The sequence below is a fragment of the Populus alba genome, chromosome 9 (assembly GCF_005239225.2).
Source record: "Populus alba chromosome 9, ASM523922v2, whole genome shotgun sequence".
Taxonomy (NCBI): Eukaryota; Viridiplantae; Streptophyta; class Magnoliopsida; order Malpighiales; family Salicaceae; genus Populus; species Populus alba.
In genome coordinates this window covers 6767909-6839997 of record NC_133292.1, presented here as the reverse complement: position 1 = coordinate 6839997, position 72089 = coordinate 6767909, and the positions used below count along the sequence as shown (strand labels likewise).

The 72089-nt window shown below is 33.3% G+C and overlaps 6 protein-coding genes across 8 annotated transcripts; 5 read left to right on the top strand and 1 right to left on the bottom strand.

The window, feature by feature from the left end:
- The first annotated feature begins 5093 nt into the window (after positions 1-5093).
- On the top strand, positions 5094-5576 carry LOC118027540 (uncharacterized). Its single transcript, XM_035030917.1, has one exon. The coding sequence runs from the start codon at positions 5094-5096 to the stop codon at positions 5574-5576; it is 483 nt and encodes a 160-aa protein (XP_034886808.1).
- Positions 5577-10353: 4777 nt separating this feature from the next.
- LOC118027724 (DNA-directed RNA polymerases II, IV and V subunit 11) lies at positions 10354-13617 on the top strand. The gene is made up of 5 exons (XM_035031175.2): positions 10354-10520; positions 10588-10677; positions 10773-10851; positions 10975-11070; positions 13188-13617. Exons 1-5 carry the CDS (start codon positions 10468-10470, stop codon positions 13218-13220), a joined length of 351 nt encoding a protein of 116 aa, XP_034887066.1. The 5' UTR covers positions 10354-10467; the 3' UTR covers positions 13221-13617.
- Positions 13618-42369: 28752 nt separating this feature from the next.
- LOC118027725 (protein LATERAL ROOT PRIMORDIUM 1) lies at positions 42370-48648 on the top strand. 2 transcript variants are annotated; one of them, XR_004683872.2, is made up of 3 exons: positions 42370-44153; positions 44288-44713; positions 45658-48648. XR_004683872.2 is itself a non-coding variant. In XM_035031176.2 (2 exons), exons 1-2 carry the CDS (start codon positions 43433-43435, stop codon positions 44626-44628), a joined length of 1062 nt encoding a protein of 353 aa, XP_034887067.1. In that variant the 5' UTR covers positions 42370-43432; the 3' UTR covers positions 44629-44995. The 2 variants fall into 2 exon arrangements, 1 of the variants encoding a protein (XP_034887067.1); XM_035031176.2 differs by lacking the exon at positions 45658-48648 and having other exon boundaries at positions 44288-44995.
- Positions 48649-52510: 3862 nt separating this feature from the next.
- Positions 52511-55861, bottom strand: LOC118027726 (uncharacterized). Of its 2 annotated transcripts, XM_035031177.2 has the most exons (7): positions 55710-55861; positions 55521-55608; positions 54280-54344; positions 53242-53310; positions 53114-53163; positions 52868-53023; positions 52511-52732 (listed from the first exon to the last, which is right to left on the bottom strand). In XM_035031177.2, exons 1-6 carry the CDS (start codon positions 55785-55787, stop codon positions 52912-52914), a joined length of 462 nt encoding a protein of 153 aa, XP_034887068.1. In that variant the 5' UTR covers positions 55788-55861; the 3' UTR covers positions 52511-52732; positions 52868-52911. The 2 variants fall into 2 exon arrangements, with proteins under 2 accessions (XP_034887068.1, XP_073267389.1); XM_073411288.1 differs by having other exon boundaries at positions 52511-53023.
- A 565-nt stretch (positions 55862-56426) lies between these two features.
- LOC118027602 (E3 ubiquitin-protein ligase RHF1A) lies at positions 56427-60276 on the top strand. Its single transcript, XM_035030995.2, has 4 exons — positions 56427-56783; positions 57159-57289; positions 59295-59399; positions 59577-60276. The coding sequence occupies exons 1-4, from the start codon at positions 56724-56726 to the stop codon at positions 60028-60030; spliced, it is 750 nt and encodes a 249-aa protein (XP_034886886.1). The 5' UTR covers positions 56427-56723; the 3' UTR covers positions 60031-60276.
- Positions 60277-64960: 4684 nt separating this feature from the next.
- Positions 64961-67237, top strand: LOC118027597 (uncharacterized). Its single transcript, XM_035030989.2, has one exon. It carries the CDS (start codon positions 65588-65590, stop codon positions 66902-66904), a length of 1317 nt encoding a protein of 438 aa, XP_034886880.1. The 5' UTR covers positions 64961-65587; the 3' UTR covers positions 66905-67237.
- The last annotated feature ends 4852 nt before the right edge of the window (positions 67238-72089 follow it).

Genomic DNA, 72089 nt, shown 5'->3' with positions numbered 1-72089 from the left:
CTCAACTTGACAAATAGGGCAGTTGGAGTGTGAGCTATCCAAAAACACCTCTTCTAACCAGCACACCTCGGGTGTTGAGTCTGTTAATAATAGCCATCCAACAGAAGATCTCCACTTTAGGAGGGACTACACCTTTCCAGATTCCAGCAAAAGAGAAGCCATTGGTAGAATAGTGAGTTGGGCTTAGCAGCCCACATAGAGATTTAACTGAAAATCTTCCTGATTTGTTGTCCTTCCATATTAGTCTATCCTCTGATTCGCTGTCTAAATGCACCTTTGAGAGAACGATATATAATTGTTCTAACAAACCAATGTTTCGACCCCTCAAAGGCCTTGACCAGGAAAAAGAGCCATATCCATTCAAAACCATCCCACATTCCCATCTTGTCAATGCTGGCATCTTTATCATTGGATAAACGGTAAAGAGTAGGGAAACGATTTGCAAGACAGTGATTGGCAACCCAAATATCATGCCAAAACGTTGTTCTCTTGCCATTACCAATAAGAACCATAGATTGATGGGACACAATCTCTTGCAATCTGTTATCTTTAATACAATGGTTAATCATACGCGTCCATGTGCTGCCAGTTCCTGAAAGAGGGGTTTGTGGCAGGAAACTGGAGCTGTTTGTGTTGTGTATGAATTTGATCAATTCCTTCCATAAGCTTGATTCCTCCGAACCCAACCTCCATTGCCATTTATACAGCAATGCTGTATTTTTATCCCTTAAAGACCCAATCCCAAGGCCCCCTATCCTTTTCGGGAGAGAAACTGTTGACCAGCTGACATTGCATAATTTCCTGCTTTCCTCTTTTCCAGACCATAGAAAAGATCTGAACTTTCTCTCAATTGTTGTTGCAACTGTTGCTGGCATGGGAAATAAAGATAGATAGTAGATGGGCAAGTTACTTAGAACAGATTTAAGTAGACACAATCTACCTCCAATAGATAGAAATCTGCCTTTCCATGCAGCCAACCTGCTGCTGATTTTGCTGATAATAGGCTTCCACATTGAAACTCTGTTCATATTTGCACCGATGGGAAGACCAAGATATGTGATTGGGAGTAGTTCCTGCTTGCACCTAAGAATCTGCGCTGAGTGGCGGCATACATGATCTTCAATACCCACGCCAATAATACTGCTTTTGTAGAAGTTAACTTTCAGCCCTGATATAAGTTCAAAGCATAAAAGGATATGCTTTATGTTCTGTAAACTGGATAGGGAAGCTGAACTGAATATAAGGGTATCATCCGCAAACTGCAAGTGAGATAATGCAGGACCAGAACTGCTGAAATTCAGACCTTCAATCAATTCCATATCACAACCACGCTGCAGCATACAACTCAACCCCTGGACGGCAAGATTAAAGAGAAAAGGAGAGAGCGGATCTCCTTGGCGTAATCCTTTTTCCAAGCTGAATTCCTCTGTGGGAGAGCCATTAACAAGAACAGACATCTTTGCTGTAGAAATACATTGCATAATCCACCCTCTCCATCTGGATCCAAAGCCCATACTAGCCATAACTTCGTTAATGTATTCCCATATGACAGAATCAAATGCTTTATGAAAGTCAAGTTTGAAAAGATAAGCTTTACCATGGTTTTCCTTGATGTAAGCAATAGCCTCATTTGCAATCAATACACTGTCAAGTATTTGCCTACCTTTGATGAAAGCAGTTTGATTGTCTGTAATAACTTCTGGCATAACATGTTTCAATCTGATTGCCAGCAACTTTGATATAATCTTATATAAGCTTCCCACCAAACTGATAGGTCTAAAGTCCGCCAACTTTGCAGCACAATTTATCTTAGGAATGAGTGTAACAAAGGAGTTATTGATGCCTGAAGGGAGAAGGTTAGATTGATAAAAGTCTTCAACCATACGGGTGATGTCCCCGCCTATAGTACTCCAAGCTTTCTTAATAAAGGTAAAATTAATACCATCAGGACCTGGTGCCTTATTTCCTTCACAATCCCAAACCGCAGCTTTGATTTCCTCTGTAGAGAACGGGCATTCCAGAGCAACCGAGGATGAGGGCTTCAACTTTTGAAATTCCAGATGATAACATGAAGGTCGTGGTCTGTCATGATGGGAGTATAAATTACGGAAGAAGTTGAAGACAGCTATCTTCATCTCGGCAGGCTTAGACAACATATTCCCATCAACTTCCAGTGATGAAATCAGGTTTCGTTTCTGTCTTATTGTTGCAGCTAAATGAAAAAAAACGTGTGTTCTTGTCCCCAAGCTTGCACCACTGCACCCTTGACTTCTGATGCCAGATAGACTCTTGCATTATATACAGAGTTCGAAGTTTGGAGACAATGACATTGCTTCTAATTAATTCATCAGCTGACAGGTCTCTGCATTCTTTGAGATTGTCAAGGGAGTCAGCTTCTGACTCCAGCTCCTTGATTTGGTTAGACATGTTGCCCACAACTTCTTTGTTCCAGTGCTTACATCTCTCCTTTAACATCTTGAAAGCTGAGACCATGTTCCCTCTACCAGTTGATGAGACTGAAATGGAGTTCCAGAAACTTTGTATCATCTTCCTGAAGTCAGCCATCAGCCACCAACAGTTCATAAACCGGAATGGTTTTGGTCCCCAATTCTTGTAGTCTAATAACAGCTGCAGGGGTCTATGGTCAGAAGAGAACCTTGGGAGACCGAATAAAGTAGAGGCTGGAAGAAGCTGCAGCCAATCACCCGATACGAAAATTCTGTCAATTCGACTTGCTGCGTTACCTCTAGACCAAGTAAATCTTTTTCCATTTAAGGGGAGATCAAGAAGTTCGCAACTATCAATACACTGCTTGAATCTTGACATAGCAGCAGATACTTTTGAACCACCTTTACGATCCGAGGATGACAAAGTTTCATTGAAGTCACCAGCAAGACACCATGGAGTGCTAACACTATCTTTGAAAGTAATCAAGTAGTCCCATAATTCTTTCTTCAGGGTACCATCAATCGGAGCATAAATAAAGGATACCAAGCAATCCAAATTATAACGAGTAAAAGTGCCTTCTACATGTAAAATACGCCCATTCAGAGCAATTGAGCATCTAGATACACAAAAAAGAAGCTGGATTCCATATACATAAAATCCCCCCAGAAAGGCCTATAGAGGGGACTGCATACCAGTCTCTAGCACGCCGACCCCAGATAGAGCTAATAATACTGTCATGAATATTTTCTAATTTTGTTTCTAAAATACCCAGAACATCAATAGACAATTTCCTACCCAAATTCCTCACACATCTTTTTTTTACTCTGCTCCCTAAACCACAAACATTCCAAACAACAATACTACCCATAAAATGGATGTAAGAACCATACCATCAGACTGGATAAAATTGACTTACTCATTTTTCCTTCGTAGCCACTCCTCCTGCTCATTATCTATGAGTCCCTGTATTGTTTGTGTCATCAGGTGATTATCATCATGCACCTGAAGGATAGCTTTTCCAACTTCCCAGCAAGCATTAGCTTCCTCCCAAGAGCCGGATCGTAAAGAGTCAGCAACTTGGTTACCATGAGCTGCAGGGGATTGATAGTGTGAGCTATTGGCCTCATCATCACCCACATGTTCCTTCCCACAACAGATAATTGCGTTTCTGTTCTTAATGCCATTGTCCGACACTGAATACTCTATGATTACTGTCTCAGGTTGCTTTTGTCTGTGGTGTGCTAGTTTGTGTGATTTCCTTCTCGAAAGAGAACTTGTTTTGCGTTTAATCCTCTTGGCTCTGTGTTTCTGCGATTTCTTATTCTTTGATTCAAGAATGCAAAGATCAGATGGGTCAACAATTGGTTGTATGAAGTTTGTAAAAGATGGCCCAGTGTCTGTTGAAGTAGCTGTTGTTGTTGGGCCTATAAAGTGTTGTTTCTGTCTTTGCTTTCGGCCCGTTTTCTCATGCGCAGAGAAGCCTCCCACCTGATCCAATTCTTGTACTTCAGAGAGACAGACAACAGGCTGCCCAACGACGATCCTATAATCAGCTGCAGCCACGTCATATCGAACCAGGGCTAAACAGTTGTCAATTTTCTGTAAGACTATGATCATAAAGTATATTATTCATTCATATGAGGAGGTCCCCGGTCGGCCCTATAAAGAAATAAGTAGAGGGCACATGTTTATTTATGGCTATTGAGTTACGACCACCATTTATATCATTCATCGTGCATTTACTTAAATATTGATAAAATGCATGGTCAGAGCTCAAAGTTTTGATGTATAGCTTGGCAGGCGAGGCCTAGATTCATATCACCGATTTTTTAACTTATATGTATATAATCTGATGTTATTAATTGAATCTAGCACGCAAACCATATGAATCCTTGAGGAAAAGTAAAAAGGGCCAGGAAGTTGTCACAATTTCTCGTAATCATGCTAAGTAAATAAAAAAAAATTCAATAAGATTTCCCATCATTTCATTTCATGTTACGAAAAGATGATACTCAAAATTATATATAGATCTGTTTTTTTTAAAATAAAATAAAATAAAATAAACTTAACATTTCCAACGTGTCCAAAAACAATATAACAAGTGAAGAAAGAAATATTGGATGTGATGCTAAAACTAAACTAGGTATATATTTATTAACTACCACGGATCGATCGAGCTAGCTAGCTAGCAAGCAAATTGACTTTCTCAACAGCACTTTGGCCAGGGTGAGCTGTAACAACCAAGTCTTTTGGAAGTTTTGAGAAGATACCCCGTGAAGCTGTGAGAGGATCGATATATTTAGATGTTCAAAGCCGTCATGGCTGACCACCGACCCCATCAAAACCCCTTTAAGAAACATATACCTAGACTTTATCTACGTCAATCCTTAACCAGGCTCCCTTGTTTATTTAACCCCTCCTCTATCTTATCTTCTACATCCAAAACCCAAAAGTACTCAAGCAATCCAAACTTCATATATTTTATCTCTGTCTCTCTTCAGATGGGATATGCAGTGTTTCCATGTTTCCATCAAAGCTCAAGATCTTCAGTGGTGAAGCTAATCTTCTGGGAAGGAACCACAAGAATCTTAACTGGCAGCAACAAACACATAGCTGGAGAGATCATGTTTCAGAATCCAGACAAAATGGTCTGCCATGCAGATTCTTTCTTCATTGGTCATCCTGTTCCATCCCTAGCCATTGATGATGAGCTCATGCCAGGCCAAACCTACTTTGTCCTTCCATTAGATCGCTTTGCATGCAATGTTTTGTCAGCTTCTTCTCTTGCAGCCTTCAGCTCTAGCCCTAAACGAACCCCTATTAATTTTGGAGAGTCTCCTTTCCAGTACATAAAGGGTGCTGAGGGTAGGGTTTTGATTAAGGTTGTGCCAGAATTCATAACGAGGCTTATAAATAGAGGCGGAGATCAAGATCAAACTGCAGGTTCTACTAGCCCTGGTAATAGTTTTCTTTGTAGCACTCCAGAGTTGAAGAAGCATTATGAACAGCTGGTTGGATCAAAAGAACAAACATGGTCACCTAAACTTGAGACTATTTCAGAGTACAAAATAAGGTACTCTCCCTGCAGGTTTACAAGGTTGAAGTGGAAACAAAACGAGAAGGCATGAATTAGTATTCTACAATTCCATGTAGCTAGAGTATGCAATTACTTGGAAGATAGAGATGGATTAAACAAACATACATTAGTGATTGAGAAGTTTAATACCAAACTAAAAACCTGTAATTTTCTCCTTGCAATTTGATTATCAACTGTACATAAAATGTGATCAAATATATTTGTGTTCAAGAGCAAGTACTTTCTGCGTCTGCAATATCATTGATTGTAGTTAACCTTATATATATATATGGTGATATGTAGGGATAATGAAAAGTATTGAATTAGTGTAAATTGTAATGATCAGCTTATCATTCCATGGTTAATTAAGTAGCTAGCTAGCAGTATGTTAAGGGTACCCTATCCAATCGAATTAAGTTTTAGGTCACTTGCTGCTTTATTTTTTCCCTTTCCGAACCAAAAACCTCTTAAGGGTGGAAAACATAGGTGCTATATATAATTAATTGAACTACAAGCGTGTTTGACTAACACAATCAAGCATTGACATGTGTATGCAGTTTTATGCTGTCTAAATACTTTAGTGGAAACATGAATTTCTATACCCAGCTGTGAGAAAAACCAAAGATTTGCTTTTAAGTATTAGCTTTTAGTTAACTTCAGACATTGCTATACTCGGTGGGAGCGTGCTGTTTTTATTGCTTGATTAATTAATTAAAGTTTGTTTCTCAATTGTTATATATGTGAACTATAATACGAGAAGAATCCTTTGCATAGAGGAGATAAAAAATGCTGCAAAAAGGACAGATGTAATTTAATTAATTCAAGGAATTTGGTTGACTAATTAACAATCTCCATGTATATCTACTCGAGCACATCTTGATGCATGTGTGGAATGCAAGAACACCAATCTGATTAAAAGCGAAGAAATTAAGGATAGACAGTCGATCTTTGAACCACTGCATGTAATCAGCCTGTCCAAAGCTTCCAAAGGTATGCCTATACTCTGAACTCCCGTAATTAAAAGAGATGGCATGTATACCTATACATGTGTTTTGTACTAATTGATTAGAATAGGAAGCATATTATGGGACTCCAAATTGTTTCATTTCTCTTAATATAATCTATTTTGATGTATTCATTCATGAAAAAAGTGAAAATTTTCATATCATCTTGCAAAAGAGCTATCTTTACGTATGTGGTAATTAATAGCAAGTATAGATGATCTATAGCCGAATGTCAATGGGCTAGCTAGCAACGTAAGCATGTGGCCTTTTCTCTTTCTGCAATAGTACGTACGTTTACTACGAGAAACACTTAAACCTCTTTTGTTTCTCTGTTCTTGAGATTGTTTGTTCTCCGTCCTAAATGGTTTCTTGGGGAGTGCTTTTCTAACGTATCCGGACCATGGAGATTTTCCCTCCTTTCCCCGAGGAGGTAGTTGCTCTCATCTGCAAGAACCTTTAGGTTCCCCTTTAATTTAGGATTTTTCCCTTGAAATCTGTTGCTTGAGAGATTAATGGCAATGAAGAATTCGACGACCTCCACATATGATCTTTTTATGCCCTTGTTGCCATCAACTGTTGTAATGGACGGCAAGTTCACATCCTTGATGCCTAGTTATGGGCGGAGGTTAACAAGGAGGAGGAGCGCATTGTAGGTGTTGATGGAATTGTATTACTGTCTTTATCTGTGTAGTCCAATTATTGATCTGCAAAGCCATTTTAGCTGCTAATTACCAAACTCATAAAATGGAAACTTTTCAGTGAAGAAGATGTTAAATTTTGATAATTGGAACACTGAACTGTTTCAAGAAACACTGATTTCAGAGATTTTCTTCCATATATGTATCTATTCCAAGCTTTCAAGTCAAGACAACTCTGTGACTGAAATGATGAATTGTTCGTTCTCCATAATCATGAACAAAAACGGTGCTCTGTATCTATCTTATAAAATCGTTAGGATAAAAGAAGAAGAAGAAGAAAGTTTGGTTACTAAACAAATCCTAACCCTGGCCAGAAAACCAACATCTAGTCTATGAAAAGTAAATGGATAAAACATTCACCAAATTGCCTAGGGTCTTGAAGTTGTAATAATCCTGTCCTTGAAGGCGATACACAAGCCAATTCCATTACTCAAACTATAATGCAAAACCAGAAGTTTTCACAATATGAAACACTGTCATTCTGCTCTTCTAAACCTGCGCAACCGACGCAGACGAATAAGCGATGAACAAGGGGGAAAAAAGGAAAAAGAGTAAAAAAATGCCTATTTTACATCATGGAGGGAGGATCTTGCCTAAGAAAAGTTCAATTTCTATGTCTCCATTGTGCTGGCTCGGATCTACTCATTTTCTGCTGTGTTGTGCTAAAGATCTTCAGCAACCATTCACGTTTCGTTTTTAAGGCAATGTCCCCAATAACTGCTCCAATTATAAATCACTGGCATACCCCATAACAACTGGTTTCCAACCAAATTCAAATGAAGATTCTGACTCGTGATCTTCATCGAAGCTTGAAGGTGAAGGCGATGTTTCACGTTTCTTCGATAAAAGACTTCCACACGAGTTTCCCTCGTATGGATTAATGTTGTTAAGCGCACTGAATTGCTTTCCTTGTGGTGTAGAACCCATGAGGTCCTTATGATGGCACATGTTAAAGAAATTTTATTATCTTATGAAGGTTTGTTTTAAACCAATCTAAGAAGTCATAAATCTTCTAAAAAGATAGATAGACGAAATATAAGAATTATCGTTAGAATAAAACTATGAATTTACTTTGTTATTTTTATTTTTTATGAGCAACCCTTTTGGGTCAATAACACTTTTCTTCTTGTTTATTCTCTTCTTGTCTGTGTTTTCATCTATTGCATGAGAGATCAATGGTTTAAGAAGAATTCTAGTATCCTTCAGTGCTCTTAATCTGTTCCTTTGTTATTTGTTTTGGAGCACGAGTAATTGCTATAAGCTGGAGAGACTGGTAAGGCAGTGTTCATACTCGCTTCCTTCTATACTAAGACGTTTACTTTAGCTATAATTGGTGTGGGAGAGAGGTCAATGATGTGCAGTTTCGGAAAGCCATAATTGGTTACGTGGTCTTCATCAGCAGCAGCAAACACACCATGAAATCGATTAGATCACAGAACGGGAACCTTCCATTCTTGGAGCTTATTAAAAATTAGCATAAATTGTAAAAAGTATTATTAATATTCTATTTATTTTTACATTTTAAAAATGTTTTTAATTTTTATTTATTTTAAATTAATATCTTTGATGCTTTCAAATTATTTTAATGAATTGATGTTAACAAATATTTTTTAAAAAATAAAATAAAAAATTTACTCAGAACATAAAACATTTTAAAAATTAATTATTATCACACTCCTAAACCGCCTTTAAGGGGCTACAATAAGAAAGTCTCTTAAGCAGAAAAATCATATAAGATGGTATTTGAGAGAGTGGTAGTGATTGATTTTTAAAGTTTTAATATTTTATTCAGAAATACATTAAAATAATATTTTATTTTTTAAAAATTATTTTTTACACTAACACATTCATTTAAAAAAATAATTTAAAATAAAACTATTTTTAAAACTTTAAAACAAAACAATGCCTAGGAAAATATCGTGTTAGCATGTTATTTAGTTAGCTGAAAGACTTAACACCATATCGAACAGCGTTGACAAAATTAGTAAACAAGGATAATTTTAAAAATAAAAGACTCACATCAGTGTAAATAAAAATAGAATAATCAAAGTACTAATATATGACAATGTTAAAATTTGAATATTCTAAATATGAAAAGGAAATTTTCTACTTTTAGCTACATTTCTTTTATTTAAATGCGATACTAATAATTATTTGTTTTACCCTTTTTTTTATCACTAAACTAATTTCTTAAAAAAAAACAAAATTGGGTCAAACTGCATTTTTTTTTTTTTCAAGATTTTGTGTTTCCAAATCACTAATAAACTATTTATTTTAAAGAAAATATAATAGAGTAATTAATTTTAATAGTAAAGATAACTGAAATTATTAAAAATTAAGTTTCGATACATTTTTTCTTGAATTATTTGTGGATTTTAGTATATGATTAAAAAGTAATGTTTCAATAAAATTTGATCCAGCCAAGATAATATACTCCATAGTTATATTAAAGATATGAGATGATTTAATATATTGATAAACTTGTAATAAATAGAGAATGGGATTAATGTTATCTATTTTCTCAAGAAAATTACATTCATTTTAAGAAACAAGGGTATCATTTGATTCATCATTTACTTAATTTTTTTGTCATTAGTTACAATATTAAATGAGAATTTTGTTTCATATTTTAGATATTATTAGTTAATAATTTTTTTTATGGAATCCATATTCTAGAATAAAGATGAAAAATGGATATGAATAATTAGAAAAATAGAAAAAAATGTTTTTTTAAAAAATAAAAACACCTCAATTTAGGGGTAAGCAAAAAAACTAAAAAACTGATTAAATTGAGAAAATCAGGAAAAAAAAAAACCAAGAAAACCAAACTGTAAAAAAAACTATTTAAATTAATTAAAATTTTAAAAAAACTGAATCGAAATTGGAAAACCAAACCAAATTAGAAAAAAACCAAGTCAAATCGGTTTGAACTATTTTTTTTTTCAAAATAACTGAAATAATTGAATTGATTTTGATTTTTTTCAAAAAAAAAAAAAACTGGTTTTATTTTTTATATATATAAAAATTGAACTAAATTAAAAAATTAATTGTGGTTTTTTGTTTTTTTTTTGTTTTTTTGTAAAGATAAGGTTACAAGACTTGTCGATTTATTTCCCAAACGAATATTTGCCTGCCTAGTCGTTCTTGTAGCAAGCGCTTTATATAACAAAACAAGAACGACTTGCTCTGCGCGCACAAACAGTGTTCCCCAGAGCAAAAGGAGACAAAAAAACTTGACGCCATGAATGCCCCTGATCGTTATGAGCGATTCGTCGTCCCTGAAGGCACCAAAAAGTATTTTTCACCCTCTTCCTCTCTCAATCGCCAATTTCGTTTCATTAATTCGCTTTCTCTTTGCTAGGGTTTCGTACGAGAGAGATACGAAAATTATCAACGCGGCGTCGTTCACCGTAGAGAGAGAAGACCACACCATCGGCAACATTCTTCGCATGTAAATTACTCCTTATGTATTTTTCCAAAAAATGTTGTTTTCGTTGATCTTAGCTTAACCAAACTCTAATAATTATTATTATTTTGTTTAATTAGGCAATTACACAGAGATGATAATGTTCTCTTTGCTGGTTACAAGCTGCCTCACCCTCTCAAGTACAAAATTATCGTTAGGGTTAGTAATGCTAAGCTTAGCGTATCTGTCTTTTTTGTGTGTGTAGTGGAAATGTGGGTTCTCATGTTATAATAATTTTGAGGTTTTGATTTTTAATCGATTTGGAATGTGGGTTTTTTGTAGATTCACACAACCAGCCAGTCATCGCCAATGCAGGCGTATAATCAGGCCATCAATGATCTAGACAAGGAACTTGACCATCTGAAGAATGCTTTTGAGGTATGGCATTCTTGTGATTCGGTTTGTTAATTTATTGTTGGAATATGTGTTTGATTTGAATGCTTGTTAGGGTTTAATTGTAATGAAGCATCTTTGTTTGATGTAATTAAGAAGCCAGCTTTGCTATGTGATTCTGTTTGGTATGTTATTGCTTAGAAATGACTTGGCTTTAGCTTTGCTGATTTCAATCAAGGTCTTGTGTAAGGTGGCGTGTCAGTTCGAGCAATCACTTTGTGGCTAGGTTGTTTATATACAACTGAAATAAAATATTCCTAGGAAGTTAAGTGTCTTTATATTTGTTGGTTGAAGTGTTCTTGTATATATGCTGGGAACATGATAGAAAAGCATCCCAGGGAGCCTTTTTTGAATAGCGGAAAAGCCAAATGACCAATCCATCATAGATTGGGTTGGCAGAGAGAGTACTTTTGACACTTCAGGGGAGTCTGAAGTTCGGCTCCTCTCAATCTCCTCTCTCCTGTTCAAAAATAAAACAGAAGAGAAATACCTAGTGGTCGTTATGGCCTTGTTGATTGCATATCCTAAAGCAGGAGTAGAGTAATAGAAATATCACATTTTGAGGTGTCCATTCGGCACAAAGTTCAGTTGCTTTTCGAAATTTTAATATTTGTTACCCTTTTGGTGAGATATGCTTCCTGGATTGTTGTTTTGGGATGGTTTTATTTCTTTTACTGCTCTCCCCACCCGAAATATTTTCATAGTAAAAACAGTACAGTATTGCAAAATTTCATGCTGAAATAGAGCCAAAATAATGAGGGGGGTGTATTGCTGTGGCATAGGCTCATTTTAAGAGATTCAATTTCTGATTAGATACAGCATATTAGCATGCATCATCTAGATGTATCTTCAGAGGAGGTTATGATCTGAGTGTTGGCTCTCACTGTCTGGTAGAATGTTGGATCACGCACCCATTGCTACAAAATGTCATGTGCGTGCCCATGTTTACTCTAGTAAGCCATGGTGACAGCAGATTTCTTTCCCAACTGTACTTGTTCTAGGAACAGGTTTGGTTGCTGTGAATTGGAGTCTAGCTTACTGCATGAGTGTGCTTTGTAGGGTCATAACTTCGCACCTTTAGTCCTAGCCACATGGCAATTTTGGTAATCATCTTACAATTTAGTAAGAATTTTTTTTAGTTAAATCATGTGGTGTGCCCCATAAGTTCAACATTTTAGCCTTATTGAATTGTTGTTTCCTAATAAGGGCCATGACTATATCCTTGCTAATTGTTTGCCAGCTTATACTGGCATTTGCTAGTAATTTTAATGTAATCTGGTTGGTGATATTGCTTTTTATTATTATCATCAAGAAATTAGCGTTGTTGCTTTGTTTCAATGGTTTTGTATCGAAATAATGTGTTCTTGCCTTGTAATGTATACCCATGGGATCACTTTGCCCCATTATCTCAAAGAGGCTTGAATCTTTTTGTCGCTACCCGACATTGCGGTGACTTTAAAAAAAAAAAAAAACAGAACAAATATTTGACATCTTGTTCTTTGAGAGGAAATGTCTTGTTTAAGTCATCACCCAGTATTATGGGTTACTAATAACTCTAATTGGTCAACAGTTCTTTTGTCTCTCCAAAACCTTTTTGATTTGCTCTCAATGTAGAAACCCCTCCTTTTTGTCTCCTAGAATGTGTATTTATAAAATTATAACACAAGAGTCTTGCAGTCCCAAACAAACACGAACAATACCCTGTTTTTTTTCAAATTTAAATTTGATTCAAAATTGAAAATGAATTTATCTTATAGTTTGTTTAAACAAAAAACACACTATTGTCCCTAATCTTTCCAAAAGTTTGACAAATCACACCTTTAGTAAATGTTGGTCTTTGATATTTTAATTCGTAATTTTAGCTCCTTTAAAAAATTAAATTAAAAGCAAATAGATCAAAATTAGGTTATAACACTTCTTATTTTAGACTATTTACAGATTTAATGTTGAAGCCTAAGTATTGTTTAGTTTTGTAGCAATTAACTACATCTTTAGAAACTCAAGATATTTGTATAGAAAAGAAAAGGATTGTCTTTGCTTTCTAGCACTCCATTTAACTTATTAAAAGTCAACTATTATGTTTCTAAATTTTTTGTTTGTAGGCTGAGCTTGCAAATCGTCCAGGGCAGTACTAAGCTTGTGTGAATTCAAGGAACCATCTGTGGTGGTTCACTTGCTGCTATGGTGTAGTGGAAATTAAGGGTCAAAAAGTGTGATATCAGGCTACTATGTTGCTGGTTGTAAATTAACTAAGACTTTTACAGATGTGATGAACAGTGTGGAGCCAATGTTACTTGAGAAACGGCACCCTGATGTGTTTTCTTTCAAGTAGATTGCTTAAAATCACACAGGTATTTCGTACTCTTGATTGCCAATGTTGCGTGGTGCCTTGATTCCCGCTTGCTGTCAGTTCTTCCCTTGAAGGGGAATGCTATGCTTCATGTTAACATGCTATTGTTTTCTGGCATCTAATGTTCAGATTGGTTATCTCCTTTCTGCCAACTAAAATCTATGACTGATTTCATTTTTGTATCTTATTGGTGTTGAGCATCTCACTGGACATTTGGCATGCCAGTTGAGACTTTCCTTTGGATGAACAAAGTCGAGGTGGTGATTGAGATCAGGCCTTCTAAACTTTATTTCAGATATTGCTGCAATCGGCGGGACATCTGCTGCGGTTCTTAGTTCTTAGGCTCCCATGAAGTTGTCATCAGGCGGGGCATCTTATGTCGAGGATAAAAAATGTTACAATTGCATGATTCACGCTAGTAATGTTAAAGGTTATTGGGGGTTGGGGAGCTTCAAGAATACGAGTTATAAAATTAGGGGGATTTACCATTAGATCACAATTGCATAATTCCCAGTCTCCTTAAAGTTGTTCAAGTCACACTCCAGCCATGACTGATTTCACTCCGGAACAATAAATTGCTCTATTCAAAACCCAGAAGCAATTGCTTTCTAGCAAATTACTATTTTGGCCCAATAAAGACCTCATTGTAAGCATCAAAATGAGGGGTCTGTTTTACATCCAAAAGGAAGTGGCAAAGCACGTTAGAACCTCGAGCATGCTCCTCCTGTAGGAGGGGAAAGGAACTTCGGAAACTCAATGTAATGCTTTTAACAATAACAGCACGGCACCACGAGATTAAAAAAAAAAAATTCTTAGCTTTTACGTGTCAGTGTGATCATATGTTATTACTCTAGTTTCAGACAGCGCAAGTAAATGAGCATTTCAAGAAATTGTTGTTTACTTCATCAATGAGCTTGGTAAGCTCTTGTAAGTTGATTTGTATCAGTTAGGATATTAAAGAGACTTGCTTAAACGAGGTAGGAGTTTAATTTCGATGTACTTAGCTAAAACCCTAATTCTAAATGACAATCAAGCGATGGATGTTTTGAGGGACATTACACCACTTTACCGTTATTCGATATCTTAATCTAGATCGCAATGATATCAGCCATACACCACTGTCTGCTGTGGAAATTATGTGTCAGTGATAACGAGGAATTTTTTTTAATTCTAATTTCATTTTCTAATAGTTTCAATGTATTTACCTATAACTATTAGCAGTGTTTTTCTCTGTATTCAATGAAAATATCAGGAAATTCATGAAGACCATTGTTTAACCATCCACGAAGTCCCGAAGTCCGCATTTAAGAACATGGTTTGAGGATGACATCCTTCTGCCATTATATCCTTCCCGGAAAATATCTTCTTCTTGTTATTGTTTTTTATATTATTTTATTTATTTTTGTTTTAAATATTTTCTGTCAAAATCCAAAGTGCCTAACTATTTTGTCGCAAGTGGGCTAGAAGCCTAAAACTGAAAAGCAAAACGGGCCCAAGCAAGCCGAAAGTACTTCTCCTTCCCTCTGCCTGTCTTCTTCATTCTTTTCTTTTTGGAGTTTGCCACCGAAAAATCTCAAGCTCGTTTGGATGGGGTTGGATGGCGAGGGGCCACGGCTTCCCCTAAGCCTGCAAAGCTGCAAATCCCTATCAACTGTCAAATGTGTCATTTTATTAGATAGATGTATGATTGGGGACCAGTCCTCTTCATTGTAGAAGGGGACCATCTGGTTTTTCAACAATAGCATACTTCAATATGATGTCTTGAGTTTTTTTTTTTTTTTAATTAAAAATACATTTTAAAATATATAAACACACATTATTTTAATATATTTCAAACAAAAAAATAATCATAAACAAACTATAAATATCAATTTAGTAATCTAGTGTTAGTTGATTTTTAAAAAGTTTTTTTAGTTAAAAATATATTTTTTATTTTTTTTATTAAGACAACATAAAATCATTAAAATCAAACATAAAACATTGATTTAAATTTTTTAAAAATAAAAAATATTTTTAAAAAAACACAAACAAACACTCTAAAAAGAAAATTTATTGGATATCTACAACATGTAACAATATAAAAAATCTAAGAAAATAAAGCCCAGTCTATTTTTAGATGGGTAATAGGTCCATTTCACTTTTCAGTCTCAGTCATATCGGTGTTTTGTATCACCTACATGTAATATTAAATATTTTTTTATTAATATAAATATTTGATTTAATTTATATATATCTTGATTAATTATATAAATTTTAAAATTAATGATTATGTAGTGGCCCTGAAAAACTGAATGACATTAATTTTGTGTTTTTTAATAAACTAAGTGACATTATGTTTAGTTGGGCTATTAAATCATAGGATGGGAGTTTCTTAAAAGAAACCGAAGAAAATCACCACTTGCTAATTTCAATAAGAGAAATAAAAAAGGAAAAAAAAATGATTTAAGAAAATTTAAGGATTAAGATCCGCTGGTGAGGACTTTAAGGAGATTGTAATAGTGAATTGAAGGGCACAGAATTCTTTTCCTTGAAAAAAGAAAAAAAAGAAAAAGAAAAGAAAAACATGATCTGTGGAGCCAATGTTGTTATACCTTTGCCCTAGAAATGTTAAAAACTACCAAATCTGGAGCGACCACCCTTAACACCCCCATTCTTATTTTTTACAGAACCATACGTATCGAGACACGTGTACGTATGTAGTCCTTCTATCATGGGGCTCTGAGCTGTGGATTGTCCCAGGCTTCTTTTTTCCAGTTCCATTCCAAAATCCAACATAAATCTTCTAGACCCACGCGCCATACCCCATCCCAGAATTGTCTGTCGGGTCAGGATATGATTTCGTTCCAACCAAACTATCTTCTTAACAACATAATATAAAAGGCATGTTTATTAAATGAATTAAAATAATATTTTTTATTTTTTAAAAATTATTTTTGATATTTAAATGTTAAAATATCTAAAAAAAACTAAAAAAAATATTAATTTAAAATAAATAATAATAATAAAATTTTAAAACCAAAAAATAACAGCATCAAATTCGGTCTCTTTAAACGAGAAAAACCCAGATTTTTTTTCTTATGTTTTATAATAACCCAGCATAGATAGATAGATAGATAATCATGCCTACGTGCATCCCTATTTTCGTTCATGGGGCCTCTTCCATTTTTAAGTCTCATCCTAAGTTATTTCCATTTCTTGCATTTATAAATTAACATCTATGGATGTGAGCTAATTCCTGATTCAACTGTATTTTTAAAAAATAATTGATTTTTTTTATATTTTTTTTAATGTTATTATATTAAAAATAAATTTTATAAAATAAAAATATATATTTTTTAATATATTTTCAAGTAAATAAACATATTAAAAAATAATATTCACCCCACTTACAAGCATACACCAATCAAGAGCATGGTCATTTGAATTCAAGCAAGTTTAAGGCCATAAAAAAACTCTTTCTAGTTTGAACACAACTTACAAAAGGATGGAAATAACTTTTTTGCTAAAAAATAAAAAAAAAAAAAAGTAATGACGGAGTGGGTGAGATTTCTTTGCTCGACTTTTTGCTATTTTTTTACCACCTCCGAGAAGGGGGAAGTTACTTGCTCCCCTTCATTTGTAGCCACACAAGAGAAGTAATCACTAATATATTGGAGGTAGAAAAGTAATCCCCTTAATTTCTAATACTTGTATTATAGCTCTTGACCCCTTAATTACCTCCTCGATATAGAGAGACATAAGTGAGCTCGAGCATAAACACAAGCTGAGATGCTGGCAATAGTATAATGTTTTTTAAATTATAAACATAGTAATATTTTTTAATTAAAGATTGCCGACGGGAATTTGAAAGAAGCGGATGGAAAACTAATTGTTTTTGTTGGCATTGATGATGCCGAGTGTGGAAAGCAAAGACACGGAGCGTGTATGACGGAGAAAACAAGTGCGCGTGCTCTATGACTCATCGTCGTGTTAGGGGTAGGAAAGAAACAAAAAGGTAGTCGGAAGAAAACCGCAAAACTGTAGTGACGTGGAGAGGCTAGTGTGGTATTAGTGGTTAACTTAGCCTCAGAACACAGGGCTCGAGGGAAATTAAGTGTCAGCTGCCTCGTCATGTGTGTCACCTATTCCCTAAAAGCTGTCCCCTCTGCTTCCTCCCTACTTCCCTAGTATATCTCTGCTCTCCTGTATTGCATTAATATCACCTACAGTACCCTCACCCTGCTCTTCGACGATTCTAAAAGCTGTGTATCTTTAAATTAATTATTTTAAAACGATTTTATCCTGCGTATATCAAGTGAGTTTTCTTCTTTAAGCAAGTCTAATATTTATAAGAAATACCGTTTTTGGGATCTTTTTTCAAATAATGAATATTAACGATGGAATTTCGTTTTCAATTCTCAACAAATGTGGTGTCGTTCTAGTTGAACTAGAATTGAAACTGGAAAGGTAAGATCTGGTGGATGCGATCAAACAATCTCTTGGGACTGGGTTGTTGAAACAACTGGAAAGAAGAGCAAGAAGCCTCACGCACTGCATGACAATGCACTTGTTTTAGAAGATGTCCTTTCTTATTTTTATTTATTTGAAAAGTGAGAGTGAGTGACTGGCTAGTTATGCCTATAGATTGAGTGACACAAGAACAGCAACAAGTGATCACTGGCTAGGAGAAATTTATGAACGATAGCTACTGTCAGAGATATGGAGATAAAAAAGAAGAAAATATTCAGAGAGTGAGGGAGAGAGTAGGCGCGGCGTGTATAGAGAGAGGATCTGCGAGCGCCGCTTTCTTTTTAAAAAAAGTGGATTTTTTTTTCCAAGTCTATCTGTGAGTGCTTGAGTTTGTGCGTGTTGGGTCTTGAGGGTGACTCTGTATGGAGTTGTGATCTGTAAATAGTTTGCCTGTCTCCTCTTTCTCACTCCGTTTACTTTTTTCCTCCCTGTTTCTTCTACTCTGATTCTCTCCCTAGCCACACGCCGCGGTAAAAGTCGTCCGCCCTCCTTGCCTGCCTGAGAATCTTCTCTCTCGCTTCCACGTCCATCGCGGAACTCCCTCCCGGCATCTTTTTTTTGGTTGAACAACCACAGCTCATATCCTTCTAGGGATAGGATAAGGTAGACCGAATGCGTGAAAGATAACAACAGACGACCCATTTTGGGTGTACTTGAAATTGAACCACACGGCTAGCTAGCCCAAGTAGTTGGGCCCAACTTTTAATCTCATTTATTATAGGGTCCAGCTGAGGCTTATTCGTATAAAGGCGACAAGAGCTCCGAGGCAAAAAGAGAGGTGCGTGTGCCCAGAACGTTAATGGGAACACGAACAATAAATCAGTCACTGGAGTACAAGCAGTAGCGACTGGAGAGTACAAACACTTGAATGTGGATTTAAGAGTCAGCCTTTTGCAGCCATTTTGTTATGAGTTACGAGTTGAAGGTTTGAACTTAATTTGAACCGTGAAAAGCTAAGCCATCGGCACCACAATGGAAGCCCTTGATTTGTTGTCTCTAGGGTTCCTCATTAGATCCTCTTTTAATCATTTGACAATTTGCACGATATATATGGGATGAACAGAGAAAAAGCAGAAAAAGGTTGACAGTTTAGTGAGAAATGATGTTGGTCACAGCTTAAAATGCGATTGACAAGTGCATTTAATCACGTTTTATTTGAAAAACATGCTAGCAATGGAAATACGAGTGGAGTTCTTTGACAAAAGCAACAAAAACCAAAAAAAAAAGGGAGAGATTCGTGAGGGCAGACAAGAAAAAAACCTTGGAGGATTAATTTCAACCCTAAGCACTGAAGTTGTTTTCCTTATTCACGTTAAAAAAGAAAAAAAAAAAAAAAACGTTTCCTTGCATATAATATCTTGCAATCTGACTGTAGGGTGATGACCACAAACCAAATTATAAAAAAAAAAATACGATCTAATATATATAAATTTGTCTTCACTTTCACTTTTCTTCTCTTCTCCCCATGTAAATATATTGAACCAGTAGCTGCTTGTTCCGTTACATAGAAGATATCTGTATTTATTTTTTATAATGAGATGTTTTGGAAGAGTTTGCACGCATTCATCACAAAAAGTCGCCAATGATTGTGCTGGAGGATTCGCCAAGAAAATTCTCGAGCCCCATGTGCTTGCCTGGATTGCGTTTTTCAACTGCTTTTGATTTTTATCATGTTTTAAATACGTATTTTATATATCTTTAAAAAAAATGAAATTAATTTTTTTAGTATTTTTTTATAATTTTTACTAAATTAAAATATTAAAAACCTAAAAAAAATATTTTGATATATTTTCTAAGTAAAAACTATTTTTTAAAAAGCATTTTATACCATAATATCAAAATCATTTTTATTGATCTCGTATATTTCAAATCTGGTGTTCGATTCAAACCAAAAACATTTGCAGGGCAGCTTACATCGCTGGATTAATTGTAATGGTTTAGCGTATAGGATGAATCGAGTAATTTAGACCTACAAGTTACACCATGCTAAGCAATCCAAATTAATAAAATTATACTGATTTACACATGGATTAGGTCAGATTGAGTTATTTTTAAGAAAAGAATTTTGCATGATTGGGTTCTGTGTCGTTTACAGGCAGCGGTCATGCTCCACGCAAGAGCTTCGGATCCTGCATGCCTACTAAATTAACGAAAAGCAATGCATAAAATTTGCTGCTGGTTGAAATTCTCAAAATAACACATATTCCAACTTGGATGTGATGTGTTTTGAAGAAAATCCTAGTTTTTTATAATATTTATACGACTTCCTTGAGAAAACAGTAACAAGCATCCCCCCTAAAAACAATTAAAACACTGTAATTTTGTAATCAAGAGCAGAACGATTGGATCTTTTGAATTTCTTTGCAAGAGTCCTTTGATGTTAATTTGAGTACAATTTTTTTTACCTTCTAGCATGGCGACTCTTAATTTTAAGAGTATAGTTAATAGTTTGTCTCCCTGCAATGTTTTTTTTTTTATATATATATAAAAGGAAGCGTACCTGCAGACCTGAACGCCTGGGATGCCGCATTACACATTTTAAGAGGTTTTTAAAACCCAATTTACCATACTGTGCCGTTTCACCTTTTCAGTGCTAGACGTACTGAGCCCTTGACAGTAAAAATTGAAATCCAGCTTTTCCAAGATTAATCGTATGCTAAATAAGTGGTGGCAGAGAGGAAGAAGCACCGAAGGAGTAGTTTGTATTTCAGGCTGCGCATTTCTTGTATTCAGCAATAATTTCACATTCCAAAACCTAGTATGCGTAGAGTGAATACTTGGAAGCATGGAAGATATTATTTTTTAAGTGTTTTTAATTTAAAATTTTATTAAAATAAAAATATTTGTATCACATGAACATAATAGAATTATCTAACAATATTTAAAAAATTATTTTTTTAAAAAAATGAAAATTTGATTAAAAACATCCGGTTGAAATGCAATCCAAAAGAGGACAAAACAAGTTTTAAAGTGGAAGTGAAAAATAACAAGAAAGAGGGGTAAAAAAACAAAAAGACAGGATTCCCGAAGGATAACATAGAAATGGCTAATGTGTACGGACATGGTCATGGTCGGTGATTAATTTAATTGAAGCGACCTAAAGAAGCTGTATGCACGTGATTCAGAGAGATAAACCCATCAACTTTCTCGCATGAAGATATTTTAAATTAAACAAAATTACAAAACAATTAAATTATTAATTACCCTAATGATCAGTAAAGTAAGGAACTAGCAATGGTAATTAACAATTAATAATCTAAAGGAGAAAGGGGCAGACAAGGGACAAGGCACGGTGCTCGAGAGAAAGGCAAGGAATAATAATAGAGTGGGACCCCTACCAAAATTAACGGAGGTGGCATGAAGCCGTACATTTTGTGGGTCCCAATTTCACCTCTTCAGACCTCCAATAATTTCCTCTTGGTAAACACGACCCTTCGTGTTAACGAAGATTTAGTTCGGGATTGTATTTTAAAAATGTTTTTTTATTTTTTTAAAAAATTAATTTTTTATATTATTTATAAAATATAAAAAATTATTAAAAAAAACAGCTGAACTGGAATGGCAAGCATGATCCAGTAAGTAAGCACACCCCACACCTTTCCTCCTCATTATTATCTTTTAATTACTTTTACTTTTTTGTTAATCTTTCTCCATTTTTGCATTTCAGAGGAACTAACAACATGGAAAAATGGCGATGAAGGTTGTATGGATGGAACAAAAAATTGATCAGACGTGTAATTGTGGCACGTTGAGTAATTTTTTAAGCACCAGGCTGGACCACAAATTTGTTGTCCTAGAATTACTTGCTTGTTAAGAATTCATATTAAAATTGCCCGCATGATCTGAATAAATAAATTTTATATTTATTTTTTAATGTGGGATTGTTAACTGTATTTGCATGTTACAGAGATGGCATTTGGGGCACGGAACCACGCTAGGTATCTCTTGTACGCAAATCTAATTGAATGATTGTGGAAATTAAGCATTTCTCTAACGATTTAAAATATTGTTTGTTGTCAAAGCCTCGCAGGTTTCCTAAAATAAAATGTGAAACGTTTTTTTTTAGTTGTTTTTTAAAATTTTTTTTAATTATTTATACAATAAATCAATAGTAAACGAGTTTTTTTTTTTTTTTTTAGTTTGTTTCTTATAGTATTGTTTTAACAATTAAATTAATTTTTTTAAATTATTTTAAATGTATTGGTATAAAAAATAAAAATAAAAAAAAATAAATATTTTTTAATATATTTTTAATTAAAGAAACATTTAAAATATATATTTCAGCACAATACATGTTGTTTCCCATGTGGTAGGAAAGAAAATTAAAGGGCAGGGACTCTCCTCTCCTCTGGTCATGATCTAGCTAGGCTAGGTTTCAAAAGTAGCCCTCAACAAGTTCTAGAAGGATGTTGATCTTTATGCAATAATAATTAAGCATGATTGCTTCTAATGAGGGAGTTTAGTTTAATTGAAGTCCAAGAGGAAGGAGACACGAAGAGATCATTTCAAATCGGTGGTTTAAGAGATTGCACTTTACAGTTTAGCAAATGTGATTAGATAAAACTCGGTGATTATCTGAAAATCACAAAAGAGGTGGCTAGTGGGCTTCTAATCTTTTCTAATTTTGGAAAGCTATTCTCTCCCCATTTTGATGGTATCTGGAATAATTCTCAAGAACACCTCCTTTTCTTTTCATAGGGCTGAGCTGGTAGAGGAGGTGGTAGCCTTAGGTGCTCTGGTCTCAGGTCTCGGACTCTCACTCTACGCAGCCACTTTAAATCGGAGGGAACTGGATCACTGTTTATGCTTGGTTGCGGGTTTTATGAAAAAGAATAGTGTTTTGTGAGGGGGTCAACAGTATACTTGTTATTTTTTAGTTTATATAATAATCATAAATTATTTGTTCAATTAAAAAAATAAATTATATTATTTTTTAATTTTTTTTAAAAAAAAATAATTAACTTAGTCCATTACATTAATATCATATGCCTTGTTCCGATTTTTGTTTTGTTTTGAAGAAAATAGAAACGGTACGGAAATAAAATAAATAATATGAAAAGATTGATGACAAAATAGGAGAAATAAATAAATATTAAATTAAGCTTGATCAATAATGATCACTTGATTAGTTTTTTTTTAGACTATAGACTTATTTTAATTTATTTTACAAAACTAGAAGGACTAATTTATGATGATATCTCCTGCAAAATTTAACATGTTCAGGGAATAGTTTATTTTCGTAAATTTAGTGGTTAATCATGTCTTTAATTTCCTTCTTTTAGCCAAGGAAGTGCAAAACTTGATGATATTAGTCTTCTTACTTTAAAAAAATAGTTTATGTTGGCAGGATTTAAAGACTTTTCGAAATATAAAATTGATGGTTTTTAATGTGAATGATGACAAAAGAAATTTAAATAAAAATATTTTCTTTTTGATATTTTATGATTAAATGCTCTAAAATAAATAATTTTTTAGAAATAAAAAAACATGAATATTTTACATAGATAGTTAAGGTATTATTTATAATTCTTGAACCTTGTTGTCTTTATGTAACAAAAAAAACTAGAAAGTCCTTTGAATTTAATGGCACTAATAAAAAATAAATATCTTTTATATATCATTAATGAAATGAAAAAAATTATTAAGTTTATTTATATGTATCTTTTTATATACATTATATTAAGCAAGAAATGATTATTCTATATAGAACATTTCACGATAAACATTCTAAAAAATAGAACTTGTGGTCTTAAATGGGATCTCTAAAGTCTAATTGAATATGGTGTATATTCCATATACTAAAGGAAAATAAGTTTAGTGTCTTGTCTGATACGCACTGAATCGAGCTCAGTCATTGTTGAACTTAGATGTATTGATGATATTATTATTTTAATCCTATGAATGTATATTGCTACCTTCAAACAATTGATTACCCAATGATAAAAAATTGTACTGGGAAATAAGGTTAATAAATACTCATATTATATGTTAAGTTTAGTTTCTAATTTATTCATATCCATTTAGTTGTTATAGTTTCATGCAAACCAGTGAAAATACCCATGTGTGAAAAACTCAAATCGAACCTCCCCCCCCCCTTTTTATGAAAATAACGATGATTTTCAAACTATTTTTTATATTTTTGTCAGATTGATTGAAATGTCCAAATGAAGGTTAGAGAATGAACTAAAAATGGAAGGATGGATTACTAAGGGGAATTCTTATGAAAATCCTTCAAGCTGCTTTGTCTTTGATTAGAAGTGAGTAACCCTAAAGATAGACAAAATACGATCAGTATATTAATCAGCTTACCAGTCTGCGCCTTGATTAGCCTTAAGGTAGGAGTGAGACATATAAACCTAAGATAGACAAAATGGATACAAAACCAGCTACTAATGTAACCCTAAAGACATATGGCCGGAGAAAAGCATATCAACATCCCCGTCGAGGACTTAAATGACCGTCGTCTGTGTGTGTGTGACGAGTCATTGGTTTGAATAAGAGCTAGTTTTTTTTCTTTTTTCTTTTTTTAGCAGGAAAAAAAACGGTTTTTATTTTGAAATCTTGAAAAGAGATTCTACAGCAATAGAAATGGACAGAATCTATTTTGCTTACAATGCTCTGTTTTTCACTGAAGCTTCATATTAAATTCGAATAAAAGTTATAAATTCAGCTGTTAATGAATTAATATTTCTGTTTTTGATATGAATTTTGGCTAATTTTATGTAGGCAATTTTTTTAATTTTTTAATTTTGCTAATTGATTTAAGTTTTTTTTGTTTTTTTAATTTTGACTCGTGTAAAAGTCATAAGCATGTTCGATTAGAAATAAATTTTTTACTTAAATAAAAAATATATTATTATAAAATTAAGTTGAAATTTTAATTAATAAAAAAATTATTATTTTTTATCTTTTTAACCTATAGATTCTATAACTTATATTACATCATTTAAAATGATTTGATTTATTTTTATCCAAAGTACTTTTAACTTAAAATCATTTTTAACTTTTTAAAATTTTTTTTAATGAAAATAGCTTTTAAATTATGATTCAAAAAATAATAATAAAAATTAAACGGTTCATAAATCAGGTCATATCACTCCACTAATTCATGGATAAATTAGCTAACCGTGGAATTAAATCTCTGCCTGTAATTTTTTTTTTTCCAGCAATAAAAGTATTCTTATATCAAGCCTAACATTTAAATCAAGAACTAAATCCTTTCTTAAAATACATCAGTCAAAAACTAAGATTTAAATATATAAAAAAACAGCAAATTTTCTTAACTACCAAATCATCCTCCTGAATTAATTACTGCGTACATAATTGGGATGCCAAATTCGCAAAAAGTAATCACAAGGCAGAAGAAGAGAAGTGGGATTAATGAATCTGTTAAAAATTATTGAACTTTTGATCAATCTAGCCCATGTTCTCTGAAACTCTTGATTTTGGTCCTTGTACAGCCTCTTTTGGGAACGTCATCCCTCGATCGGGGTTCCATTCTTAGGGATACATGCTCGTGATCCTGTTAAGATTCATATTAGAAAGCTGTAATCAAGGGACTAAACTGTAATCAAGGGGCTTTCTGTTTTAGTTTATCCTAAACATCAATTAATTAACCATTGCATTTTATACTAAAAATCTACGACTTTTTTTCAAAACTGTATTATATTTTAAAATCTTAGCCTAGCCGGTGGTTTAATTTGCCAGAAATTTTCAAAACAAAGTTTTGTCGTTAGCATTTGACCTTGATCAATGACAGTATAAGTGATGAAGTAATTCATGATAGAGAGGTACAGTTTCCTAATTCCGGAGGATGATCAAAGAAGAATGTCACAAATCTCAAGGAGGTGGTGGCAATTATTCTCGATTCTTTCTCTTTATTTGTCTCGTTTCGGAACTGTGCTCTGGTCAACGGTGAACATGGAGTGGACGGTGATGAGAATTTGATGGTGTTTTCGATTTAACGTTTTGATGTGACTAGGTTGAATGTGATGGCCAACTGGCTCGCTTTCATGTATTGGCTGCAAGCATCGACACCTTCTGGTGTTTGGTTCTAGTTTTAACCTGTTCTGAACTGGAATTCAGTCTGCGTTTGGGTTTCTTTTTTATAATATATAAATGGCTTCGATAAATGAAATTGCAATGTTAATTCTATTGCTAAACTACACACACGTTAATTAATAAAAACATATTCGAAGTAGCATTCTTTTCCGTATTCTTGAAAATTATTCATATCTTATAATGGCCAGTTATTCATCTTCAACTATTCCTAAGATAAGAGCAGAAATCAGCTAAGAGTTATTTTTTATAGGCATTGGATTAGTAATGACGTTTGATGGCTTAAAAAAAAGAGGAAAATAAGCTACCATAAAAAAGAAATAAAGTTAAATAAGCTAATTCTAGGAGTTATTGTTAGGCTAACAAATTAGCAACTACTTTTAAGAAATAGCTATAGCTATACAATATTAACATATGATAATACTCCACCTTAAGTTAGTGCAAAGACATTATAGTAGATAATCATTGTCATATGTTTAGGTATATCCCTTAATAGTAGACATGCTTTATAGTGCTCTACGAAACCACCAGAATGATATTTAATAGTGAACACTCATCGATAACCAACAAGCTTCTTTTATTTACTAAGAGATACAATTTCTCACATGGTATTTTTGTTAACGCTGTCATCTCAAAATTCATGGCTTCAATCCACCAAAAAATATTGTAGAGCCTCATGAATAGTATAAGGAACTTGGATAACTAAAAGATTATAAACAAAATCTATATGTTGAGGTGAGAGCCATGGATAAGACATATATTGAGAAATGACATCATTTTTTACCCTATAGGGAGTAACAATCAAGTGGTTGTCCCCGTGTTGATCTAGGTGACAACTAATAAATGTAATAAATATCATTAAAATTAGTCATTGTATATTCAAAAGTACTTACTAGATGTATATCTTGATAATATATACTAAATACTAATAGTTCAGATGCATTGCATGGAGGTATATCTATTATATTGACAGGTGTGGCAATGTTAGGAAGTAGTAACAGCAAAATTTAATGATAATTTAAAGCAATATTGGAGTAGATAGTAGCAAATTAAGAATAAATGATAAGCCTTTGGCTTATGTGATAGTAGAGTATGTTTATCTTAAATGGAATAGTGCACCACGATTATTCATGTTGTGATGGAATGTGCACCCGAAAGAGAGAAACATGCTTCTTGGGCTAAACATAGAAATTGAATTCCACAAATATAACATCCACAACAAGAAACTTTCGACCTTTAGATGGATAATAACAATAACATCTTTTTTTTTATGAGAAGTGAAACTAAGAAAGAAGCATCAAGTAATACAAGGATCCGATTTACCATGTCATGTCTTATGGATATAAACATATGCTTACACATCTAAAGATTTTAAAGTGAGAGCTGGGACCTGCATATACAAGAGTATGATGAGCTAAGGTATCCATGGGAGTGTTCTGAAATCCAAAACTCAAAAATGCATTTTGTTCAAAGAGGCACACCATATATATAATAGTTCTAGACTAAAATAACTGTGGAGCTAAGACAACAAAGAGAAAAGCTAGGGAAGTTTCTAAACTATGCATATTATTTATGTTTTGCAATACCATTTTTGTTCAAGAGTTGTACGAACACGTAGTTTTAATATAAGATCTCATGATCCTGGAATAAAAGTAAATAGGGTAGTATTGTCAAATTCCTTACCATTAATAAGAGTGAAAAATAATTGATGAAGGATTTAAACTAAGTGGATGAAATCATATGATATAAACATAATGAAAATATGCAACCAATCACTTTTATTTTTTAGCATATACAACCAAGTCATATGCGTACAATCATAAACAAATGTATGTAGCAAACCATCGAATTCCATTATAAGTCTTGACAAGAGAAGGAACCCAAACATTAGAATGAAATAATAGTAAATAAAGTATTATTTTTTAATTAAAAAGTTAAAGGACAAGACACTCGATGTATTAGTTCAAGATACAAACTTTATATTTGAGCTCAACTACATGAACATCTTAAAACAAAGATGGAAGAAAATGATGTAAATAACCAAAATAGATATTTTCAAGTTAGCAATACCACAACCAAATATCTTGAATTGTATCACGTTGTACACCAGATATATGATGAACATGGCCTGATTCCCATTCTCGACGTAGTGGAGACCTCCTTTATTTAGTTATCATGTTTAATGATCACCCCTATTTGGATATCCCGCATATAACAAGCAAAATTCTAGAAACATTATAACAACACAATTCAATTGTTTGGTAAGCTAACTAACATATAATAAATAATTTGATAAAGAAGGGAGAAATAAAATATGATGCAAAAAAATAAAAGTTGTAAGATCAATAAAACCAAACACAATCACATTAACTTGTTCACCATTGGCAATAACCATAGACTCATGGAAATGAGGTTTTTTAGTATTAAACAACGACTTGTCATTTGTTATATGATCGATGGAACTATAATCAAATATCTAACTAATATCATTAGTGCCAGATATATGAAGAGTATTACTTGGTTAAGTATAATCAACTGAAAAGTCCATTAATCTAAAACATGGAGAGAGAGAGAGAGAGGCGATGAATTTAGGTTATTGTCATTACTGGAAAGCGTTATGAAGGAGCTGGTAGCTGGTAGCTGCAAGGACAACCACATTATGTAGAGAATGCAATGTCAAACTAGAGGTGGATGTGTGGCATTAATGCAAACCCACTTAAGTTTCTTGCAATGATCCAAATACCTTTCAAGAAGCCATTTTTTAAAAACATGTATCCTTCTATATCAATTATTTTTGCAACATGAACAAATCAAGCCATCTATATCTATTGATCTATAAACAGATGCCTTGGATATCATGACAACAACAGAGTTCAGAAGTGAGTCGGGTGGAGAAAAACCACCAAATAACATGGTGTGACCTTGAGCCTAACAACAAATATAAGCAAATAGTTTGTCAAGTCATGCTAAAAGTTTAATCCATAGAAAATCATAACAAAATTTATCAGAAACATCATCTAGGAATATATATTTAAAAGAACAATAGCAAGGAGAGGACCACTTATTCCAGATGAAAGATGACTACCAATGAACCAAACAGGAACTACTCAAAATAAGGATTCTATTCCATTAGCCAACTCGTAAGAAAGTTATAGATACAATATTTCATAATCTCTTATTGAGGAAGCTTGAGATCTTGTGATCATGTCATTTTAATTGGATGATGTCGATCAAGCTCTTGCTAAAGATGTTTCAAGCCAGCAAAATATAATGGAAATCAATCTACCTCATTGTTTTTATATTAGTTATTTAACAACACAACTTGTAGATTTGGGCTTCATCAGATATATCAAAATACATATGAGAAACATTATCTCAAATATCATGTGCAGTAGAAAAACAAATAAAGAATGTTATAAGATTCAGTTTTATTGTCCTGAGCAACCAATCTCTAACAATGGCATATTCTTTACTCTATTTTGCATAACCATGATCAAGTTCATCAACAACAATAGTTTTGTCAATTAATTAACCGAATTTATGTTACGCAACAATATGAAGTTACATCATCTTCAATCAAAGGATTTAATTGGAGTCATTTAATTTGAGTCCAAACAATAAGGTAGAGGAATCATATTGTACAATAACAATCATGGTCATGACAAAGATCGTGATAAGGTTGGTAGGATACAAAGACATAAGGGGTAGGAGGTATCATACACAAGAGACTAACAATGATGATGGCGACATAATAATTTTTTTTTTTTTCAAGGGCTCTAATACCATATTGAGTTAAGAAGAATTGCATATATTATTCATGTATAAGCATTGTTATACATAAGTACAATGAAAGTTCCCTTCTTACCAAGAAAACTAGTATAAAAAGAAACCAGGTTAAATGTGCTAATTTTAGGGAGTTATTGTTAGGCGAACAAATCAACACCTAATTTTAAGGGGGTAACTATACAATATTAACATATGCAACCAAATATAAAATACAAAATATGTAACAATATATATGTTGATCCCTCTTTAGAAAACGAAGTTAAAAAATTTAGATTGTTTTTTTTTTTTGTTTTATATAACAAGTGCCCTTACATTTAATACTTTTAATCAATCATGGTATTTTTTATTTAGAAATTTTTGTATTAGCATAGTATTTATTTAATGTCTTTAACGAATATCATTGATTTTTATTTAAATATTTATTCTTATTATTTTAACACAAATCAACCACAAATCGAGTTAATAAATACACTCTAATAATGTTTAATGGTTGCACTGGGGGATTTATAATGTAATATTGAAAAAAAAAAAAGATATTCATATGCAAAACATTGAAGAAACGATCTTTTCATTTCATTCATAGAGTAAACGTTAGTTATAAATAAGAAATGGATAGTTAGATTATTTTATAATATAATTAAACATTAAAGAAAATAATAAAAATGTCAGATCGGATATGAGCTGGTCAGTAGATGAATCCTTCATCGATTAATCTCGGGTAAACCAGATTAAATTTTTACTCAGTCTGATTTGACTTTGGTCAAGCGGGTAAATCCTTAATGGAAATAAAAGAGATATCGGGAGCCACTTGTGAGTCCATGACATTGATGTCTTTCCAAGATCATTATCAGTGCAGGCATCGCAGTCAGCAAGAAGATTTGTTTTGAGATACACTGATGTTACTTATGTGCACGTATGCCAATCGATTTAACACGCTCGTGATCAAAGATACTGTCTCTCAGAGCAGACACTCCTGTGTGGAGAAATCCGATTTCTTGCCACGAACACCTCCCTTTCTCCTAGCTAAAGCTAATTTAAGATTTTTAAACAGCTTAAAGAATATGTGGTTCACATGAGCAAGCTCATACTGTACCAACAAAATCCAATAAATAAAGCAGATTTGTCACCTTCGCATTTGAATCAAGAAAAGAAAGGGGGGATTTCAAGTTGAAAAAGGGTTTCTGTACCCTTGCAAGCTAATTTGAAGACAGCACTTGCCCTTGGACGTACAAGATGCATTTAAGGAATAAGGATTGAAGGGCCTGTCCAACTAGATAACAAATTAAAAAAAGTTAACTCGCCGTTTGATTGTTTGCACCGTTTCTAGGTCGCAGGGACCCATTTGAGATTATTATGGTTCTATTGCCTCGAGCCAAAGTTAGATTGGATAGTGGCTTGCCTCACTGGCTCGCCTAGGCTAGCTCTAGCCTCTACAAGCAACATTGTTGGAGACCCCGAAGGAAGTTTATAGAGTAAATGCAGCATTTTCACGTCCAGATTCTGTGTAAGCATTGCTGCTCTAATTACTCGGTATACCTAGTCAACTGAAGCACAGTCATATGTTCAGTAGTGAACCTCGTTTGCCTTTATTTTCTCTTCTTCTCCATGTCCTCCAACGATGCTATTTACATTCGATCTCAGTCAGCCACGCGCTGCCTTAATTTTCCTATTACGTTGACGAAGCACCTGTTATATGATGGCCCTTTTTTTATTCTTTGGAGATCGATGCTTGGTTTACGCCACAGCGATGCAACACGGTTTTGGAAAAGTTGGGTTCCAAGATAAACAATAAACAACATCACGCTTGACAGGGGTGGAATCAGATATTTAGAATTGGAAAATCGAAAAAGGAAATATTAGTTTTCGGTAGAGATGTTTAAGATCTGAGGACCAGGGAAGGTTTTTTTAAATCTCGAGGGTGCCATGCGTCTCCCAGGTCACTGTAGTTCCGTCCTGATGCTTGAAATCTCACTTGCATGATTTACTTTCCCCTTCAATTCTGTAAACAAACACCTCCTCGACGAATTGACATGTCAAAGCTTTGTCCAGTACCAGATGCAAGAGGTGATCAAGTTAAAAGGAGTCGGACTTGAGTTTCTGCTTTTGAAGAAAGAAAGGGATGCTCTTTTTCCCGATGCTGAAAACACAGATGCAAACTAAAAGAATTAGGATTTAATTTCATGCCTTCGGTTGATTGTTGATGGGGGAGTAGAGCACATGCTTTCTCTTTATCAAAAATCCTAATCAGAAGGCTTTTTCTTCTTTGTTCTTCGATGCATTGATCAATCTCCCCGCTTCATGAACTGATTTATCTAGAAACAAAAGCATGAATCGAAGTTAATCTTGCGAGAATCTTGCTTTATTTTTATCTTTGTTCCACCAGCTTTAATTCTTTGCTTTTCTTTTCTTCCCGGCCCTTTTCTTTTTCTTTTTTTGTGCATGGGTTGTTTATATTACTCGTGAGCAAATAATGCCATAATTGATATAGTAAAGTTCAATGAACCTCATCCCTTTGCTTCTTATTTGACAATTCATAGTAAATGTTTTGGTAAAAGTCTTTTACTTTCAAGGAGAAAGAAAATAAGGGCAAGAAAAAATTGAAACACCGAGTTTTAGAACAAGATTAATTACAATATATTTATTATTATTTTTCATTTAAATCAATTATAAGTTTGCATTATAAGCTTCAAGTTAAGAGGCATAATATTGAATGTTTTTATTGAAAAATAAAACTATAAAAAAAACTAGGAAAATAAAATCCATGCTAGATAAATCCTTGTCAAATTAAGTTTTTTAAATTATAAAACTTTATGATAATACAATAGTTGAATGTGTCTTTTATATTTTATATTTTTTTCGATTAAACTCTTTATTAACAAAATGACGAAATTATGTAAAACATGATTTTATAATATTTCTCTAAATTGAATTGCATCGGTCGAAAATATAGAATATATTATATATACATATCTATGATTTGTTTTTTCTTCTTAGTTCATGCCAACCAATATCAATTGATGAATTATGATAATAATTAAATCAAAAGTGTAGTATAAAATATGTTTTGATCTGATAAGAATATAATTTAAACAGTTAATTTCTCAGCACAAAACCTTTTTTAGCCTTCTTTTTAAACCTTGGTTTTCAACTTTTCAATTTAGGGTCCATTAAGCATCGACTATCTGATTTGTTATTGTTTCCATTTAAAAATATCAATATAAATAAAAAACAGCTGTATCAATTAGTATAATGTTTTAATAAGACCACCATATAGAATATTCATATTATTTATTTATAAATAATTAGATTATCAAATTGCAAAATAAATATAGTTGAAAGAAGTTTATAAAATTATATAAAAAAAGTATGGATATACAATTATGTAATTGTAATGACTTTGATAGAAAATAAAAAAGTGATTATAAATTGATTCGGAAGTAACATGCTCATGTAATTTGAGAATTTACTATTACTAAGTTAATTATATAGTTGTTAGAAAAATAATATAAATCATATCTTGAAATTTTATTTAACAGTTTAAATATTGGGTTGAGATAATTTTTTAATATGATATCAAAGTCTAGATGACCAAGAGGTTACGAGTTCGAATCTCACATTCTTCTATTTATTTGATAAAAATTAAACACAAAATAATATGAATCTATGTAAATTTTTAAGTTGTTAGATTAAAATATTTCTTTAATAACATTTTAAAAAATGATAATGGAAGATTTGCCTAGCAAGCAAGCAGTTAACTTTGCCTTAATTACCAGTAATACTTTTATACTTTGGGGAAAGCTATAGATCATAATAGCTAACGCCTAAAGGGTATCCATCTATCATCTTCACCATCATCTTTCAGTCTATGATTCATCTATGGGCATAACTCTTGGACTTGTCACTTTCTAATGCAGTTCAATCTAGCTTCTTCTTCTTCTTCTTCTTCTTTTTGTCACATGTTATTTCTTCAAAAATTCTTGCTTAAATTTCTCTGGTTCCATTGTCAGTCCGCTGGTTTGGACAGCTAGCAATCCATTAATTTAAGAGTATTTATAAGGGGAGTACTTCTTTGGATGACCTTCTTCTTTGACTGTCCTATGTACAGCTAGCTCAACTTCTTTTTCTCTATCTCTCTTTAATTACCAGATTAAAAAAAAAAAAAAAAAAACTCCTTTCCTTGTTGAACAAATATGCCGCTTGACTTTATAAAATTCATCACCTATCTCCACTTTTTGTATCGATCATAAGGGTCTTGCACATTTCATATTCATCTACTCTACAAAGATAATGGATTGATTTCCTTTCAGAAAAAAAAAAAAAAAAAAGGTTATTGGCCCCTCAGTTTATACATCGATCTTCTCCTTAATTAATGAGGGATTAATGGAGAACGTATTATTCGTTGTTGGTCACAGGCCAATTAGTCTTTGAATTTTCCTCCATGATTAAAAAAAAAAAATCACTCATTAATAATATCTGTAGCTTGATGATAAGATAAAAATTTACAGTGATGGATTCATTTGTCTATACCCAGTTTTTATTTTTCTCTGGTGCGAGTGTATTGCCCAAAAGTCACACTAATTGCTCGACGGGTTACTTATGGGACAGGACAGGATCAATGACGAAACTTCAGCTGGTGAAAAATAAGCTAGAAATTAAATGATGTTATTGAATATTCCGTACTACAGCAATATTTAAATCTCTTAAGAAAAACTGACACAGGAACCTGAATGCTAAGCCGTAGCATATCTCCAGAATAAAATCGATAAGCATGTAATGATCATCAGAACAACGAACTGGAAATCTGCCAAATATAAGCATAGAAAGTGATCAATCCTGCCACGATCGGAGAACCAGAACAAGAACTCGAACCAGCACTAAACGATCCCTTATCTTTTCCCTCCCCGAAAACCAGTGGAGAAAATGATATCTCATGGCTCACGGGTACTACTGCAGTACTAGTACTTTGGTATACTGTTCAAGATCAATTTTATTACTGGTACCATGTAGAAGCCTAACCAGGGTGTTCAAACTCTTAAGATTCTTTTTCTTCATCATGATTTGATTTGAGATGGTTTAAATTTAAAATAATGCTCTGCTGAGGACACCATCTTGTTAAAAATGGAGTTAGCACTCATGCTTTCCTAGGAGAAGCCGGATTAGCTCCTCCATAACCCAACATGCTAATGAGTGGAACTCAAAAGGAAAGTGCTTTCCAAATACACGAACACTTTGAAAGAGAGGAACATGAGTGTGCTTTGAAAAAGAGACACTTTATTAACAACACGCTTATAAGGAGTCTTTGATAAGAATGAGTAAGGTGAAGGAAGTGAAGGAAGACCTTGAGAGAAGAGAAGTGACAAAGGAGGAGACTTAAGAGCAGATTCTTGGCCCCATACGGCATGCCAGAGGACCCAGAGAGAGCTTCGCTTTCTCACTTTCACGTGCCCTAAACTTTCAATTATTTTTGACGTTTTCTCAGAATACAAAAGTTATACACCGAACCACGCTTTGAAGTTACTCTAATTAAGGACACTCGTCTCCTGTTAAAAGCGAATTATCCTCGTTTATGTCAACGTTAATCCGTTGTTATGATAGTGTTTGTGAACATGGACGTGGTTACGATTGCATCTGTGTTTCTAAATAGAAAATATAAACATTATATTTTCCATCTGAGAACGTGAATACAATAGTATTTTCAAAACACTAATCCTGGATTTCTGTCTTTCCAAGTGCACATGACCTTCGTGTAGTCTTTACATGGATACTATGAATGCGCCCCCATGTAATAATTCCAGTAATAATCACACTACTTTACGTCCAAGACTTTGATACTTTGTGGGGTTAAATTAATAATTTAAATAAATATTCCAAGATCTAATACAAGTTAGTCCTTAAAATAGATCGCCCGAGGACTTGGTTTTTAATATGATGTAACACATTTATATGTTGGTATCATTTTTATTAAATTTAATTCATTAAATCAACCTTCAAACCTTTTGATTGAACTCTTTAAGATTAAATTGTGAAAAAATTATTTCAAAGTTACCCAATCATCTCTTGATATGTCCGAAGACATCCTAAACAACTTACAATAAAATCATGAAGATGAAATTAAAAGAAAATAATGAAACTTGACATAAAAAAACCTCTTGAATCAACTTTTTGTCTTACTAGAATATAGAATTAAATTGTATGGAAATTATTTTAATGTGACTTAATTAACTAATAAAAATAAAGTATGAGGATCATGATGAAATTGATTAAAAAAAAAAACCTCTTAACCCTATTCTTTTTTAGTTTAAGTTTAAAATTAAAATGTATAATAGTTGCTTTGATGTGATTTAATTAACTTGACCGGTCTAAAAATAATATGGATAATTGTTAAAAAATTAAGAATGAAATAGAAAAAAAAATAATTTTAGATTAAAAACAGGGAAATGGAAAAAATGGAGGTTAACTTGAAAGAAAAAAACTTTATGAACAATAAAACTCCATGATAATTACTAATAGTATACAAGTAATTAACCCTCAAATTATTATATTAAATGGGCCAGTGGTGGGGCCTCGGCATCTGAAAATAAAATAAAAACTAAATAATATTACTCCAATAAATCCAGTGGGATTTAAATTTTAGAGCTAAAAACTAGTGAACCTAGAAAAATCTTTCTAGAAATAATTTTGGCTCCGCCCTGATAATCAACCTAAGAAAACACAAGAAGCAGGTTCTCTCTACAACTGCTCCCAGTCAAGGAATTCCTAACCTTCTCTTTCCAATCTTTACTCTCTTGAATCACTGCATTTCTTTCTCTAGAATCCATTTTTTCCGGGTTTAATTTGCTCTATTCTGCTGTCATAAAGCCTCTCAGCTAACAATTAGAGGAAGAAGGTATTTATATTTCGAGAAGCTAATGAAAAACAAAGAAAATCCAAGCCCCTAATCATAATTCCTCGTTGGCGTGTTTGGCACTACGTTTCAAAAGTATTTTTAAAAAAATTTGATTTTTTTTACTTTGAATTAATATGTTTTTTATGTTTTTAAATCATTTTGATGTGATTTCAAAAATAATTTTTTAAAAAATAAAAAAAATATTATTAGCATATTTTTTTGAGTAAAAAATATTTTAAAAAACAATTGTAACTACACTGCCAAACACGCACAATATTGCTGCTCAATACAGCAAGCAAAATTTTATTTTTCCTAGAATATTAATATTTTTTAATCAACTCCGATCCCATCCTAAAACTTTTCTCCTTAAACCAATTTAATAAAACAAAATTTGCTTGACGCAACTTCTATTTTTTAAGTGTTTTTATTTTTTAAAACTATCAAATTAATATTATTTTTGATGATTTTGATATATTAATATTGAAAATAAAAAAAATTATAAAAAATATTTTAATATATTGAGAAAAAAAAACAATTCAAAACATCTCCTCGGAGGCGAAGGGACGGCAGAATGGTGGGCTTATGGAGTGTTCTTTGAAAAGCAATCATGCATCCCAAATTCACAAACACGAGTAAGTCCCATGCAAGTACCAATCCTTTTCTTCTTACACAAAAAATACACTTACATGTGAGAACAAGCAAGAGCAATTTCAAGCATGATATTCAAAAAAGTGATTTGAATATTAATTAAGTCGTGGAGACTATGAGTTTTATAAATACTTTGTATTAGCTATTTCAGTAACCACGATAACTTTTTATTGATTTTAAATTAATATATTTTTAGTATTTTCAAATTCGTATAAAATAGATTCACATGGTGGCAATAAATAAGGAGGAAGGTGCGTGCTGCACTAAATAAATAAAGAAGAGAGGAGGAGGCTGAACGCTGGTATTTTCGGCCATTGTAATGGCGGATGCAGATTGCTAGTTTGCTACGTCCAGTTTTGAAGATCTCTCCCGTTTATCAGACGAGAAAATCCAATCCAAACGACAACGAATCGGATATTTGAATTTGTGGAGGGGCGATGAAGAGGCCGTTTGGCACTGCAGTCCAACCTGTTTTTACAAAATTTTTTTTTTTTTTTACTAAAATTAAATGCAGTTTGTAATTTCTGGATCGTTTTGATGTGCTGATATCAAAAATGAATTTTTAAAAAATAAAAAAACATTATTAACATGCTTTTCAGCATGAAAAACTATTTGAAAAAACAACAGTTACCACACTCAAACACCCTCAAAATCACTCTACCTTGTACTGACTTCTTTATTTATTTATTTTTATTTGAAAGAAAAACTTTGGATGTGCAGGAACGTGGAATACACGCCCTGGTGTAGGGCAATTGAGACATGGATCCATGGTGTTTTTCTCTCTCACAGTTTTAGTCTCTATAAATTCAACAAAACCGTTTCGATCCCTTTAAAATTATAAATTTTTCAATATAGTCTTTTAGTCTCTAAAATTTTAATATAATAGCTAATGAATCTAGCGGAAATAATTTATTTTTATACTTTCTTTGATTTTTATTTCATCTTTCCTCTCAAAACCTCGTATTACCTGATAATATCCCACAAAACCTTTGGGGGTACGAAAAAAACCAATAAAAAAATAAAAACGTGATTATTTTTTTATTTGTTATTAGCTACTTAATGACAAAAAATTGTTTCGGAACTTTTTTGAGAACTCTACGATTGATGTAGGGTGATTTTCGACTAAGTAGAATACAGTGATATGTATATGTATATGCATGTATGCACGTGTATAAATTAGTTGTACATGATCTAGGTTTGGTATTTCTCCTATTTGATTAATAAAGAGTGATCATTGTTAGCGTAAATAGAATTTGAATTCGTGTACTCTAATATGACATCAATTATCTTTTTGAACAATATAGACCAATTAGTTTTTTTTCTCTCGGACATGAAAGGTTTTTTAAAAGAATTTATTTTTTAACCCGTCCATATTCTGAGAAGATCAAATAGTTTTTCACCCGGCTACCTTTAAATCATCAAGTTTTGACCTAACTAACTCACATTATTGTGGCAGCTATAACTCAAGTTGCATAACATGGTGTTAGTGTTAAAGATTTAGCCTCGTAGCATTTAAAAGAGAAAATTAACTTATATGTTGTATTTAATAGTTTAAATTTTCAGATTAAAAAGATTATTTAATATTATATTAAAATTTTATTCATTGGATGCTCATGATCTTTATTTTAATTAATAAAATCAAAAAGGTTATTTGATATGATATAGTTATAAATTATATATTCAAAATTAAATTGATAGTTTAATTTTTTAAGCTAATATTGTTCTTATTAAAAAAATTCCTTGATATGATATTAAAATTTTATTAATTAAAACTATGAGTTTAAATGCTACCATCTCATTCTAACTAGTAAAATTAAGTATAAAATTGTGTGAATTTGAGAGAGTGTAGCATGGGTTTATCCGTGTAAGTTTTAAACCTAAAATTTTTTTATTTAAAAAATATATTCTAGGACTGAAATAATATATTAAAAAATAATATAAATTATATATTAAATAAATTATTATTAGATAAATATAAAATTTAATTGATAGTTTAAATTTTTAACTCGAGATTATTTTTAGTAAAAAATTATTTCATATAATATTAAAATTTTATTGGTAACTAGTTAAAATTCAAATTTTATTATTATATTTTAACTAATAAAATTAAATATAAAAGTAATGTAGATTCGAGAAATGTAACATGGGCTTATCGTAAATTTTAAAATTAAAAAAACTTTTATTCGAAATATATAACACTGGTTAGAAATTTTTTTATTAAAAATTAATATAAATTATATATTAAATAAATTATTGTTAGACAAGTATTTTTTTTTTTTACATTAACGGGGTCAGGAACAATCCCAACACTTTGTCCCTGACACAAGAAAAGTCAAATAAATCAAATCAACTAACCTGAAACCGAGAGAGGTTCAACCTAGCCATCGCCAAGATGTCGTTGATCTTCCTGTCATTTAGGAGGGCAGGGTACAAACCTAAAAACCTTGGAAAATGGCTTGATCCTGGCTCTATTAATTTAATTATCAATAATAACATAATTTTCACCATCTTAATAAAAAAACTTCAATTATCATATATGTTTTGATAATAAAATCATACAATTAACACACTTTAAAAGTGGTGTAACTCGAACTCACTATATAATAATTAAAATTTCCATTTCATATAAAAAAAATCATTTTAATTTAAAAATTTATATAGTAAAATAATGCGTAACAAATGGATCTATATTAACTACCAGCAATCACAAACGGAGGAGGAGCCATCTTTGTCAGCTGTTAGTCATTTTTCCAGTGCTCGGTATTTCATTGATTCTTGTCGGCTCTCCCAGATTCAAATACCTTGTTGAAATAGAGATCTTGTTCTATTAGAACCGGTTCGGTCGGATCAGTTCCCATAACTTTGCTCGCCCGGGTCAGTTTGTGTTTGGTTGGACCTTGAACTTGTTGTTCGAGTGTTTCAAATCAACTTGAACAATAAATCATGGACGCTTAACAATGCTAAAAATAATTTTTTAATAAAAAAAGAAGAAGAAGAAAGGGAGCAAACACAAGCGGAGCCACCTAACCTGAGCAAACAAAACCATCAGAGGGTTTTTCCCTGCTTCGAGCATTTTCTCTGGTCACCTTGAATGAGGATTTGAAAGCTGTTTTAATTAAATGGAAAATTTATAAATTGAAGCTTTTGAATTTTAGAAAGGGCTTTCTGAAGATTATTTTCTTCAGAATCACTTTTAATAATATATAATACCAAATTGAGTCTTCAAAAACTTTTTGTGCTTTTTAATGTTTTTTTTTTTAACATCAATAAAAATTTTTTTAACAGCAAACTAAAATGTTTATAGATGTATATAATATATATATATATATATATATTAATAAATGATAACAAATTTATTGATTTTTTTTCAAAATAAAATAAAAAATTGAGATAAATATATTATTTCCTAGAAAAAAATAGTTTGAATATTTATTTCAATTTGATATTATATCCTTAAAGTTTTAATTACTTGAATCAATAAAATTAAATTTTATCATGCTAAATTTGATTATTGACTCAATGTTGAAATTTATTTTTGACATGGTGAGAGCTTCATATGAAGCCAATCAAAATAAAATATTAAATTCAATATTAAATTATTAAAGCATGGATAAAAAAAAATGACAAAAAAATTAAAATAAAATAAAATTGTGGTTAATTATTATAACACAAGTGGATTGTGTTTATTTTCTTTCTATATTGCATTTTCATTAATGTTTTCTTACATCTTGCACTAGAAAGCATGTTTATAATTCTAAATATTACTTCATAGTTTACCGAATATCAATTTTATAAAAGTAAAATATAATTACAAAATAAAAGGCAATAAATTCAATAAAAAAGGAATAATACAAATGAGGAGAAAAAGTCCCAACAAAAAAAGAACGTTAAAAAAGAAGATTTAAAAATCTTCACTGTTTATATTATATGTATATTATGAACAGTGTTTTCACCTCGAAATCTTTTAATGTTTTTGCTGATACCTCTAATCGACAACTACAATCACAATAATAACAAGAGTCAACATCGTCGCCTCTGCTGCACCAGATGGACCCTAGAACAATCCCAGCCGGTCAATCAAATTGTTTTTATTCACAAGTATTGAGATCATCCACAGCAACAAAAAAAAATTTTGTTGCATGATGGATAAAAATATTTTATTTTTATTCTAATTTTTTATTGAGAGAAATCAAAATAGTGTAATAAAGTAATAATTTCTAGCTTATTCGTATAATCATACATGAGTTTGATAATTTATCATACTTAACCTTTATAGTTCAATCGAGCACTAAGGCTAGTTTATATAAATATTTTTTTTCTTATCAAGTTCAAAGATATTCACTCTTTGACAAGAAGATAATAAGTTATAAATACCAATTAGAATCCTTAGAAAATGAGATAACAATCTTTATTCTATATGGTATATTTATTTTTTAATTTTTTTAAAAAATATTATTGTTAACAATCTTTATTCTATATGGTATATTTATTTTTAATTTTTTAAAAAAATATTATTGTATTTTTTTATAAAAAATACTTACCTAAAAATAAAAGGGTTTCTAAATTTTTTTAAAAAAAATCTTCTATAATTACCGGTTATTGGCCATATTAATTTACTAAACACCAAATATTAACCAACAACCACCTAATTAAAAAAAAACAGGTTATCATTAACAAAAGATTAATATTATAAATAAACACTGTAAACAAACTACTTAGAATTTTTTCGGGAGAAATCACTGTAATTATCCAGAAATAAATGGCTCAATCGCAAGTGCAAAATTCACAACAAATCAGCCAATTGGATCGATCATATGAATTAAAATGTGCCTGGTGCCATCGTCAACGCTGGACTAGAATGCTGCTCTCCACCTCCTTCAATCTCACTCACGACATTCGATGGTGGAAGCATATCCACGCGCAGTGGGAGAGAGTGGAGAATGGATGGCCTCGTAATACTTCTACCACTACATGGGTAGAGAAGAAGTTGCCCAAAGTGAATGAAAGGTGTCATGTGACTTTAGAGCCTCATAAAATTACAGAAACTAGAGAACAAAAGTCTTTATACCTTCTCTCTCTCTCTCTCCCCCCCTCGCCCTCGCACACTCACTCTCCTCTCCAATAATAATCACAATAACTCTATAGTATCGAGAGAGCAGAAAGAGAGGTGGAGAGGAACCCACCACATTTTTCGCTTTCTAGGAAACCATTTTGAAAGAAAGATAAAGCTGAGTGAAGAAGAAGAAGCGAAGGAGAAGATGATCGTGAAGAGAGAGATAGATACATAGGAAGGTCGGCAAGACAACAAATACTACTAAATACAACACAACAAAGAGGGAGTCTTTGTTCCTTCTCACCAGTCTCTTCTACTTCTCTCTCTCTCTCACTGCCCCATCTTCCAGAGAAATCTCAGTCATCTCTCCCTCTCAGTCCCAACTTCTTATTTTTTTTTTCGCTCTCACAATCTCACAAAAGCCAAAGTGACAGTTGTGTTTAGCGTAGTATTTCTATTCTATATTACCAACAGAAACCCCAGAGCCTAGCAGCAGCAGCAGCAGCAGCAGCAGGAGGAGGCCAGCAGCACCCAGTCCTGCCTAGTGAAAGAAAAGAAAAAAAGAAACAAAGCCCACCCCAACAAACAAGATCTCTTTCTTTCCACTCTTGTTCTCTCTCTACAAATCTCTCTTTCTCTGATACAATTTCAGAGTTCTCGACCCCACTTCACTCACATAACACCTACATACACACATCCTTAGATTTAGTTTCTTCTTCTAAAAATCTATCCTCCCTTCTCTCTCTTCTACAATTATCATAAAAACACTCATATTGTATATTTACTTATAAATATAAAGATTCTGTCTTTCTTATATTTTACAATCTGATAAAATTTTACAAAATTATCAGTTGTGGCTACTACAAGGAGTAGGCAGCTACTATCAGACACTGGTGCCTTTGCTGACTGGGCCACCTCTAACTCCTCTGGTATCCGTACCGCTGGTCCAGACGACCTCTCACTCGGCTTCAATGCCGGTCCCACCGGCGGCGGCCAAACATCCGGTCCAACATGGCCTAACTCAGCTCGGCCCATCAACTACGGCATCTCTCCAGACATGGGCATGGTGGGCCTTCGCGATGTCTTCGTGGTGGCTCCCGCTGCCTCCTTCAACCACCACCACCACCAGCATCATGAGCAAATCAATCTTTCAACAGCAGATCCAATCAATGCTTCCAATGCTACAGCTCTTGGTGTTGGTGTAGGTGTTGGTGTCATTCCACTCCTTACTACGGCGCCTTGTCTTGCGCCACAAAACATGGATGATCAAGATTTGATGAATAATGGTCGAAACAAGATTAGCGGAATTCATCAGTTTTGGCAAAACCAAGGCTCTCAATATATCAAGAAAGCTTCTAATACCACTCCTTCGATTCTTGATCATCACAACAATTCTTCAACAGCGAATTTTCTACTACAAAGTGGAAATAGTGCTGGGAATGGAAGTGGAAGTCTGGGAGGGAATTCATCATCATCCGCTACAACTACGTGTCAAGATTGTGGAAACCAAGCGAAGAAAGATTGTAGCCATAGAAGGTGTAGGACGTGTTGCAAAAGCCGTGGTTTTGATTGTGTTACTCATGTGAAGAGCACGTGGGTACCGGCTGCGAGGAGGAGAGAACGTCAGCTTATGGCAGGTGGCGGTGGCGGTGCTGGTTCTACTGGGTCTACTTCTGGTGTCAAGAAACCTAGACTTATAAGCTCACAAACCACAACTTCTCATACTTCCACTTCTAATACCACTCCAAGGAGCTACGACACGAGCTCTAGTCACCAAGGTTTTGAGTTTATCTGTTTATCATTCTCTATTTTACTTGCCTTGCTTTATATGAGCATGGGAAAATTTTAGGGTTGTTAATATAGAAGTGAAACTTTGAGTAGGGTTTTTGTTGAATTATGTTTTCTGATGCAGGTTTTAAAGAGAGACTACCGGGGCAAGTTACCGCACCAGCCACCTTCAGGTGTGTTAGAGTGACGGCAGTGGAAGATGGTGAAGATGAGTTTGCGTATCAGGCTGTGGTGAAGATTGGTGGTCATGTTTTCAAAGGGTTTCTATATGACCAAGGAGTTGAAACAAGAGATGGGTTCCCTAATATATCTGAACTGCATTTGGGTGGTGGTAGCAGTAGTGGTGGTAATGGCTTAGGGAGAAATGGGGCCTCTTCTTCCCCGATTCTCGATCCTTCAGATGTTTATGGTGCTTCCACTGGAGGGTTACTCGGAGGTTCGGGCTATGGCAATCCAATAAATTGAGGTCACTTTCAAGGTTTATCAAGGAGTGACATTCTTGTCTAACTTTTCATATGTCCACTAATTAATTATTATCGATAGGGTTTTGGTAAGTTGCTCCTTAATTTGTATCTTATTAACATATGTTCTCTCTTTGAAAATTCCAGCGTCTTGGTTTTAGTACTCTTGCTTGTTAATTCTATTTGCCTTGTGTAATAGCATTTCGAGGGTCATCATATGCCAAAGAAGCTGCATTTTCTCACTATTGGAGCAATTCCTGTATCAAATTTTAGAAAAGATAGTAAAGTCTAAAAATCCTGTTCTACCAGATATATTAGTTCTTAAACTTTGTGATGAAAAAATAAAATAAAAATCTGTTTGCTTTCTTGAAGTTGTAGCCTTCTTTTTTATCTTTCTGTCCCTCTCTTTTGGTTTGTTACAAGTTTTTGTTTGGCAAAGGTGAGATCTACAGTTTAAAGTATAAATGCATCATCAAGAAGCCTTCTGGTATGAACTTCAATTTTTTTTTGTAGCAATTTGTCTTAACTGGATTCACTGTGCCAGTCATGCTTTGCAATAGAAAGGAACTTAATTTGTTCTAAAACTGCCCCATGTATATATGACCAAGCCCCCTTTTTTTTATCTTCCATGCTTGTTTTCGCACAATCTTGTACTTTTACGGTGCTAACATTTTGTTGCACCAGTTCCTTCCTATTGGGTTGGTTTGGTTCCATCAACTACAAGTAAATGTGGTATTCATCATTATTGTGCTGCTTTAGACTTTAGCATGAGAAGTAGTTGCTATGTCACCATCATTTATTGCCAAACAAGAAAGAGCATTACATGGATGTCCTTTTCCGCCCACATCTCTTCATGTAACATTTTCGTAATAAGGACAACCATTGATTCGCATGCACACATGAATACATGGTGTATTTGATACTTCTGTTATCCTAGTATTTGAAATGCATCCCACTCGATTAGAATATTCAAACTTTTTCCAACTTTCATATTTTCTGAGTTTTAACCTTTTGAAGTTTGCGTTTGTTTCAGGAAACATTCATGCACTTCTTTTGTGCTTAAACCGTGGTTTAGTGAATTGAACTTGCTAACAAAACGTAATCGGTGCTCTTGATTGAATTACTGTCTCCTCGTGTTGTTCACTGGCCCAGTTATGAGGAAATATACAAGCATAGAAGAATATTTGAACAGTATTTAATATAACTGTGGGTTTTCTCGTGCTGTCAATCTGCTAGTCGTGTCATTTCTGCCCACCGGGATAATTACTGTCGGGATGTCTGTTTGGGTTGTAATGATAGTTTATTTTTTGAGATGCTTCAGATATATATGACTTATCCTTTTGGCTATAATCTTGCGTGCACATCTTGACTGATATGGATTAATTAAAGCGTTTGGTATCTATTTAATTCTTTGCTTGGCCCTTTTCCTTTCCGCCCAGACATGTTGTCCCCCATTGGATCTCGTAGCATAGTTTATAAATGGATGTATTTTGTCGTGTAGATCGTTTTGATCATTTCTTTCCATATTTAATGTTGTGCTTTTTATAAACTGCATGCCGCTTTTGTAAACCAGCAACATGTATGGAACAAGGGCAGTCCCATGAATATTTTTTCATGTTACACTTCATATACATTGCTGATGGAAATACTATGCCTGTGTGCATGACTGGCACTGAAACATGTCCTTGTGCTCGCTTTTTGTTTGAAAGATTAGTGCTTGTTCCGAGGTATGTGAATGCACGTTCTGATAGTTTTTCAATAATCAAACATGGATATGGCCACCTGTGTGCATTTTTTTGCTAGCATAACGTGAAGTGTCGAGGTATGATCAATTCTGTTCTTCCATCGATTGGCTGTGAAGCTTTTTTCTGAAATACATTTTATTTATCTATGCTGTCAGTTCCTATGAATATTTTCACTCTGAAATGCTATTGAATAACGTTTGGGTTCTATACTTGTGAGTACTACGTTTTTTAATTGACATATCTTGCTGAATAGAATGGCAATTGTTTTGCGAAAAGCAGACTGGTCAATTTCACTCGAGTCAAGTGTTCGTATCACTAATTTTACCGGAAGAATCACTGTATTTTATGTCTGGCTAGCATTACGGAAGGTCCTCTTTTACTTGTTACCCGTGTTTCGATCATGTCCTTCAATCTGTCCCTGTACCTTATCCGTATTTAGTAGGAAGAAAATCAACTGAAACAACAAAAGTTAAGTACTTGATTCGCTGGACTGATAAAATTATGATCACTGTTCGTGATTTGAGCTGTTGTGCAGATGCTTTGCATCAATGAAACATAGGTGAATGAGAGATTAGGGTTTTAGACTGCGCATGTTGTGTGCATAGGGCGTGTCTTGTGGCAATTATTCTTTGCAATCTTCATATGTCTGCATCCAGATCAAGGGTGGTGGATAAAAGCCATTCTCACTTCTGTCCTCTTGCTTGATGTTAAACGTTTCTGGTTTTTTTGCACATGTAACTGTATAATCAGGTAGCAAAACCATGGGAAAACTGCAGGGTGAGAGTGTAGAAGTGCTGTTTATGGTTTTGATGCGGTAACCAGATGTGTACTGTGGTGGGGTTAGGTTAGTAGATTTTTTCTTCGGTTGGTGGCAGATTTTTGAACTTCATTGAACCAGAGAAACAGGCTACAATCCCCTATCAGTGTTGGTGTTTTACCTGAAAATTTGCTTGGAATGCTTATGTGGTGTGTTTAATTATTGTTAAGCTCATGCACTTATTTCTTTTCACAGCACATGGGATGTTTTGAGCACGCATTTCGTTTTGGAATGTACTGATCACTGACAATTTGAAATATGTGTGATCTGATATGATTTAATGTGATTTGATCATTTGAAAAATCTTGTCACTTTTATTTTATTTTATTTGAGGAAATATGTGATCCATAACTTCTCTATTCAAACTGTTAAATCTACATGTGTATCGGGATTTCATCATGGTTGTGCCCTCATGCCGCCATTACTTGAGCAATGTTTACTTGCACGAGCTCTTGTCGTGCTGTCGTTCGTTTATTGTCTGTATCCTAGCTCCTTTCTTTCTATTTTTTTTCCCAATCATTTATACTGGCTTCATTAACATTTTCTGTAGCCCTCGCTTTTTTAAACATCATCTTATCTGATTTTCTTGATTCCCAGATGCCAAATTGTTGCAATTTAGTTATTAATTGAGTCTTACGGGGTGCATCATTTTCTTCTTCAGCTGCGAGCTTTTAGTGCTTGTCACAAATGTTTTGTAAAACATTATTGTCCAAACTTCTGATCCTTCCCTTCCTTAGTACGGATGGGACAGTATTTTTTTTCACAATAAATTAAATTAAAATAAAATAAATATCACGCTTGTCCATTTTAGCATAGATTATTGCAATGAGAGTTGCTTGTCACTGTTAATTTGTTCCCAGTTGAGAGCTGATCTGTGAGGAATGTGATTCTCTCGCAGCATTGCTTATGAGAGATACAGGTGTTTATTGATATCTAATTGAGGTATTAATCTAACATTAACTGGTTGAAGCAAGGAAATGTTTGACCTCTGTATAGGTTAACAGAAGGTTTTATACTAGGGTTCGAAGTATATCCTGCAAGTTTTGTAGAGTTCATTTCTCAATGAGATCGGTAAATGATGAACATGTCAACGCATGTTTCATGGCACCCAGTAGGGCACAGATTATTTTTTTCCCCCAGCATGTGAAGGATCATGATTTTTCTGAGAGATGCAGTGGCATCACTGCTGCTAGTTCACTATTTCCTGTGGATGATGACACCAGAATTTCAATGTCCCTTGTATCAAGGGGTGAATACTGATTGCTTTAAAATTCTATTGGCAGAACTTGAATTTTAATATTTTCTAGTGCAATTGAGGTACACATTTCACCCCTCAGATAAACCTATAAAATTATTGCATCCCCCACCATTAATATGTAAAGAATGAAAAACAAGGATTTCCAAGTCTAGTGGGGCTTTCTTTTTTGTTGAATGGTCGGTCCCTGTTTTGTATGTTTGAGACCAAAAACAACAATAAATAAATAAATTAATTAATTAATTAATTTGGTCTCCGCACCGGAATTAATAACATTCAAAATTATACACGAAATATCGTTTTTTTGGCTCTCTCTATAGCTCTATATCTTTTATTCCTAAAAGGTTTTTCTCTATTAGCAGGTTTTTTTCCGGAAAACTCTATTTATTATGGTGTGGATGGCAAGCAAGTTTATATTTCTTGGTTTTAATAAAACTATGTTCTTTCTATCTATCATTATATAAAAATAATCAAGTTATTAATGATTGAAAAAAACTAAAAAATAAAAAAAATACGGGCAAATAAAGGAATTAACTTATTTGAAATTTCTTCTCCTAGTAATGCAGAGAAATAAAGGGAATTGAGTTACAAGTTGTAAAGTATAGGGTTTTCTTTTTTCTATGATTATTATTTTTCAAGTTGTCATTCAACTACTACACAATAAAACTCGTTGATAATGTTCTAAAATATAATATATTTAGAAATGAGGTTCTTTAGTATTTGAATAGTAATTAATTACAAGTTTAGATTAATATTTTATTCTTCAAAACTTAAGAAATTTATGATTGGTTGTAGAAATCCTAGCACATGTAAAACAATTATTTTTTGTAGGGTTTATAAACCCTCTAATTGTAAAGTCAGTTACTTTAAATAAGAGATTGTAATAAATAAATAAATAAAATAACTTTAAATTTTAATAATAAAAATATAGTGAATCTTGCAGCTCGCTAGATCCACATTTAGTTAAGTTAAGTACGTGGTTAAACCCAAGTATGTTGGGTCTTACAACACGTTAAATGCACAATTACTTAGGCTCAACACATAACCGAATTTAAATATATTGGATGTGGCAGATCGCCATAACCATAATTACTTGGACTCAACATATGACCAACTCTAAATAGGTTGGATTTGTTAGGTCGTTAGACCCATAATTATATTGGCTTAGCACATAGTTGAACTTATATATGTTGAGTCTGGTAGTTTACTAGACTTGTGTTTATCTGGACTTAACGCGTTATTGAATCCAAATATATTGTGTTTGAAAGCTCGTCAAATTCAACCTATCACAACCTGTTAGTGAGTTATTTGTTAGTAGATTTTCTCACAAACCATAAAAATATTGATTCTTCACTTGTCATACTTGATTTCTGTATATCCAAGAAAAACGTAGATATGTCATTTTTTGTTCAGCTATTTTCGTTTCTTTTTTCCAGAGAAAAAAAAACCTGTATCTTTGTTTGGAATTTTCTACTTATATGCCCCTAGAGCAAAGGGTTGCTGGAATTTATTTTTTGTATATTTCCAATGGCCTTTGATGGGCTGTCAAGTGGAATTGTGGCAGTGGCAGGTTTCAGTTCCAGGCACTATAAATGTGATCCAAAGACGCTCATTTCCAAAGTGGCAGTCTCCTGAAATGGCATTCGCTCACTCATAGTTTTAATTGTTTATGGTCCCAGATTTCCAAGGTGAAAATCCCTAAAAATGGTTCTTGATTGGTTTATGAGACCATGTCAATTAGGATATATCATATATCTATCCAGCTTACTGAAAGTTCTCTCATTTCTGGCAGCACCACATGACAGCATTTCCACCAACAACTTCATTGATATATCCATATTTCAAGCATACTGGTCATCACTTCAATCAAAAAAGGAAGCTTTCTGATTATATTCTCTGTGAACTGTGCTTAGGAATCCAGTGCGCCATTCAAATACCAAAATATGAGAGATTGCAGGTATGCTGTCTCTTTCAAACACCATCCCGTTAGATTCTCTCCATGCTATTTCCCAGGGCAGCTGCCCTTCAAGTAGAACCCCTAATTAAAAGCCGATTCATTTTTATAGAATAAATGGAAGTCAAGTTAATGTTTCCTAGCGTGTATAGAGGCCCTCTTGTATACCTACTTGTAGGATACCCTCACTGCCAAGGGACGGTGTTCACGTTGTCAATTACCATATTGTCATTTGCTATTATTTGGGACCTGGTTTTTAAGATCGCGGGTAGCTATTTACTTTCATTTTATGGTTGAAAAAATGGAATGATATGAGCAGAAAACCAGCAAAGCTCCAGCCCAGGAATGGCCTGCATATATTGGAACAAACCCTGTGACTGTTACCTTGTATGAGAGCAGCTTCCACTTCTGGGTTTTGCACAGAATTTGCTCACAATTTTGTAGTGTTGGTCTTGCAAACTAATGTAACGAGTCGAAACAATGAGAACAAGCATTAGCCAGCCGAACTTTTTTGAGAAAGAAAGTGGCAGTAATGATTGGAATCGCAGAAAACTACTGGTGAACACAAGAAGAAGAACATTTGTAATCTTATTAAAATTCCATTAATCAATATATTAAGGGTTAGCATAGAATATCGTAAAAGTTCCTTTATGATGGTGGTATAATTGATACTTTTGGTGCTCATATGCACTGGTATATAAAAATGTTCTATAAATCACTCAGCAGTATTATTATAATTACCTGACTTTTAGTGCTCAATTGCACTTACATGTATATACTATATTTTATGTAAATGTGCCGTGGAATCTCTTATTATGTCCCTATTTCCTAATCCCTAGCTAGTACTAAAATAAATGAAAAATCAGGGATGTGGGCCAGAAATTGCCATGGTTTTTTTCTTGAAACAGGAACTGAGCTTTCGTGCCATACAATAGTGATCAGGGAATGCATGAACTATTTGTTTATTCTGGACAAAAATGATGAGGAACACTTTCAGCAACTCTAAAGGCGAAGAGTGTTCAACTACATGAATACATGTAAGCTTGGAGACACTTTTTTTTTCCCCTTGAAAAAAAAGATAATTGGAAAAGGATCTTTGGGCCAGCAATGTTTAGCAGATAGCCATCTTTAGTCATGATTCCTGTTTATAAGAAGTTCTTGCACCAGTGCAGATTAACTCACCAGTTAAATTAATCGATGCTTATACTCTAAAACATTAGGAGAATTTATTTTGTATCGAATGTCTTAAAGCATTGTGATCGTGGGTTCCGTCAGGTCCCACCACAAATCAATGGTGGGACGAATTCGAGAATCCCATTTGGGTTTCCAAATCCTGTTAAAGCAGGAATGCCTTGTTCTAAACATTACTACTACAACAACTTATCCCTAAATTTTAAGTCCTGAAAAGAATCCCTACTATAATCAATCATACCCTAAGAATAATTGATGCCTGTAAATTAATCTATGCTTCACTTTTTGTTGAGAGATTTCAATAAGGTGTAATTAATTCATCCATGGCACAGGCCTGGGAGCACACCTTCCCTGTGAAAAACTATAGCATGCATGTTTTGGGACCTGCTATTTTCTATCTTTGTTAATCTTGTAAAATCACGAGGCCCCGTATTAACAAGCTAAATAGCGGTCCTACGAACAAAAATAAAATTATTTAGGCTTCATGCTGCCCCCCGTATGAACCACACCATAAAAGCAGACCTCCAGATCCTTGGGTTCTTTTTTTTTTTTTTTTTTAAAAAAAAATGATGCTGCTCTTACAGTTTTTCCCCAAGATCCTCTTCCAACCACGTAAAAGCTACATGTCAATGTTCGAACTGGAGAAACAATCATTCGTGTTTTTTTTTTTTTACCAACAATATTCAAGTATATTTAGTGCATTTTGCCAATCACGGCTCTAGTACATGGCGTCCCATAGGTTGAAACGCTCAAATTCGATTTCTTAGTGACCAAACAAATTGAAAACTTTCAACACTTGATGGTTTGGCTAATCATACTCAAAACTGAAATGAAACTATGGTTCATCGAAAATCATTCACGAGTGTTAACCAATCAACTGCTACCATAAGTGCGAGGAAATGGAATCTATACTCTACTACAAAATTTCTGATTAATTTTTGGACCGTATTATAGATTCTCCATATCTCTTTCAACGAGATTGCGACTTTTCTGTACATTACCAAGCAATAAATTATGTAAAGAAGTCTTGATGAATCTCAAGAGGTCAAGAAGTGAATCATATTCATTCATTCCTCCAGTAGCGTCATCCGTAAGTGCCTGGCAGAATCTAAGATGCTTCCAGCCACCTTTTACATCTTTGTCATTCTAAAGAAAACCACACAAAATCAGGATCAAATCAAATAAATTGTCACTTGATTTTGCAGGAATCAGAGGTTATCTGTGCACCAGCTACGACATATGAACCAAATTTAAAGCTTGCAATCCATGAGAAACATGTACCTGCAAAATATTAATCGGATTACATTTATCACAGAAATCCTAGACTAGGAAACTGTAACACCTGCAAGTTCCTGTTGTGCCACAGCTGAATTAATTGCATCAATAACATCCAATTTTCCCCGAGTAACAGCTTCATCCATTGGAGTCCGTTCATGGCTGAAAACCATCCAGTTATGGATTAGAGAATGTCTGCATACATGAGAGAAACATAGAACAAACTCCAGGCTGCAGGTTTGAATTACACACCTATTAAGAATGCCTAAACTCGCTCCTGCCAGAATCAATTTCTTAACAACCTACAGATCCCAGTATTTGTTAAGGAACCTAATATGATGCATACCAAAACCGACATGGGAAGTGACCATGATAATTACCTCTATATGACCATTGAGACAGGCCCAATGAAGAGGCGTATTCTTCTCCTCATTAGAAGCATTGAGGTCCTGCTCAATGGATACTTCAAACATTTAATAGGTCTTAACAACGCATTTAAATACAGGGTTCAATCCAGGGACAGAGAAAACAATACAAACATCCTCTAATCCTTTACAATCTCATGAAAATGGAAGCAAAATACTATAAGCAAGAAAGAAAGATGAATACTAAAGGTATCTGCTGGTCAAAGCTAGAACAGAGCAATATGACTAAGTAAATTTAAGATTAAGAAAACTTTGCAGCCAGTTTACACGCTGAAGCCATAAAAAGAGAAGTAACTTGGAATAAACATAAAAAGATTCAGCTATAAATGCTTCCAGGAACTGCAATTTTGCCTTGCCCTTTTGATGTTGGAGGTTTTAATCAATCAGATAAGGATCTAATGTATTTAGACCGTGTGAAAAGCCTAACATATACATCTTTGGATCAAATAGACAGGTTCAAGCCCAAGAAGAGACCCAATCACCCCAAACAACATGACATACAAAAACAAGCATAACTTCTTATTCGACTGTTGAGTTGGACTCAAATTTTTTCAGAAGATTCTACAAGTCCAGTTTATAACAAGTAGACTGATTGTAATCAAAAGATGTCAGGAAGGCTTTCAAATGAAGCTCAGAAGATGAAGTTTTTGTTGGTTTTATTATTTTTGTGTTAAATTTTTAAAAAACATTATTTCTTCTATTTGTTTAAAGATTCTGATTTTCCTTTCTTGTAAGTGTTGCCTTCAAACATATTTAAAGGGTTGTAATCCTTTTTGAAAAGGCAAAGAATTGTGGAGAGAATTTATACAGTAATAAAACTATGGTTAAGGCTCTTGTTGTTGAGACCCCTAAAATTCTATCTTCCTTGTTCTTTGACTTCTATTCTCCTTAAATTCCGGCTGTGTCACCTTTCCATAGCAGCCACCAACACTCCTCCACCCAAAACCCCAAGTCCCCCAAAACTTGAAAAGGAAAACAAGCATGGACTCTTACCACTCCTTGATTGATAAGATACTCCACGATGTCAAGATGCCCATTAGCTGCAGCCATATGGAGGGCTGCAGTTACAAATCAGTAAAGCAAAGTCAAACATCCATTAAACCAAGCAAAATTCATAAAAAAAAAAAAAAAAAATTGGCAAATTCAAGCTTATAATAAATAATAGGATAATCAACAATCAGTAATAAACAATTTTCAAAATTTCAATTCATCAAAAAACTCTATGCCCTGCTTGTAGTGCTGCCGTTCCAAATCAGTAAAGCAAAGTTCATCCATTAAACCATGCAAGATTCATAAAAAAGAGAAGCAAATTCAAGCTACAATAAAAAAGATGATAATAAAAAATCACTAATAAACAATTTTCAAAATCTCAATTCATCAAAAAACTTTATGCCCCTCCGGATCATAATTTTAGATAAAAAAAAACCCACTGCATGTTTGAATGAACAATTATCAGAAGTGAAATTCTTCACATCTAATCACAGACATCAAAAATCAAAACAACACACTATATCTCTGGAAATCTATAACAAGAGGGAATGGGATCAAAAAACACCTAGAAAAATGTTCAAAAACATGAATGAAGCAATCTTGTCCCAAAGGAAGTTGTTTTATTCAATCTATTCTAGAGAGCAACTTCACTGCAGATTCATTGGCAAAGGTTAGGCCTTGGCACAAAATCAAGACATGGCTGCTTAGAGATGGAACAATATTTCTAACATGCCTTTAGCTTCACTTTCAAAATTTCCGTTTCTTTGCAACTTTAACACAATGGTTTAAACTCAACACTATTCTTGCATTTTCTTTAATATAATCTCTCTCGTTATCTTATGAAAAAAAAAATGAATTGTTTGAAATACACTTTTCACAATCTAATAAAAAAAAGAGGAAACAATGTCGTAACACATAACCTATGTCCGAAAAAGCTACAAATATTGATCACCCATTGCAAGTTATTTTCCAACATTTCTACAACTAGTAACCCATAAATTGGATGCCGAATGGCATCCAGAAACAAAACGTTTTGAGAGGTGAATAAGGATTGCCTAAATCAGAGTTTCGGAAGGCGAATGAGAGCACATACCTACATGGGATGAAAGAAATTGAGTAACTAAGCTTCTAAACAAGCAAGTTACTAGATCATCAATTGTTATCTAAGAGCTCATTAACAAGAAAACAAATAACAGAAGCAGGATGGAAAGTCAGAATAGAAGACAGATAAAATTGATAATAACCTGTTCTGCCCAGTGAATCTTTGGAGTCAAGAGAAACCCCAGAAGATGCTAAACTTGTGATATCCTCAAGATCATCATATCTAGCAGCCTTTAAGAAGAAAAATAAAAGAAAGAAAACGAGAGCAATGTGAAAAAAAAAAAAAAACTGAGTTTCGCAAAAAATGAAAAATTGGGTATTGTGAGAGATACCTCAAGTAAAGCATCAACAATCTCCGGCGTTGCTTCGACTTGGGTTTTCCGCTCTGCTTGGTTTGTCGCCGTCCCCATTATCAGTTTCTAGAGTTTTGAGGGGGAGGGAGGGAGGGAGGGAGCACAGGGTTTTAGGTTCCACTCTTCTTTGAGGGTTGAGCACAGGAAAAATTGGTGATTTAATTCAAAGAAAGGCCAGGTTGGCATCTGGGCTACGAGTTCTATTTTCCATAGGGCACTGAATAAAGCCCATGAAGAAAAGCCAGGCAGGCAGGCCTGGTGCTTGATTGGCTCCACGTGTGTGTGTGTGTGTAATATACATGTACCACGCGTATTGTGTTTTTTTTTTTTAATTATATAATGTAATAAAAATACAATTTATTCAAAATAAAACTTCAAAAATTCATGTAAATCTCACTTTGGTAGTTGTCATATAAGCATAGAAAGGATATCAGAGTTTTACGCGCGTTTAGATTGCGATGGAAAAGAAGAAGAAGAAAAGAAATTGATGCGTCCGTCTTTAATTTATAATTTTATAAAATACTTTCTTCTCATTTACTTGATAATTTTATAAATACTTGACCAGGAACAAATTATAAGACGAAGAAGACACGTGCGCTTGGAATATGCCTCGCATGACACAGTGTGGTCCGGTGGCACAAGTCACAACCCTAGAAATTTGGAAACAAAAAAAGAAAAAAGAAAAAAGGAAAATACCCACCGCCATATAATATTTTCATCCATATCAAACACTCTCGTCTCTTCCTTGACCCTTTCGATGCAAAAGAGGGTCCTCCCTCTCCAACTCTTCCTCTCTATACATATAGGAATCTGGGTAGAATCATTCTTTAGACTGCTAGCATCTTTTTCTCTCTCTTTCTCTATAAATCCCTTTCTGTATATATTCTTTAGATTATATTTTTTTAGAGATTTAGATTAGTATAACAAAAAACACAAAAACACAATTTAATTTCTTGTTGTTGTAAACTTAATTTAATTTAATTGATCAAAACCATGACTTCAGTCATCAACATCGACGGTCACCAACCTCTTACTTCTGCCCTTCAACATCAGGTACTTTCTTTCCTGACCTCTTAGATCTACCTTTTTTAGGTCTTTGATCTTCGCAGAGAATTATAAAGAAATTGAAGGAAATGATGAATCCAATGATACTGTTTTTGTTTGGTAGTTGAATTCCTAGTAAATTGAAAACAGAAGGTTGGCAATTCTTGGTGACTGATTAATAAATTAATGAAAGTGCTTGTTTACAGCTTGGAAAACTGATATTTTTATGATAATCAGAAACCCTTTCGGTATATTTGTCTGACTGGGGTTTGTTAGCTTGTTCTTGGTGCATGATGATTTATTGGAAGTTCTTGCTTTTTGAGGGAAATGAATGAGATTTTTAAGTTATTTTTTAATTATTTTTGTGGGATTTTTTGGTTTCAGGGTGAAATGGAGAGTAAAGTGGAGAGTAGCGAAAAGGCATGTGGGAATCATGGTGGGATTTGTGCTATATGCTTGGATAAGATTGTGCTTCAGGAAACTGCTCTTGTTAAAGGTTGCGAGCATGCGTACTGGTTAGTATAGTTAATCTCTACTTTTTACTGTTTCTGCTTCTGAAACATGACTGCATTGGTTAATTTTGAACCACTTGATTGATATGATTGGGCGACTTCTCTAGCAGTTTGGCTTCTTGATTGGAGTCTTCTGTTGTTTTTTTTTCCTTCAACTCGTCTTATTTGATCACGGAGGATGATATCCCATACCTGTTTTGTTAGGATTAAGAATGTGGAAGCTGGAAATGTGCTCTGCCAGAATTCAAGTGGTTTAGATTGAAAAATGACTGTCTTTGATGCTGGTATACACTGTAATAATCTTTTGTTGAGGACAAAATGTAAAAGTGATCTAGAAACAGATAGTAATTTGTATGTAGAAGTATTATTTTGTGGCACTTCTTCCCTGCACCTATGTGTTCGTGTTTTTCCTAAGTTTATTTGTGAATAATTATCAAGAGAATGTCTTAGGAATCATATCAGCAGGTGTAGCTGATAGTTCATTTGGTTTACCCTGTGACGAGGCCATTGTGCAATTTGTTGCTGCTGGCTGCATTTTTTTTTTTAAATAAATTAATCGATTTCTTGCTATGTTTTGTTTGTTCTCTCAAGCATCTTTGGGTTGTGAGTGGGTAGAGCTATGTATTGTCATTTATGAAAACAAAGTTCCATGGTGAAGAAGAAATTGCTTGAATCTGGTGATCTCTGTGTGAATATGGGTTCTAAGCTATCTTCTGTAACTTTTGTGCCTCTGTTAGTGTTCTGCATCATTTTTTATCGTGCATGACATTATGGATTCTAATGGCTGCATGAAATTAATTGTGTGCTATGGCATTCATTTTTATTCATTTTTTATGCATAAATTATTTCTTTTCATTTAACATGTTAGCTAATTTGCTACTTTTATTTTTTCTTGTTTTTCAAAGAATTTGTGATGACTTGCATCTGTGCTATGAGGTTCACACTGTGCCTCACAGAGTAAATTAAACTCCCTTGCTTTCATTATTGCCTTTTGAGACCTGAGTTATAGTAGTCAGGTTGCTGGAATTAATAGAGGAGGTATGTTTATCCTAATCTGTCTCTGCCAGCTAGTATTAGATAGTTTCCAGTCACTTAGGTTTGTTCTCTGAATAAACCTTCCTTTTGAACATTGTTTTCATTCACATGCTAAGATGTGTATTCTTATACATTGCAATAATCCATTCATGTGCCCACTACACATCTTAACAGTCCCAATTTCAGAGTTTCTCCTTATACTGAGTTCTATATGTAAATCATGTACTAAATTTTGTCAAATCGAATCTTGAAGATCATAATTCTTACAGACATGTATGGAAGGTATTTAGTTGTGAGATTTGAGTTTAATGCTGTCTTACAGTTTATGCTCTGGCTCATTCCTGCAATTAGGTTCTAAATTTGCATTGAACCATCCAGTTTCTGTGTCTTTACATCATCTTTTCAAATTATTTGTGCACATTCATCATCTATGCCTTGTAGTTATTGCACTTTCAACTATTCTTTCTGCAGTATAAAGAAATATCTTTTGAACCGAGTTTCTCCTCCTAAATCCTTTATTTGTATAAATCTGCCTGTGTCCTTTTCATGCAATGTAGTTGTATTTCATATGTTTTGAAGTGGGTTTGCTAAATATGATGCTGCATGAGTTCTTGTTTTGGTGTTGAAGAATTGCGGTGATTTTTATTGATGCAAGAAACTGATTGATCCACCTAATTATGCTGTGGACATTTTTCTCATCATCATAGCTGTGTTGAGGTGTATGCTTAAATGGTGTTCTCCAACTCACTAATAATTGGTTTGAAGAACTTGAATTTTCTAGCTTTACATAACTGCAGAAGAATCATGGCTGATTATAGCATATTCCATGTACTTATTGAACCTCATGCAAGCACTGATGATATGTTGATGATTTCCTTTGACATTGATAGTGTGAAGACTATTTTAACAAATTCAATACGAAATGGCTTGTATACTAGTATTCATTGTTCTTTTTGTCCTTTGTTCTGTGCAGTGTGACGTGCATCCTTCGATGGGCCACATACAGTAAGAATTCAACCTGTCCTCAGTGCAAACAGCCATTCGAGTTTCTCAATGTTCACCGTTCTCTTGATGGCAGGTTGAAATCTCTTACACAGTCATGTATATTATGTTCTGAATGTGGTCAGTTAGTGGTTCATTTTATCAAAATACTTGAACTTGGCTTATATAAGCTTAGTGAAAGTATTGCCATTTGTTTCTCTTTTGCTGAAATGAGCCATACTTTAGGTTTAATAGATTTTTGTTTCTTTAACAGCATCCAGGATTACATGTTTGAGGAAAGTGTGTGCCTCCTCCTTCGAGCTGCATGGTTCATGCCTTTGACCGTGGAGGATCATGAGGATTTTTATGAAGACCCAGATGATTATTATCCATATGAATATGAATATGAATATGAGGTTGATGATGATGATGATCTAGATGGAGTGTACTTGAGCAGTTCATCCAATCTTCGCATTGGAAATCGCAGGTGGGGAGATAATGGCTATGTTAGGGCAGGGCGTCAAGAAGCGAGGCCAGTGCATCGATCAAATTTCGAGGACTCGGGGGCCGGCTCTTCACAGGCTGGCTCTTCACGTGAACCTAAGAAGAAAGAGGCTGCAAAAGATAGAACAGGGAGACGGGCGAAGAGGACACTCAAGCGTGAAGCGGCCGACAAGGCTGCTGCGGCAAAACATCAGCAGCATTTGACTAGGTTGGGCCGGAAGTGATTCCATGTTCATTTCTGTTTGTTCTTCATAAGCCAGGAACAGCGAACCTGTCACCTGTACAGTATTGCCATGCTTTAACTCTGGAATAATAATGACATGGTAGTTGATTAGCATCTAGGAGATGGGGGGTATGTGGTGGACCACATGACAGGTCCATTGCCCTTTCAAAATTTAACGTTACTCAATTCAACTCACAATGAAGTTCATAACTTCATATTGCAGTTGCTAACATCACGTATTTCTTTACGTTGCCATTGATTACAAGAGAAATTCTTTTGCATTGTTTACATGGCTGTTTTGAAACTCCAGGTCGAGCTAATATTTCAAATGTTCGTTCTAGTGATTGGCATTTGGATAAATTCTTGATAACGTTCTTCATTTATTTCTATGGTTGTTGGTAACCAAGTTAGAAATTACGTTTCACGGAATTATTTGCAGTGATGGATTATCGTTTCTGTTGAGGTATCTCTGAAGATGATTAGTGCGACGAGAACCAAGAACTCCAATGATCTCAAGCGAGTGTGGAGAGGAAAGAATGCAAAAGACTGGCGAGGATGCTTTAGTTGAGCTTTCTGCATCGTCAGCGGAGACGGAGAGAGAGCCGAGCAATTCTGTCGAGCTTTGAGCTGCACTATAGCTCCATGTCTCCGGTATGATACCCATTATAAGCCCAAAATAATCAAGTTTTGAAATCATCGTACAAGGGCCGTGGGTTTGTAAAGTTTCAAAGTTTCTTTCTAATCGGTTTTATGTTTTCTAAAAAAGAATTATTTTTTTAAAATTTTAAATTAATTTTTTATTTTTTAAAATATTAATATAAAAAATATTATCTTAACATATTTCAAAACAAAAACACTTAAAAAAACAATATTTACCAAAAAAAAAAGACGGTCAAACTAACTTATCCCAAATTTTTTTTGTTTTAGCTGGTGGTAGTCTCCTCGGCTAATTTTTGGTCATCAATCCACTTCGATGTATTTCTTGAAAATTATGTACCACTTGATCCCCATGTATGTGACTTCGTGCGTCTGCAACTTACTTGTACTGCAAAAATTATCGGTCATCAATCCATCAACTCTTTAGCCACCAAACTTCTACTTCCCTCGGAGAAAGATATATCTCAAGAGAGGGAAAACAATGCAAACGATTATTTTTTCCCTGAAAGTCGCGTGGCAATTGTGCTTCTTTAGTCGAGCTATCTTCATCTTCAGCAGAGAAAAGTTTGAGAGCCTCAAGACTGGGCGAGGAACCTTAATGATGGGTCTGGTTAAGCCATTCTGTTGCGCCTTGAGCTACGTTAGGGCTCCTTGTTTGCAGTATGAGGCCCATTAAAAGCCCGAAATAATCAAAATTTGAAATCATCATGAAAGGGCCGTTGGGTTTGTAAATAACTAGTTTACCTTCTTCTTCTTCTTCTTCTTCTTCTTCTTCTTCTTCAGTTTTACTTTTACAGTGATAGTATATTCCATCTATTTTTTGTGCGTTGAGTTATGACTAAGCTTTAAAGAAGCTGATCGAGGATGTATTCTTTTGAAAGAAAATGAATAAATTTGATTTTAAGCAAACATAGCATTTGAATAATATATTTCCACAAGAACCAAGATCATGAATATATTTTATGAATATTTTGTGCCAAGTCTATTCACAATGAATAGCAGTACTTCTTCGTTATGTAATAAATCGAAATTATTGAGATTCATACCTATTTTGCTAAAGTAAATTAATGATAGGCATTCATTAATCTATGCCTCCTTGTATTGTCACAATTATTTTTTAATAATGACAGCAAGGGATTTTGTCTTGGAAATATAATTGATAGCGAAATAAGAAGGGTTTGCATTATTAATTCGGAGCCTGCACATCCATCCATTCACTCTGATAAAGTGGTTGGGACGGTAAAGTAATTGTTTTTTAAAATGTAAGAAAAACCATTCTATAGTATATTAATACTATTCAAAAACATTAAAAATAAATAATTTAAATAAAAAAAATTAAAAAATTCCCCCGACACACTTTTTTTTTTTTTTATGAATTAACGTAAATATCCAGATTAACTTACACATACCTTAACTAATCTCACATATTCTAAAATTAAAATTATATAAATTTACACGTTATTAACAACAACATATCCTTAAATTTAAAATTATAAAATAATAAATTTTTTAATTTAAAATTATTATAAAATATTATCTTTTACTTCCCTGAGGAGGATGGATTGAGCGAAAAAATTGGAGTCGTCCATTATGTGCTTATTTATTATCGCACGACTTTTTAAAATAAGGCCCTACACCTGCCATTGGATGAAAGCACATTTCCACCAACACACTCCATTTCAATTCCTTTGACAAGTGTCCTTTCTAAACAATGAAACTCGAGTGCCTCTTCGAACTCCATTTCGAGACGTTTACAGCGATAAACAAATAATTTATGTCCCCGACTTATGTTTTTTATAGAGGGAAATCTCTCCCGAAAATAATATTTTCCAAAAACATACATGTTTCTGTTCCGAGAGAACAACTAAAAACTGATGAAACAATTTCGTCGAAGAAAAGGAAAGGAAAAAAAAAAAGTTGGCATTTTTCAGGTAGAAATAAAAAGGATTTTCTCAAGTCTTCGGAGAAATGAAAAGCAACAATAAGACTGCGCAGTCAAATTAACACCTCCCCAATTTTCTCATTTTCTAGGTTAAATTGGTGGTGGTGGTCAAAACATGCTCCCGTGATTGCCAAGAAACAGCCAAGTTGAGGACTTCGTTTCAAGTTTGAATCCTGCGCTAACTACCATCGAGAAAGATTGCAGCCCTGAGGTCATGTATCAGACTCTGTAACCGATCATGGCAATCTTCTTTTGGACGAACGAATTCATTATCAGAAAGTCGCTTTTTCTTTCTCCTTTTCGTGTTTTGGACAGATTTGTCTATGAATTGGACTAATGTCTTAGGCATTGCTTATTTAGTTTCAAGTGTTTCCCTTTCATATAGATAGATGCCTGTCCACGGAGATAGATACTTGACTCCATCAACCAACCATGTCGAAGAATTTATTTAAAATTAGTGGAGGAGCTTGAAATTTTCTTAGTTTTTTCAAAGGGGATGGATGAGTAGGATATGATCCTGAGATGAAAAAAATCTTTCATATTGGAGTATAGAATACGCAGGCCTAGTTCATAGTTGCAAATCTTCGTCAATTTTGAAACAAAACTTTTTTTGTTTTTTGTTTTTGAAAAAACTCATTAAATCTAAAAAACTGTTTGGAACTCTAGGACGTCCACCGGACCTCTTGGCTCCGCCACAATGTAAAAGATTCGCAAATAATTAATGAGTTCGAAAAAAGGTTTTAGGAGAAAATGGGCTTCGATTTAAAGTCATTTCCTACAATTTCCTGAAAGCATTACAATTATAATATCATTTTACAAACCTAATTTCTTGAGTAATTAAGCTACAGCCGATCTTATTATAAATTGGGGAAATCAACTCATGATTTATACAAGATAGTCAAGTACCCGGCTGAAAGTGCTTGCAACCTGAATCCAATAAATACCAAGAGCTTTCATGTTAGATTTAATGGGTGTTATTAAAAATTTATTAAAATAATAATTCTTTATGTGTTTTTTTATTTTTGATATTATCACATTAAAATTACATGAAAATATTAATTTTATATGTTTTCAATGAAAAACAATTTAAAAAATAATTAAAAAGGTTTATATTTTGGTAGCGTTTGATATTATAGTAGTTGTTGTTTTTTAAAATGTTTTTTGTTTAAAAATTTATTAAAATAATATATATTTTATTTTATTTTTGATAATAACATATAAAAATAATTGTAAACTAAAAAATTCAATGTTTTAAAAACTTGGGCGATATGGATGGAGACCTGGCGTGGGAAATCAGATCATCTATAGTTGCATTCAAACTTAATGAGGCAAGCTGGTATACACGTACTAGAATTAGAGCAATCATGTCATTTTAATGTTCAAGATTAGGATTGACCATGCATACATGCTTAATCAATGAACCTTCCCCTCATATGACTTTTACTCTTGGCATTTTTTAGAGGTTTTTGAAATGTGATAGTGATTATTTTTAAAAGTATTTTTTATTTTAAAATATATTTAAATAATATTTTTTTTATTTTTGAAAAGTTGTTTTTTATATTAATACATCAAAATGATTTGAAAATATAAAAAAATATTAATTTAAAGTAAATAAAAAATAAGTTTGGTGAAAAATTAATTAATTATAATTAAACTTGAATTAATTATGCCTTCCTGACCTCTTGCATAAATAGGGTTTGAGGGACTTTGTTTAAAAAATTTGTGCTCTCTTGGCATCTTTTTTTTCCCTTCATGGTTTCAGGTTTTGTTGCTGTAAAAAGATATTTTGAGTAAATTTTATAGTTCCTGGATCTTGGCTGCAAGTGTATCGTTTTTATTTAAATATTTGGAGATTAATTACATTAAAATCTTTTGCATCAATTAACAGCCTTAAAAACTAATAAATGATAAAATCCACGATAACAGTTTTTTCTTTCTTGCCTTATTTTAATTCAAAGTTTTAGCAGTAAATTCTTCTATACCTTGTTCTATATTTATTATATGCTATATTCTGCTCTGTTTTTTTTTTAAAAAAATATATTATTCTGCGTTTTACGGAACCATTTTCTACATCATGGTGGTATGGGATCATGGAGACAATTTCTTCCCATAAAGCCATGAACGAAGTAGGGGAGGACAGAAGGGATTGTTTTGTCTTGAAGCTTAGGGCTTAGGAGAGCATCTGTAGAGGGAGATAGGTGGAGAGAGTGATAATGAAGAGTGGGGCCAAAAGGTGGGACCTCCAATTACATCAGCTGAGCAAAATAAGTCCACTGGAAGTGGAAGCTGCAATGTCAAGCAAAGCAAAGCCAAGCCAAGCCTTCAAAAATCTCAATCCCTCACCCACCACTTGCTGTAGAAAAAGAACAGAAGAAGTGGCATGTGAAAACAAGCCACAACATCAGCAGCAGCAACATCATCACCATCTTTTTTTGATTTTCTCTTTTGATTCTTACCTACTACCACACCCACCTCTTCAACTTGCGCAAAGCAAGCTCTTTTATTCCACTGTGAGTCTCTCTCTCTCTCTGCCTGTCTCCTCTTTCTTTTCTTTTATCTCCAGTCTTTTCCTTGAATTCATGGATCGATGCTGCCAACACAAGCCAGAAGCCAGAAAGGATATAGAAACAAGAGAGAAAGGCTTCCAGTGCATTATAAGCAATCAATCAACTCTCTGAAACCTCCTTGTTTTGCTCTGTTCTGTTCTATTTTCTTCCCCTTCAAAACATTCTTCCTGTTACCAAGTCCATTCACTAATCTTCTAAAACTACTTGAAAGAGTTCAGTGATACTCTTATAGGAACAAGACCTTATCACTGATGCATAGATTGTTCTTTGTGTTAGCCCTGTTTTTGTTCTGCTCTCTCATATATAGGAGCTTTCTCGCCAAACCTGAACCAAATAGGATATAGGCCTGAAACTCCTGTGAAGCATCACATTGAAGAATTAACTTTCTTTTGATGGATTCTTTCAATGAATCAACTGGGTTCAGGTACAATCCAAATTCAAACACGATGGTCGATGCAGATGGCGATTCTGAGTTCTCCGGGATTCTTGAAATCTATGTTCATCATGCCAGGAATATTCACAACATATGTATCTATGATAACCAAGATGTTTATGCAAAATTCTCTCTAACTTATAATCCCGATGAAACCCTTTCAACTAGAATTATCAATGGAGGCGGAAAAAACCCAGAATTCAATGAAAACTTCATGATGAAACTCGCTCAACTTGATGCAGTCCTCAAATGTGAAATTTGGATGCATAGTAGAGTTAGAAACTACATGGAGGATCAGCTTCTAGGATTTGCTTTGGTCCCTATTTCACAAGTTTCTGGCAAAGGAAAGGTGACTCAAGATTACAGCCTCTCCTCCACTGACCTCTTTCACTCTCCAGCTGGCACTGTCCAATTGTCTCTTTCGTTGAACACATCTTTGCCTGTTAAGCCCTCAGCAACAGCTGCCAACTCGTCAATATCATCAGAGGTTGTGCTTCTTGATAGAAAGATATCGGAGGTTATTTTGGAGCCAGTTGAGTATTCGAGAATTGAATTTCCTGATATCAATGTTGTTAGAGAGAATCAGCAAATGGTCTCAGAGTATTTTGATGGCATGGGTTCCAGGCCTGGCTCTTTTCTTTACCTTGGTGCCTCTCCACAACCTGCTGTTCATGACTATGAAATGACAACAAATTCCTCCGAGGAAAATCAAGGAGGTTCAGGTTCTCCTAATGGCAGCACCCAAAACTCCAGTTTCTTGAGCTCTACGACAACAAGCCTGAGCGATGACAGAAATTCCTCCGATTCAGTTGAGAGAAAGATTCGTTTAGGTGGTCAATCATCAAGCTCTCTTAACGTTTTGATCACCACAGAGGCTAATCATAACTCCTGCGCTTGCCCTGACACTCCAACTTCAAAGAAGGGAAATGAAGTCCGAGATGAAAAGGAATCAAATTTTACAAGCAAGGAGGAGGAGAGCAATAAGGAAGGAAACATGAGTTCTATTAAATTTGGTCAAGTATTTTCAGCTCCACTAGGAAACATCAATCTTGAGGCCGAGCAGTCTGCAATGCAGCAGCAAATAGTAGACATGTACATGAGGAGCATGCAACAATTCACAGAATCTTTGGCCAAGATGAAGCTACCCATGGATCTTGACAAACCGGAACCTGAGGACCGCGGTGACGTGATTCAAAGTCACAGAAATGAACTAGAGCTTGAGAAGAAGAAAAAGGACGGAGGTCGAGTGTTTTATGGTAGCCGGGCATTCTTCTAGTCAAAAATCCTTGCTGCTGCGCATGTTACCTAGCTTTGTTCCATCAGGAAATGGAGTTTAATTTATCGGCTACTTCAGTGGTATTTATGACTCAAATCAATAACCTTAGTTTTGTTTAGCTTCTCTTTTTTATCACTACAATTTCTTCTAATATTTCACATGTTTCAAATTATGCAAGAGTAAATGTATCCGTATTGAAGAATTGCCAAAGACTTGTATGTTGTAGAAGGGGATCTTGAATCCTCTGTAGCATCTGTACTATCTGCAGCTTGAGAACACAGAATTTTATTTGTAAGATTACATATATAGAAAGTGGTATGATATTTTGGGCAATGCCAGCCTTGCCTGATGTGTTTCAAGTCATTAGATATTTTTGTATCTTAGATAAGAACGATTGTGACTCCATGGCAAGCAGACCTGTGCATCAATCTGCTTGCCCCTGCTTGCTGCTCTTCAGTTCTTCTTTATACATCTAGTATGTGATAAGGTTAATTTTGATGGGTTTTTTTCATTTCTCAGCTTCTCATCATCAACAAGTATGAGCTTTTGCATGTTTTAATTTAAGCTTTGAATTTTAAATACTTTTAAAAGAAAACTCTTTTGGAGTTTCCTCTACCTGCAGGAGATAAATTTGGAAAGGAGACTATTTTGTTGGCCCCCGCTATGATGTAGGAAAGAGCAATTTTTTTTTCTCTCAAAGTTAAAAGTGAGAGCATTGATAATTTTTTTTACCAAAAATTAATTTGAATTTTATTTTTTTAAAATTTAGCATTAATTTAACATCAAAATTTATTATTAAAATCACGAGAACTTTATATAAATTCAACCGAAATAAAACATCAAACTTAATTAAAGTTAACTCAATATTAAAGAATTAATTTTTTTTTTAAAAAAGGCCAAGTGAAAAAAAAAAGAGAAAAGGTATTGTGGGGAGATATTGCAATCAACTTTGGATTGTGTTTACACCCAGGTTGTATTTTTAATATTTTTTTTCATTTCATATTATCTCACATATTCATGATTTTAAATATTATTTCATGATTTACCGAGTATAAAATTTTGTCAAAACAAACTATAATTGTTGCTAAAAATTAAAAAATAAAATAAAATAAATTTGACATAAAAAGACTTCAAAGTATTAGGTATAGAAACCAAGAAGATGAGAAAGAAAAGAAAGCAAAAAAAAAAAATTAAAATTAAAAGGTTGTTAAAGCCACATCAGAGGTAATTTGTCTTCATGCGCCACCAAGTAAAAAGCAGTCGTCATGACGACTCCATTGGTTAAATTTGTGGTTGTGTTCAAAGCTTGTAGTCATTAAATTTATCGTTAAAGTTTTGTGACCTTTCTAAGTTGTTAACGCGTGTTTTACAAGCAACAATCATTTTTTTCTTATTTGTTCAATCCAATAAAAAAAATTGTTGGATATTTGTTTTAGTTTTAAATCTAATCGTTAAAGTTTTAATTATTTTAAATCCATAACATTAAATTTGATTGTGCCTAATGAAGTATTAATTGAGCCTGATATTTTTTTTCTAAATATATTGTAAGCCTTGTATTAAGCCAAACGAAACAAATTATCAAGTTCAAAGATAAATCAACTCGTTATTAAATAATTAAATCAAAATAAATAAGAAAATCTAAGGGTGAAGTAAAAATTAAAAAAAAAAAAAAAAAAGCAAGAGTGAAAAAATGGTAATCAAGCATTAACCGATCACCATAATTTTTTTCAACATTTTGAGCAAGGAAAAAAATCACCAAGCCTAAAGATAAATCAACTTATTGTAAAATAATTAAATAAAAAAAATCTAACCCCTGAAAAAAAAGAAGCAAAAGTCAAAGAAAAAAATTTAAGGTGTTTCAGCTTTTAGTTTTTTTTTTTTTTTTGAATATGTGGGTGTTTTTTTTTTATTATCAAACACAAATCAAATTAATATTTTTAGTTGGTAGATCTATCTTGAGAACTAATCTAAAAAAAATATGAAATATCAAGTCAATTATATTTATTAAAATAATATTATATTATTTTAATTTTTTAAAGTTTGATCCGGTCAACGGTCAACTAGGTGATTAACATTTTTAAATCTCAGCTTGTAAAGGATGATAATTAAAGTGACATCAATTTTTTATATAAACCTTTTGTATTAGAGTTCTATTTATTATGTAACTTCGCAATTTGTCTTAATCCAGTTGTTAGGCTGTATAAAGAAATATAAATGGCCCCTTTTCTTATATTAGCAAAAAATGATTATAAATGTGTTAAAAACAATGTTTACGTCATTACCATTTATCTAAAGCTTCTACTACAATTTAAGCTCGTACACTCTTCAAACTTCAAAGAGACACTTACGTACGTATTCTGGATATGATGTACAGATGGAACCTGTACGAATTCTGCCATAGCAAGACAGCTTCTTCTTCTTCTTCATACCAACATGTTGTTGGGGCAGCTCTTTTTTCTTCAAACTTCAATTCGAGTTCCAGTGAGAATAGAATTGAAGAATTTGTTCCCTTCTTGTTTTTATTGGATCCTTTCTATGCGGTATGTCTGTCACTCTCGCATTGCCTTACTTGCTCATTGAACTTGTAGGATGTTCAGTGGACCGTGGGATTAGTCGTAGTGTGCGCAAGCTGACCTGGACACCCATATTAATAAAAAAAAAAGAAAAAAAAAGAAGGAGTATAGGCATGGAAACACGTCCGTCCTCCATAAGGGTAGTCGTAGTTTCCTGAAACTCATACTAAAATTGGCTAAGCAATGAGTCGTAATTCTACCGTGTTTCTCTCCTGCTACAGATAATCATCATCCGGCCTGCACTTTGATAAGAGATTGACAACCTGAAGACAGTCATCAAGTATTACATACAGGAGATTTGCCTGCCTTTTTTTTTTTTTTTTTTTTTTTAAATATTAATATGGATGTTTTGACTAATTTTATAAGCTATAAAGTTAACAATTATGTAAATTTTTAGTAGTAATTATATTAGAAATCATAGGTCTTAAAACTAAAACACAAAATAAATAAACATTTTGATTTCAAACTCTTACAACTGGATCACCTATGAATAGTTAATTGGCTTGCCTTCTTAATTTGCTGAGAGGAGGCACATACAATATTTTATAGCTCTATATATATATGCAAATCAGGGCGTAATGCTCTATAGAATTAAATTAAATGTGTTGATACGAAAGCAAATATAAACCCATAAAGGTTCACTAATAATTGAACACTAGTGAATAATTGAATTAAATTAAGCTCTAGTTTTCTTCAATAGATGTACAAGTCACCTACAATAATTTGTCCCCAATGATTGAACAATAACGTCTGTTCCGCAGCTAAAGCTTGTTAATTTATTAAATTTATGACTAGAATTACATGATTAAAATAAATTATAAATTATATATAATTTTTAATCAATATAATATTAAATGATAATTTTTTAAAAAAATTAATCTAAATAATAAAACATAATAAAACCACTCAAATCAATTTGATTAACTCATTAAACTTGCATCATAAATTATAAAATTAAAATAACTATATAAAAATAAATGCAACTAATCATAAATTTTAATATCTATTAAACATAATGCTAAAAAAAACAAAAAAAAAATCATTGCAATATTAAAAGCGTCATCATTTTAGTTTTTTTTTTATGTTAATTAATATATCTTGCTTAGTGGTCACTTATCTCTAGCACTCATCAATGCTAGTACGTAATCCTTAGAAGCATCTCAGGATCACCGGCAGTTTTTATTAATAATCAAACTGGTTAGAAATTTGACTTTCTCTTTAAACTTTTTTTTTTTTTTATGTTGAGGTCTAATGTGGTATATAATTGTTTTATAGCTCTTGACCTTCCTTCTTCTTTTTTAATAAAATGCTATTAACTCTGTTCTTTCATATGACCTCTGGCCCTTTATTTTCCATATATACCAGACTCAATAACCCTAACAATAACCCTAATAAGAAGAAGAAGAAGAAGAAGAAGAATTGAGGATACCCTCATATGTTGTAAGCTGGAGTAGTGATTTGCTGGATCCATGCATGCAATTAAGTAGATCATGGAGATGTTTTTGAAGTATATATCACTTAATTTGTGCGTAGAGAATGGAAGAAATAATTCCCAGGTCATGATCAAGGGTTGAAAAGCATCACCAAATTTGTTAAAGCCACGAAATTTCTTGGTGGATATCATTGTAATGGTGGGGCAGATTATACCATTTTTCCACACATTGTGCATATTCTTCAAAATAAATATACAAGGCACGTTTAAAAAGGCTTGGAAATTGTAGGAATCCAAGGTGCCACTTGTATATTCCACTGTCATATATATATATATATATATATATATATATATATATATATATATATATATCTGCACCTAACTCTTACAACCCTTTAGCCGTCAAGCTTCCTACCCCTCATGATTAGAGAGGTGATTAATTCTAAACATGCTTGACCATTCTTTTGGTTTTTTACTATTGCTATTAACCAGCGATAATCCTAAAAGAATTATGTTTTTAATTACGATGAGAATTTTATTGCTTTCATGAGTGGTTTTGAAAATGTATTCATTCCGAGAATCTAAAGTAAAATGGTGTATGAGAATATGATTGTGATTTTTTAAAATAATTTTTGTTTAAAAATATATAAAAATTGTATTTTTTTTATTTTTTAAAAAATTTATTTTTAACATCAACATATTAAATAATTTAAAATAATAAAAATTAAATTTAAATTCTCATCCATTTCTATTTAGACGCGCTTCCATATTGGGCTTCACAGCAGAAAAAGCAGAGAAACAATAGTTTCGTTCCGTAGCAGCATGGTACAGGTGTCTCAGATGCCCAGCTTAGCTTTTAGGCTAGATCTTGAGGCTTGATTCGTGGCCCTGGAGAGTTATTGATAAGCCCATCTAACCTTTTTTTTAACTTGTTTTATTTAATTACAAAAATATCAATAAAAACATAGTTTGAAAATTATGTCGTTAAGATAGTATCCAAGAATGAAAACAAAAAAAGAACTATAGGGAATTCCAAAAGGACCTAAAAAATATCGTAATATATTTTTGCTCACAAAAAATATTAATTGAGAAATCAAAATTGTTTAGGGATAGAATTGATATAAAATTTATTTACAAGCAAAATTAATATTGATCGACTCTATAATTAGAGGAATATTTT

Coding starts and splice junctions, on each gene's coding strand:
- LOC118027540 (XM_035030917.1), top strand. CDS start 5,094: ATGGTCTGCCATGCAGATTCTTTCTTCATTGGTCATCCTGTTCCATCC.
- LOC118027724 (XM_035031175.2), top strand. CDS start 10,468: ATGAATGCCCCTGATCGTTATGAGCGATTCGTCGTCCCTGAAGGCACC. Junction 10,521..10,587: donor GTCCCTGAAGGCACCAAAAA/GTATTTTTCACC, acceptor TCTCTTTGCTAG/GGTTTCGTACGAGAGAGATA. Junction 11,071..13,187: donor ATCTGAAGAATGCTTTTGAG/GTATGGCATTCT, acceptor TTTTGTTTGTAG/GCTGAGCTTGCAAATCGTCC.
- LOC118027725 (XM_035031176.2), top strand. CDS start 43,433: ATGGGCATGGTGGGCCTTCGCGATGTCTTCGTGGTGGCTCCCGCTGCC. Junction 44,154..44,287: donor CACGAGCTCTAGTCACCAAG/GTTTTGAGTTTA, acceptor TTTCTGATGCAG/GTTTTAAAGAGAGACTACCG.
- LOC118027726 (XM_073411288.1), bottom strand. CDS start 55,787: ATGGGGACGGCGACAAACCAAGCAGAGCGGAAAACCCAAGTCGAAGCA. Junction 55,609..55,709: donor TTGTTGATGCTTTACTTGAG/GTATCTCTCACA, acceptor TTCTTCTTAAAG/GCTGCTAGATATGATGATCT. Junction 53,024..53,113: donor AGTTTAGGCATTCTTAATAG/GTGTGTAATTCA, acceptor GATGGTTTTCAG/CCATGAACGGACTCCAATGG.
- LOC118027602 (XM_035030995.2), top strand. CDS start 56,724: ATGACTTCAGTCATCAACATCGACGGTCACCAACCTCTTACTTCTGCC. Junction 56,784..57,158: donor CTTCTGCCCTTCAACATCAG/GTACTTTCTTTC, acceptor TTTTGGTTTCAG/GGTGAAATGGAGAGTAAAGT. Junction 59,400..59,576: donor CACCGTTCTCTTGATGGCAG/GTTGAAATCTCT, acceptor TTTCTTTAACAG/CATCCAGGATTACATGTTTG.
- LOC118027597 (XM_035030989.2), top strand. CDS start 65,588: ATGGATTCTTTCAATGAATCAACTGGGTTCAGGTACAATCCAAATTCA.